The 72089-nt window shown below is 42.8% G+C and overlaps 1 pseudogene; it reads right to left on the reverse strand.

The window, feature by feature from the left end:
* Nucleotides 1–14929: 14929 nt before the first annotated feature.
* LOC138819906 (tubulin beta-2 chain-like) lies at nucleotides 14930–22278 on the reverse strand (annotated as a pseudogene).
* Nucleotides 22279–72089: the final 49811 nt, after the last annotated feature.

The following is a 72089-nucleotide window of genomic DNA, read 5'->3' on the forward strand; positions in this document are numbered from 1 at the left end:
AGATAGGGTCTAATCTAAGTAAGACTTTGGGCTAAGCTACCTTTGTATGCAGATCATAGGCATGTACCACCATGCCTAGTCTCATTACTTCTTTTTTTTTCTGCCCTTTGAAAGTCAGCCAATAGCTCTAACATCTTTCTCTTCCATTACATTCTATTCATGCCCTTATCTGGTTCTCTCCATCTGGTCTAACTGGAGCCATCTGTCTCTAGCCAGCACACTGTCATGGTGGTCCATCTTCCCAGCTAGCTCCATACACATCTGTTTGTTACTAGGGAGTCTTTCCTGACTTGTGTTTTCACTTTTCCAAATGACTGGATGTGCAAGACAATAAAAGGAGTTCCTGAATTTTGCCAAGAGTGTGAATGACATGACTGATTCAAGGCTGTTAACCATTTTCTTTTCTTTTCTTTTCTTTCTTTTTTTTTTGGTCCGGTTGTAGGGCCTGAACTCTGGGCCTGGGCGCTGTCCCTCAGCTCTTCAGCTCAAGGCTAGTGCTCTACCATTTGAGCCACAGCGCCACTTCCGGCTTTTTTTCTTTTTGCTTATGTGGTGCTGGGGAATCGAACCCAGGGCCTCATGCATGCAAGGCAAGCACTCTACCACTGAACCACCTTCCCAGCCCCCTGTTAACCATTTTCCACTTAAACACACAATCAGTGGGCCAGGATTGGTGGCTCATACCTGTGATCTTAGCTAATAGGTAGGCTTAAATCTGGAGGATGGTGGCTCTGAGACCAGCCTAAGCAGAAAAGTCTTGAGATCCCACCTTCAAAATAATCGCAAAAGAAGGGCTGGAAGTATGGCTTACGGTGAGCATACAATATGAGCAAGAGCTGTCATAGTATAGGTCACCTTGTGCTGCTTGTAGCACAGGTCCTTTAGTCCCAGGTCTGTACTAATAACATCTCTTCAATTCCAACTTTGTGTATGTGTGTGTATGTGTACAACTTCACGTACTCATGCACTTGTTGTGTACACTGATAATATTAAGTTGCACGTGCTTATGTTGCAGAGACTTCAAACCAATTTTTATCTTTCCAAACACAATGAGCCATCAAGAATTCTACCACTGTCAACATTCATTACAAAGATTCCACTTCCAAAATGCCATTTGGTTAGATGGTGTTTACCTATCCATATTTACTTAGTCTTTCCTCTAGTTGACCCTCATCCTCCCATACCATTGCACCTCCACACATTCCCCCAGATTATTGTTTACAATGATCTTAACATTTTCCTGGAAATAAGGATTCTTTAGTGGTAGAATTAGCATTTAATTGCTAGCAAGTCACCTTCTTCAGTAATAACTCACAATGAGCTTAAAGATCTACCCTTAATCAGGTAGGGATAGGTGGACACAGCATAGTAAAATGGACAAAAAAGCATTTGAATGCCAGGTGGACCGCTATGGGACCTGATGCGATACCATCATGTGCTAAACATGGACATCCCAGGTGAGGGCAGAATACTCTCTTGTACGTGTAGGACTCCTGGATATCAGGAAAGTAGGAGGCTGAGACCTGAGTCCAACCCTTACTCTTCTCAAATTGCTGGCAAAGTTTCAGAAAAACTCAGTAATCTGCCCAAGGAAGGTATGCTAGACTACAGGTGAATAAAGACAGGAGCCTAAAACATGGCATGCAATTTCTGAGAAGACACCTTCATACTTACTAAGAACTTATGAGCTTATAGAAATTGATTTGTTGTGGTCAGACAGTGTGGGTATGCAAACCAAGGAGGGGACTGGCCACTTCCTTAGAGTATCATCCTATAGTGACAAGAAGAGGAAAATAACCCCAAATGGGACTGCACTGGTCATCTACTTGATGTCAAAGTATTGGGGCTGAACAGTACTGAGTGTTAACCTGGACTGCTGGTCAGAGAGCTGGAAAAGTAGGGAGTAGGATGTGAATTGAATGATAAATAGAGGGATGGGTTGATGGAAAGAATTGTCAACTGCAACATCACATTCAGATCTACCAGAGATCTCTCATAAAGGGCCAGTACAGTCAACCATATGAACCCATTAGCACTGGTCATTCTTGTTTGCTAGCAATCACTTTCTGACTTATCAGACATATACACACACCAAATGGCCATGGTTTGGTGGACACAGAGGGCTAGAATATAAATGTCAGTAAATGCCTGGCATGTTAGCAGAGAGTATCAAAGTTTAGCCACCCTGCATTGTTCATTCCCAAGATTCTCAGCCTGTTAGGTCCTTGTGGCAAACTCAGTGCTCCAATGGGAAGAGATGCTGCCTCCAGGCCTCCCTTTCTTATCCTCCAGGTCTCAGAAGTCCCCAAAAGGCTGGTCTGGAGGTGTGGGGGAATAATGCAGGCAAAGCCCAAGTGTTGGAGACTCCAATTCATAGCAATGATAGGGTGCTGCAGAGCTCTGGATTGTGTTGTGCCTCCAAGGGAAGGAGGCACTGTTGGCACATGAGTGCATCAGGGCTTCCTGATCCTCCCTGCCCAACAGCAGCTGTTCTGGATTGAGCAGCACACTGGGATGGGGTATGAGGCACCCTGGGGACAAGTACCCACCAGTAGAGGGATGGATAGGGCAGGTAAATCTACAGAGAACAGTGCCAGTACTGGGCAGCTGTGCTCTTTTATCAACTTCTCCACATTTCAGTTTTCAAAAACAACTTAGACTTTAGAGTAAGTTTCAACCTATGGAAAATTTACACAAGTGTGTTTCCCTCACTGCCCTAGCTCTCCCTTGATTCACATGTCATAAAACATGTTAATCAAAGTCAGAACATTTCCACTGAAGCCATATTAGTCATTAAACACAAACCCCGTACCAACCTCAACATTGCCTCCTTCTGCCCTTCTCTCACTCAGGAGTCCATCTGGTCCTGCAGATCGTTGCTCTCCTCCCCTTTGAGGGGCCAAAGTTCCAACTAAACCTCCATCCTTGGCCATCGTGAGGGGTTCTGCTCAGCATTTGCTGTCTTGGTAGGCATAGATTGAGGGATGTCGATGGACTGTTCCTCTTTGGCAGGAGCCTACAGAGCAACAGATGCTGCAGCAATCTCAGTGAATCACACTGGGGCACCGAGGTCACCATGCTTAACCTTGTTCATGGTACTCGTGTTAGAACTCAGAGTATTGTACTTGCTAGGTAGGTGAGCTATATGCCTATTTTGTGCTGGTCATTTTTTAGTTATGGTCTTGCTTCCTATCCAGGTACATGCCTGGGCCTGGACTCACCTATTTTAAGCTTCCTGTTGTAGTGAAGTTGATATTAATTGATAGCTTAAGAGGAGATGTCACCCAGTTTTTGGCTTGGGCTGGCCCTGAATAATGATCATCCAAATCTCAGCATCTTAAATAGTTAGGATTACACATGTGACTCCCAGCTCCAATGTGCCTTCCTTCTCAACCCTACCAACTCAGCAGTGACTGACAGCTTCCTCTCCTCAGTTACTCTTACCCTCTGGAATTTCAGAGAGGAGACACACATTTTCTTCTTCATTGTACTCTAATTGCTCCCAAGATTGCCTGAAATTGTACTATCTCCCCTCATTGTAGGCTCCCCAAGGAAGTAATACCCTTGGATACTGGATATTTCTACATGAGGAAGTAAACTTAGCTGTGAACCCCAAAGGGAGATCCTGTTACTTCAGCTGTGGGCTGTCAGTTCCTTCCGCAACTCCCTCAGCTACAGTCATTTTCCATGACACAATGGTCTTCCTGAACTCCCCACACTGATGGGTACAAAGACAGCATCATGCCAATTGGCCAGGTCAAACTATGGGACACTCAGTGGTGGAGCTGGAGGAGTTGCACTTGTCCCCTATCCAATCTGACATCCAGTCACTCTCTTCAACAGAATTCAATCTTTGTGGATTCTCCTCTCTGCCAACACTCTCAGTCTGTCTCTAGAACTAAGGAACAAGGTATATGTAATTGAGAAAACACAAACACAATCTCTCATCATGAATGGACCAATTTAAATAGTGAAAAAATGAGCCACAAAATTATACTGAACCCCTCTCCCTGCTTCTTTTATTTGTGCAAGTTTGCTCCCTAATTGCTTTTGTGTGTTTGTTGGGGAAGGTGTGTGGGTACGGGTGCAGGGGATATTGTGTATAATAGGACTTGAACTCAGGGCCTTTGGCTCTTAACCTAGCTCTTTTTTGTTCAAAGCTGGCACTCTACCATTCCAGCCACTGATCCCTAGTGGCTTTTTCCAGGCTAATTGCAATAAGAATCTCTTGGGTTTCTCTGCCTACAATGGCTTCAAACTGCAATTCTGGTATCAGCCTCCCAAAAGGCTAGTGTGTGAGCCACTAGTGCATGGCCTCCCACTGCTACATTAAAAGGGCAGATTTTAAAGTGAAGTAAAAGAAAATTCTTGATTGAAAACTGGGTATCAGTGTGATTTAGGTAAATCTGGAGGCTCCTCATGGGAGGAAAGGCCTTCTCCTGGGAAGTATTACAGCACTACATGAACCAAGTGGGTTTGATGAAATGTCCCCAGAGAACACACAAGATACCCTGAGTGAAACAACACCCAAAGCACAGGTTCTTAGGACATTGTCTAAAATAAGTTTTTAACCAACGTGCTCACAGATGTGCCTCCCATATCCATGGGAAAGATATCAGTAGAGCAGCCATCTGGATTCTGTCCTATGGGGGTACAAGGTGTTTGGAACCAAGCCTTTTCCTTAGTCCAAACCACATCACAAAGAGGCCATGTGGATGCTCCTAGTCCAATGGCTGGGCCTTTTACTGCTACAAAATTAGGCTTCTTAAACTGGATGAAAGTATTTACTAAGTTTCTAAAGTTAAAAAAGTACACAGGGAAAAGTAAAAACATTGCATATGTGAGCAGATGACAAAAATCTATTCTAGATTGGAAGTTGCCAAGCAGAAACTATGCAAATCATAAAAATTAAGATTTCTTAAAAAGCCTCCTCCCAGAAAAGGTAGACTGTGGATCTACCTGCTGCAGGTTGTAAAGGCTTACCTACAGCCTGGATATTACACAGGTGTCGCTGCTACCACCAGTTGTAGGTGACATAGCCAGAAGGGCTTTCATATTTACAGTGGCTCTTGGCCACTCTGACTATTGCATATAGCATTTCCAACTTTCTCTCATTGAAGACCCAAGGATCATACTGACTTTAGGGAGTTCTTGTATCCAAGAAAAGGGAAAATTCAGAGTGAACTTGGCACTAAGATTGTCTGGTACTGACTGAAGGGTTATTGACTAAGGGATATAACCTGCCCCTGCAAGAAGACTTTACACATTGAATTGGAAACACGTATTTTCTTAGGTCTTATAAACTGGACTAAATTAACTTATGGACATGGAGATAAGCTAATTTAAGACATAAGGTTGGAAATAAAGATCAGCAAGCATCTCAATGCCTGTATCCCATTATGTGTTGTTGGATGCTATTGCCACAGGAAATTGGAGAGCAAAGCAGACATGGGAGAGGGAGGCCTTTGCAGGGGACAAGAACTTGCCATAAAACACAACCAATGCTGTGCTGGAGTTTGTTTTATAGGCTTTGTAGTTCCAGGGAGGTTGATGCTATACTATATAGGGAATCTGCTTCTTCCTCCCCACCATACAGCTGATTCTGTTTTCAGAGGTAGTCTCTTGTTCTGATTTCACAGAGTAGATCAAAGCATAAACTTATACCTACATACATATAAAGTGATTTTGTATAGGTAGTTTGAGCCTGACCATTGAAGAATAACTAAAACTTTTCATATACAGAGTTCTAAGCCAGAGCTTGACTGACAACAGCTATTGAGGCACTTCCTACTAGTTCCTCATCCTCTGAATACTATCAAGATGGAATATAGTGCTGCATCTCCCCTCCCCCTCCCTCCCCCCCCCCCCTGTGCAAGTCCTGCAGTTGAATTCAGGGTCTTCTGCTTAGTTGGCTGGCACTTGAATACTTGAATCACACTTTCAGTACTGTTTGTACTAATCATTGGAGGCTCAATTTTAACAGACTTTTCTAATTGATCTGGTCTTAACACAAATCCTCTGGATGTATCTCAGACTTTTGAGTAGCTAGAATTACAGATGTGAGTCACTGCTTCCAGCTAGATTATATTGTAAGGAGGGAGGTTGGGAGGTTTGTAAGGAACACAGGAGAACAGGGCTTGCAGATGCAGATTCCAGCAATTGGTGTGAGGTGTAGTCCATTAGGTGAGGCCAACCTCATCTCAGCCTTGCCAATTGCCCCCAAGGTAAGTAATGTTTTGCATTATGCAAGAATTGATCCTTTAAAAGAATAAGCCACACTAATATCTAAGGTTTCTAAATGAGATGGCCCAAGGCATTATTTGAAAGCTCACAATGGAGTTTAACGATAAAGCTGTGGTACATGAAAACATAAGAATAAAAAAACTGTCCATGATTCCATGCTTCTCCCATGATATATTTGTACATACATAAAAAATTCTCATCTCAAGCCCAAAGAAACACAGGTGCCATGGTTTCCCTTATTTGCAATGACTAGTATATGTCTGAGACAAGCAGAAATGTTCAGAGGAGTTGATGTTAGGTGAAATGAATCCCAAGATAAGGACTCATATTTTTTCTTTCTTGCTATTGTTTTAAACATATTTATAAGATGATTGCTTTGTGTTTTTTTATGTCCCTCCTCCTCAGTATAATCCCTGTTTTCACTGTATTTGATGTTGCTATAATTTGTGGAGGGGAAGGGAAAAAAACAAATTGTTTAAACAGGGATACAGGTGAACCCATTGCAACAATGAGATGTACAAGATGTTATGTCGAAAAATGAATTTTACAACTCTGGCGTGGTATGGGGAGGGAGATGGGAAGGGATGGTAAGGGAAACAAAGGTGGAGGGAACAATGCTTGATAAGAAATGTACTCATTTGGGCTGGGAAGGTGGCTCAGTGGTACAGAGCTTGCCTTGCATGCATGAGGCCCTGGGTTTGATTCCTCAGCACCACAGAAGCAGAAATAAAAAGCTGGAAGTGGTGCTGTGGCTCAAGTGGTTGAGAGCTAGCCTTGAGGTGAAATGCTGAGGGACAGCGACCAGGCCCAGAGTTCAGGCCCACGACCGGACTCCCCACCCCCCAAAAAAGAAATGTACTCATTACCTTGCTCGTGTAATTGTAACCCCTCTGTACTACATTTTCAAGATTAAAAAAAATTCTGGTTTCAAAGTCTTTGAGGAAAATCAATACCAGGATTTCAATAGGATTGATACATTGTTTTATAACTGGAATTTCAATTTTTGCCTGGAATGATAATAATGTCAAATGAAATTATGTCTCTATTTCAGAGGTCCATGCTAAATTCATCAGCAGCCCTGCTCAGAGGAAGGGTGCAATGATGATGTGTAAACTCATTTGTAAACATGAGTTGAACAGAAACTCAGTTTGTTAAAACACAGCCACCCACCAAATCTTTGTAGAAATAACCTGTCAGGAGAGACCTCTCCAGTCCACAAAGCTGTACCATCATGTACTAGCAGTGTGGCTAGTGGTAGGAGATCATGATGGACCTAAAGAGGAAATGTGTACAGTTTTGTTAAGTATACATGCGGTTGTGTTTGCTAGCCATGGGGCTTGAACATAGGGCCTGTGCACTGTCTCTGAGCCTCTTTGTGCTCAAGGCTAGTGTTCTACCAACTAAATCCCAACACCACTTCCAGCTTTTTCTTAGTAGTTTATTGGAGATAAGAGTCTCATGGACTTTCTTGTCTCAGCTGGCTTCAAACTACAATCCTCAGATTTCAGCACCCTGAGTAGCTAGGATTACAGGCATGAACCAGCAGGCTCCTGGTTTTTATACTTATCTTTTAAAACTTAATATTAAAGCCCATAAACATTAATAGGTGTACAATGCAGCATACTCAATTTGTATTTGTTCCCACTGGATTATCTGTGAACTGAGTTAAAGGCTGTCTTAGATATGGAAGGAAAGGAAAGATTTTCCACAAAGTTAGTTTTTGAAGACATTATTATTCAATAGAATTCCTTCTGAGAAGACACTTGACAAGATCAGATGTTAGGTCACACCCTCATGGAAGGGTGTAGGAATTGTCTGGGGAAACCAGGCAACAAAATTTGAATTAGGAGGTAGTGTGCTTCCTTCCTCAGCTTACTCAACTTTATTATCTGAAGAAGAAAGGAATGAGTAGGAAGAGGTCAAGTTCTAGGGCCAGTTTATGGGTTTGTTTTGTTCTCTCTCCAAATCCTGTAATATAGGAGTGATGAGTAATAGCCTCTTCCTTTGGAAAGTCTGCACATTATCTCACTCTATCATGAGAGGAGACCTCACTTCTGTGGAGATAAGCTTGCTCTTGGGTCCTTCAGACACATAGTATGCAGACATCAAAAGTCCAATGCTATAAAGGGAACCCAAAATACTCAGTTTTATCAATGATGTAAGGGCCATTTCATGACAATGAATCTGCAAACTGGGTATCATCAATTCCAATAGTGGAAATAGCAGCCCTGGACAGTGGATGATGGGATGATGTAAGATGTTAATTGATCTCCATTCTGACTTCCCTTTCCTTCCATTCTGAATATTTGCCACAATGAAGATCTTTGCCTCAAAAAGTTTAAGGAATTTGAGTCATGATACCACAGAAACAAGCAAAAATACAATACATAGAAAGATTGTTTTGTGTAATGTCCCTCATAGGCATATAAAGTTAATTTAAATAAACTGAGTAAGAGAAAGGTTAAGTGAAACTGCTTTAAATAAGTAGTTTTTTCTGATTCTCCCATATTCCATTAAGCAAAATTATTGCTGATAAAAATACATTTACTCAAAGCAGCAGCAATGCAGGTTTAACAGAAGCACAATGTTTCAGTTTCCTATAATATCAGCTGAGCCTTCTGTGGAATCCAGGAGAAGGACATGGCATTGGGAGGCTGGGAGAAGTAATAGGAGTGAGGATCTGATGAAAACAAGCATCTAAAATCACCTAAAAGTGCAAGAGATGAGGTTTCTACTTAAATATCTGTATCTATCTTTTCTCTTTCTCTAATCCCAGTACTACAAGCCTCAGCCACTGTCAAGGGCAGAGACTGGACACCTGAGGAGGGAGAAGACTGGAGAGCAGCAAGATTGGTAAGAAAAGCTCTAAGATGCATAAGAGAGGACTCAGGAGGTCTCACAGAAGATGTACAAAGTCACCACTGAAGACAATGGTATGTGTGTGTGTTTGTGTGTATGTGTGTGCATGTGTGTGTGTGTGTGTGTGTGTGTGTGTGTGTGTGTGTGTGTGTGTGTGTAAAAAGTGAGGCTTAAAGACATGCAACATATCCTGAACTATGATTTAACAATGAGCAGTGTCTACACTTTGATATGAGGTTCTGATAGTCTAGAGCAGAATTATGTCCACTGATGAAGGTTTATAATTTCAAGTCAAGTAAGAAGGCAATGCCTTCTAGCACCACATCTGAGAACTCAGAATAATAATGGGATTATAATATTTCAAACCATAGGTATGTTATTTTGGGGAATAACAGAGATGGGGGGGACTGAGATCCAAGGCTAGTCTAGGCAAAGTTTTAGCAAGCAGACCTTATCTCAACAAATTATTCTGGCTAGGTGGTTCATTCCTGAAATCCCAGCTCTGTGGGAGGTGTATGTGAGGGAAGAGCAAAGCCCAAAAATTACTTAAAATACTTAAAGCAAGAAGGGGGCAGGAGGTGTGGTAGAATGCATGCCTAGCATGTATGAGGCTTTGAGTCCAATCAAACCATAGTACTATTAAAACAACCCAACAGATGTAAGATGTGTTCATTAGCTGATTCAGCTTTTTTCCTCTCTACTAGAAATATTTAGAATTCGGGGAAGCATAGGAGAAGTGTACAGCACAAGTACCATGCAGCTGTACATTATCTATACAGCACTCTTATCCAACATGCCGAGCACTTGCTGGGTTTCAGTTGTTGGCCTCTGATAAGCAGTCATTAATGTCAGACTCATAGAAAGAGCAGATGAGTTAATTGAGTCAACTCACTTAAATGACTGACATTGAAGCCTATGCAGGGCTGTGATCTTCAGTTCTAGTACTTGGAAAACTAACCCCAACCCCGATGCAAACACATTGGCTCTGCAAACCTGATTGCATCTGCCATCTTGGTGCCTTTTCTCTTTCTATCATCTGTGAGATGGTCTATGAAGTAAATTAAGTCCAGGCCACAATAGAAGATGCTGCCGGGTGCACTGAGATAGACCTGCTGTCATTGGCAGTGGCTGTTTTCAGGGCACTCAGGACTTCTTTTATCACCGGGAAGTCACCATAAGTTCCAATGATAAGGACCACTTTGGGTACAGACTACTATAAGCATTTTAAAGACCCCTCTGTATGGTATTTTCACAATAATAATCATAATAATAAAAAGAAAGCCTTTGTTTCTCTGAAGGTTACAAGAAATGGGTATTTCTGCAGTTTGAACAGCAGGTGGCACTTTTAACTTTTAACTTTTAACTTTTAACTTTTACAAGTGAGTCCAGTCTGTTGTTTTTGTTATTGTTGTTGCTGATTTAGCTTAGGATAGAAACCTAAGTGATATGGTGAGAGGGCAAAAAATCATTTAAAATGATCTTGGAAACATTAAAAAACCTCACCAGTGAAGAGCTTGAAGTCTAAAAATGTACCAAAAATCAAGCCCTGAACTGCTTGTTCTGTATGAGTGTAGCTAGCACACAGACCTTCTGTAGGTAGCTTTCCTTGTCTGGAACAACCTACTCAAGCTGTGTACAAAGGAAAAGAAACAACACTAGAACTTAAAATTTGGAAATGCCCAGTGCAAGTTGAGATGTATGCATTTCCAGAGCCTTCCTAGCACTAGGGGCTTTTGAACAACAATCTCTTCAACAACAATCTCCTTGGCCTTTGCAAGCTGCCTTTTCAGGTATTAGTCAATATGCATGCATAGAAAGCCCCCTTGCTGTGTGCTCTGCCACAACACTAAGACCATCAGTGTTGTAGGATGATAGGGAAACTTCTCCCAGGACAGAATGCAGCCATTGTTATGTTTAGCAAATAATTAACCTGTCAAACTGGGCACCAGTGGCCCTTGACTGTAAACCTAGCTACTCAGGAGGCAGAGATCTGAGTATGCCAGTAAAAAACCAGCTTGGGCAGGAAAGGCCTTGAGACACTTATCTCCAAGAAACCACCAGAAAACTGGAAGTGGCACTGTGGCTCAAGTGATAGAAAGCTAGACTTGAGTTGAAGAACAGAGAGACAGCCCCTAGGCCTAGATTTCAAGTCCCATGACCAACAAAATAAAGAAAAAGAAAGAAAGAAAGAAAGAAAGAAAGAAAGAAAGAAAGAAAGAACGAAAGAAAGAAAGAAAGAAAGAAAGAAAGAAAGAAAGAAAGAAAGAAAGAAAGAAAGAAAGAAAGAAAGAAAGAAAGAAAGGAAGAAAGGAAGAAAGGAAGAAAGGAAGAAAGAAAGGAAGGAAGGAAGGCAGGAAGGAAGGCAGGAAGGAAGGAAGAAAGAAAGAAAGAAAGAAAGAAAGAAAGAAAGAAAAAAGAAAGAAAGAAAGAAAGAAAGAAAGAAAGAAAGCAAGAAAGCAAGAAAGCAAGAAAGAAAGAACCTGTCATGATGAGAGATATGGCAAAGCTCAAGCCTTTGCAGATAAAGACATACTAACCTGGGAGATGGCTCAAAAACAGAGGCACTGTTACCTTCTCCTGGTAAGAACCAAAGCTCCCACTGGAGCCCATACCATTAGAATAGAGCAGATCCCCAGCACATGCCTACAGCCCCAAGTCAGTGTGGCCAGAGTGATTAGCAGCCAAGCTTCCAAGTCCCCTTTGATTCCTGCCTCCTGGGCACATTGTGGGCCAGCTCAGAAGGAGGTTTCAGAAGAGCATAAAGAGCCATGAAGCAAAGCAGTCGTGTAGAAATGCAAAGCACATGACTCTCACCTCTGGGATTCCAGAGTTATTCTCAGATTATTTTGTGGATAAGAAGATGTGAGTGAATCATCTTGCTTCCTGAAAAATATCTCTGTATAGGTAGGTACTCTTTGCCTCACACTGAAAGGCAACCACTTGTCCAAAGGCTGGTCTCATCTGTGGCCAATAAATTTCCTTTTCCCGGCCATCACCCCTTTAACAGACATTTGTATGTTGGCTGATAGCACATCCATGAATGGAGATGTACCTGCAAAGGGTTTGAAACCATAGTGGTCCATGATGTCCTATCACCATTTCTCTCCCACTGTCATCTCAGAATTAGACCAGAAGCTGGTTGCAATCACCGCACATATCAACACAAGACTGTCAATACCAGAACCTTGTCAAAGTCTACTTCAAAGATACCTTTCAGTTTCAATCTATGTCTGACAGAGTATCTACCCCATACTTTTTTGGTCTAGGATATGTGCACCTATAAACTGGGAGACTTTTAGAGAATAAGATTAGAGAGAACGGGTCTCCTGGACAGGATCTGCTATAGGTACGACAAGTTGGAAGGAAAAGGGAAACAGCATAAGGAAATATCATTAACATGGCCAAAGTGGTCAAAAGACATCTCTCCAATGCAAGAATGTCTTTCTGACAAACCTGTTCTTGTTGGGCCATGGCCTGGTATGGTAGTGCCACTTTACACTCTGGTCCCATTAAAGTAACATACATGTCATGGCTTCTTCCTTCCATGGCCTAGGCTGACTACCAGAGGTTCATTCCCTGTTTCTACCTCTGCTTTCTAAAAGGTACACATATCAAGGGGCTCTCTTCTTTCCCCCTACAAATATTCTACCAATGTCCCCTCATTTCACAATTCCTCATTGCCAATCTGGGTGCTGCTTTTCTATGAGTTCTAATGTATCCTCTCCTGAGCCTAACATTTGTTGCCTTTCCTCCTTTTGGTGCTGGGGACTGAACTGAGAGTCATGTGCATGCCAGGGATGTACTCTACCACTGAGCTGCATCTTCACCTCTGAATTTTGTTTATCATACTTGTCAAGAACTCTATTAAGTATTTGATACAATTACTAAGGTACATGAGAATAAGGGAGATGCTGCACTTAGCAATTGGACAAAAAATCACCTATCTATAGGAATCACCTCCACATTAGCTTGTGTGGCAATGAATGCAGAGCTCTGGCTAGGAGAAAACAAAAGTCATGCCTGAGAAATACATGTTGGTCTACTGGTAAAATTATCAACAGGAGTTTTCTAAGGAGTGAGGGATTAGTCATTAATTATGAACCAAGAACTACTTCTTAAAAAGTGTAAAGAAATAAGCCAAAGCCACCAGAAAAGACTCATGAAAAGACTCATAAATGAGTACTTAAGAGAAAACAAAAATGTTCTTAGTCAAACACTGGTAGAAAGGATGGGTGGTGCCTCCATCACAGCTTGGCCTCAATCCTTAACCCACTGAGGAATGAGAGTGCCTTGGCCAGGCCTGCCTTCAGTTCTGACCCAGCAGCCTTAGAAGATTTGAGGTCATCCAACCTGGTCAGTTCTAGGACTAGAGACCCAGGGGTGTCAACACTTCCTCCCTAGAACTCCCACAATGGAAGCTATTTGCACTTTGATCTCCCTGGGGCAAGGACACAAAACAACCTGCTTCTAGTCACAGATCACTCTCTGGGACAGTTTACTTTCTAATGAGTGAGATCAGCTTGGCTTAAAGAGCTCTATCCCACCCCTCCCCACCCTACCCCAACCTCAGGCCTGGTAGAGGAAAACTTACGGAACTTACCATCTCCCAACTTTACTAGCAACAAGGGACTTGCACCTCACCCAGAAGTACCTTTTCCTTAGAGCTTTCTATAAGTTGCAGTATTCCCATAGCCCTGTTTCTGAAGAAAAAGGTACTCTTACAGGTTATTGGTGGCCATGGAGGAATGCTTGGCACAGACAACCTGCCTAGAGCCTCACTGAAAGAAGAGTGAAAGATTCTGGCAAAAAGAACCAGTGACTGATTTGGCCTCCAGTGAAAACAGAAGTGTTTACCCTCTTCCTGGCTATTGTAGATTCTAAGCAATTGAGATTTCTGTTTCACTCATGTAAAGTAAACATACCCAACAGGCTAGATCCATCCATCCCTTATATCCTTACAACACCCTGTGGGCCTCAGACAGCTTTGACTGCTGGAAAAATGAACATGAGAATGGGTAATTGGGACAGGCCATGTTTCCCCTCCTCTCCTTGACTTGGAAGTACTGTGTCAAGCAGTTCTTTATACACTATGGGACTGGTCAGCTTCTCAGCCTCTCACTCCCTCAAACAGCTAGAGTCACTTCTGTACTTAAAGCTGACAGACAACTTGAGAAACTTCCCTGGCAACCAGGAACTTGCACTCATCCTGTGAGCACTGCTTCATTGCCAATTGAACTCTAAACACAGGGATCAATGTTCCTGATACTGTTTCTGGGGAATGTGACTGAAATCCCTCTGATGGGACATGAGATAAGAACCTGTGGTTGTCTGAAGGAGAAGTAGCATCTGGATCTAGTTTTCTTTTTCTTCAAACTGCTTTTTTGCTACTTGCATGCTTTCGAGATATTGAAAACTATAAAACTGGGCCAGGGGGAAAAACAACAACATTGGCACTTGTCATCCTCTTCTTCAAAATAGCAGAAAAACCATGAATTTAATACTCCTCTTCAGTACCAGTCCTATATTGCTAAGATTAAATCCTTCTGGCCAAATTTATATTTCAAATACACTGAAAGAATAAAAAGGATTCTAAAGAAGAAAAAGGGCTCAGGGTATAAAATGTATACTTCTTTATTTATACAAATAGGGTTTTAAAACAATCATTTAAAAGAAATCTGCATTTTTACATTCACCGTCAGTGAGTTCCTGACAGAGAAGGCTGAGCATGATGATACATAGCAAGGTCCCACTGCAGGACAACAGTAGCTCAGGAAAGCACCATTTATTTGAGAAGCAGTAGGCATGCTCTGGCATTCCTGTTGCACTGCTAGCAATGGGAAGTCTTAAACCTCTTCTTCCACAAGACTTCTTCAAATTCCCCCTGTTCATCAGCAGTGGCATCTTTGCATTGCTGGTACTTGGACACTGGGTCGTTGATGTTGCTCTCAACCTCAGTGAACTCCATCTCATCCATGCCCTTGCCTGTATACCAGTGCAAGAATGCCTTGTGCATTGAACTGTTCTGAAGTGTGCTTGAAGGGTTCCTGGATGGCCGTGTTGTTGCCAATGAATGTGGCCAACATCGTGAGGCTATGTGGGGGGATGTCACACACAAGTGTCTTCACGTTGTTGGGGATCCATTCTGCAAAGTAGCTGCTGTATTTGTTCTGCAAGTTGAGCATCTGCTCATCCACCTCCTTCATGGACATGCGGCCTCGGAAGATGGCAGCCGCTATCAGGTAGCAGCCATGGTGGGGATCACAGGTGATCATCGTGTTCTTGGTGTCAAACGTCTGCTGGGTGAGCTTGGGCAGTGAAAGAGCATTGTATTGCTGGCTGGCACGGCTAGTCAGGGGTGCAAGGCCAGGCATGAAGAAGTGCAGGCAGGGGAAGGACACCGTGTTCTCGGCCAGCTTGCGCAGGTCTGCATTCAGCTGGGCAGGGAAGCACAGGCAGGTGGTGACCTTGCTCATGGTAGCCAACACCAGGTGGTTCAGGTCTCCATAGGTGGGCATGAGCAGCTTCAGGGTGCAAAAGCAGATGTCATACAGGGCCTCGTTGTCAATGCAGAATGTTTCATCTGCATTTTCCACCAACTGGTGGACAGACAAGATGGTGTTGTAGGGTTAGGTGAGGATGATAGGGTTAGGTGGATAAAGGCTCAGCCCAGCACTGGGAACTAGTGTCTGGATGTTAGGGAGGAGGGGGTGCCTGTTAGCCATCTCCTATGGACTATGATGACATATCAAATATGAAGTTGTCTGGTCTGAAACTCTGGCCAAATGGTTCCGATCTCACTGAGTCTAAGGTGCCAGTGTCCAACATCTTGGGCAAGGGCATGACACTGAAGGTGTTCATGATGCTGTCTGGGAACTCCTCTCGGATCTTATTGAGAATCAGGGTGCCCATGCCTGACCTGGTGCCACCTCCCAGGGAGTAGGGCAGCCAGAAACCCTGGAGACAGCCACACCTTTCTGCTCACCACTTCCAACACTGACTCCACCAGCTCGGCTCCCTCTGTGTAGTGGCCCTTGGCCCAGTTATTGCCTGCCCTGTTCTGGCCTATCAGACACAAAGACACATACTCCAGGAATAATGACTGTGCTATATACATTGTGCAGACTATAGGCTCCTCTGAGCAACTTTGGCTATTATTTTAGATACACTTTGGTGAAATAAAGGAAATGTTTTCTTTTTTTGGGTCCAGTCATGGGCCTGAACTCTGGGCCTGGGTGCTGTCCCTCAGCTCTTCAGCTCAAGGCTAGTGCTCTACCACTTAAGCCACAGCACCACTTCTGGCTTTTTTTTTCCTGCTTATATGGTGCTGAGGAATCGAACCCAGGGCCTCATGCATGCAAGGCAAGCACTGTACTGCTGAGCCACCTTCCTAGCCCTCAGGAAATGTTTTCAATGTGTCTGGGACCCTACAAATCACCCAGGTTCTAAAGAAAGTAAAGACAATGTGGAGGAAGATACATTTTAACCCAAACCACGTGCGTACTTCTAAAAATGAGCAGAGCCTGGGGATGGGAAGGGGTCTCAGTGGTACAGTGCTTGCCTCACATGCACAATGCCGTGGGATCGATTCCTCAACACCACATAAACAGAAAAAGCCAGAAGAGATGCTGTGGTTCAAGCGGTAGAGTGCTTGCCTTGAGCTGAAGAGCTGAGTTACAGTGCTCAGGCCCAGAGTTCAAGCCCCACGACCGACCAAAAAAAAAAAATGAACAGAGCCTGCCTCAAGACTGGAAAAGTACTTACTTTCACAGGAGGAACAGGAGAACAGAATGGTAAGAGGGAAGCTAAGCTGCAGGCACGTGTCTGCACCTTGCTCATACATAGCTGTGCTTTGATTTCTGGTGTCCTGAAGTGGTTCCCTGTTATTGCCAGGTATTTGAAATGGCCAGCAGCGCTGAAACCTTGTTGGAGGCATTCCCTGCTCGCTGTTCATTCCCTTCAGAGGCTGTTTGCAGACTGGCATTTATCTGTGCTGATTGAGTGGCCAGGGACATGACTCCCATGGACTGAAATAGGTAGGTTAGGTGAGGATGATATCTAGATGGATAAAGGCTCAGCTCAGCTCTGGGAACTGGAGTGCCTGGATGTTAGGAAGGAGGAGTGCCTGTTAGCCATCTTCCATGGACCATGCTGACCTACTAAATATGAAGTGTCTGGTCTGAAACTCTATGGTTCCAATCTTACTGAGTCTAAGGTGCCAGGCTCTACGTCCACCATGATGGCCCGAGGAACATATTTGTTGCCTGTGGGAACAAGAGTTGACTTAGGCCTATACTTGACAAGGAACTTAGGGGCAGAGCTTATGATTCTAAGTGGCTCTCAGCATTCATTACAGAAATTACAGCATTTCAGACATGGAAACAGAAAAGATATCTTGAGAATGAATCACCATGCAAGAGGCTTCAGCAACTTTAAGGACGTTTGCAGTTGTCTATTTCCATGCATTTCATTCCTTTGCTTTGGGCATGGTGGCTGAAATCTCAGTTACTCAGGAGGCAAAGATGAGCATCAGGCTTTGAGTCTAATGGGGCAAAAGAAAGATGACAACACCTTTTCTTGTTGTTGTTGTTCATGGTGGGGCTTGAACTCTGAGCCTGGGCACTGTCCCTCAGCTCTTCAGCTCAAGGCTAGCACTCTATCACTTGAGCCACAGTCCCACTTTCAGTTTTCTGAGTTGTTTATTGTAGATAAGGGTCTCAGGGGCTTTCCTGCCCAGGCTGAATTTGAACCATGATTCTCATTTCTCAGCCTCCTGAGTAGCTAGGATTACTGGTGTGAGTCATCATTGCCTAACAGCAAGAACCTTTCTCTTTTTTTGTTAATTTTATTTTTATTGTAAAGGTGCTGTATAGAGGAGTTATAGTTACATGAGTAAGGAAAAGAGAACATTTATTGTTGAACATTGTTACCCACTCCTTTGTTGTTCTCCCTTTCCTTCCCCAATTAAAAGTAGCTAGGTGCACAGCACCATTGGCTCATGCCTATAATCATAGCAACTGTGGATTTGGAGATCAGAGGATCGCTGTTCAAAGCCAGCCTCGGCAGGAAAGTCTGTGAGACTCTTATCTCCAATAAACTAATAGAAAACCAGAAATGGCACTGTGGCTTAAGTGGTATGGCTGCTTGTCTTGAACAGAAGAGTTGGGGCACAGTGCATAGGCCCAGAGTTTAAGCGCCACTGCCGAAAAAAAAAAAAACAAACAAAACAAAAGAGCCAGGTGTGGCTCTTTTGTAGAGGAATTCAAGTATAATGCTTTCCTAGGGAAATACATAAAATACATATTTCTTGTGTTATAATGTTTCAATAATTGTTATCAAATAGCACATTTCCCTGTATGCAAATACTCAGAGCAACCTTGGGCGATTACTTGCAATTTGCCATTTAACCTGATTTTTCAAAAGGGATATCAGTTAAAATGATATAAACATGAGTTTGAGATTGCCCCCTTCCTAAACAATCACATGAAGAAAACTGGCCATCCAGCCTGATATGCAGGGGTTCCGGGAAGATGGCGGAGGAGAAGCTGGAATCTGAACAAGCTCTCGAATAGAAAGCAGTTTTAGAGTTCCAGTGAACAGTCCTAAGCCAGAGAATCACACCAAGTGTGCCATCACAGGACAGAGAGTTAGACAAGAGAGGGGAAACCAAGGAGACACATCTGAGCCAGCCAGCAGCTGCCGCTGCGGCGGCAGAGTCGCGACGGCGACCACCGCCGTGGGGCCATACCTGAGACACAGAGAGTCCAGGACGAAGGAGCCAGACGCAGCCGACGAGCGGATTCTACTCAACACCAACAAGAACCGACAAGGAGCGGACATCTTCATCCTGCTGTTTGCAGACCAGAGACGACCCAGGATCCAAGACTCGGCGTGAGTACAAGCCCGACGTCCTCACCCCTTCTCAGGGAGCAGAGGAGGGAAGGCCACCCCTCCCCCCCCAGCACCGGTGATCTCCATCTTGGATACCGACAAAGTTCGGAGGAGCTGCTAGCTCCAGCTCAGGCCTTGGAATAAAACGAGTCATTTAGCAGGTCACAAGAACTTAACGGCGAAGTGACCTGCCAGACTCAGCTCCATCCAGGGAAAAGTCACCCAGCTCAGGCGCCAGCCATTGGAGTGGCTCGCCACACTGGGTAACCAGAGCCAGAGGCTGCCCCTCCCTCTAGCAGCCACCACAATCAATTGAAAAACAGAAACCCTGAGAATGGCTCCAGGCTGGGCGCTGTGAGCTTTATCACAAAATAGCCCCAGGGAAAAGCTACTGTTTGTTGAAAGGCCTCAACTCTACTCAGAACCTAGCCTCATCCCCACATCCCCCTCTTTTGTGATTCTCAAAGCAGATCACCCTCCCAGAAAACTAACCTGGGAGGGGGATCTCAAAATCTTGGGTAAAGCAGAGCATTTTTCTGCCTCTTCCAACAAACCAGCCTGATATGCAGGATCTAATAAAGACACAACATAAAATACTGTTCATAGGAGTGACACAATCCCACACAACAACTCTCAACCAAGGAACCACAAGATTAAAGTCTTATATCTTACTTAAGCAATATTAACACAAAATACCAAGGTGAGGACATCCCCAAATGTAGATCCATAAAACTCAAATACATTAAATAGCTCTGTCCTTTTGTTTGCACTTTTTCATTGGTTTATTACACAGGAAAACCAATTATCTACGATTCTGTTTGTATACAATAATGTAGAACGGAAACTCTTTATATAAAATTAAATGAATTTCACATTGACAGTTACAAAAACTGAAAATCTACTCTGTAGACTTCAGTAAGGTTGTTTGTATTAGGAAAGACAATATGAATCATTTAAAAGCAGTGTTTACACATTATTATTGGGTTTTTCTACATCACAACAATGTTTTTTACTTTAAAAACCTTAAAAAGAATTTATTGTTGGCTAAGTATTCATATTCAAAATGCTGAAGTCCAGAAGTGTTATAGATTTCAGGGTGAGACACTTTATGCTTTGTGATTTGGACTATTCACATATATATTAGTGACTGAACATCCCTCTTTGAAATTTTAAAATTTTCAATTTCAAAAAAATTTTTTTTAGAAATTTAATCTGTATTTTAAAGAGGGCAATGCAACTGGGCTCTGGTTGCTGAAGGGTGAAATTCTAGCTACTCAAAAGTCTGAGATCTTAGGATCGCAGATTGAAGCCAGCTGGGGCAGGAAATTCTGGGAGACTCTTATCTCCAAGAAACTACCTGAAATAGTTGGTGCCATGCCACCTCCTATGGAGTCTGCATGAGATCGTGTTAGACAAAGAGCTTTAAGGAAGCATGCCTGCAGGAAGAGGGTGTTGGTTCAAGGCATCCCATACACTTGGCTGCACCTTTATAGCCTCTACTACCTTTATTCTTACTATATTCTTCTTGGCTGTACATTCGTTGCTTTTATTCTCGTTTTGGCTATTTTTCTATTGATCCGTGAACAGAGCATGTTGTTTCTTTCCAGTCCAATGGAGATGACTTCTCTAAATAATAAAGACTAGGACCAAAGATTAAATGTGGCCTTGCCCCAATCAATCTATCATCTGATGTGACGCTGCCTCCAAAAACTCCTACAACTTCACAAGCGGTTTTGCAGCTCACGCATAGTAAACATAAAAACTTAAAATTTCCAAATATGTTACAACAAGCAGAATTAATGAATTAAACTAAGCTAGAAGGAGTTATCCCAGAAGCCTAGAGAGTTCTGAAAAAAGGAACCCCTGATAATAAAAAGAAAAGAAAGATTGAAGAGATGAAGGACAATGCCTATGCCCAGAGTTGAAACCCCATGACAAGAAAAAAAAATCCAGGTGTGGCTAGTCAGCAAGTACAGGTAGGGGGAATTCAGTAAAAGGCTTTCCTGAGGAATTCACAAGTGTATACTCAAAAATTAAAACAAAATATATGGTGGAGTGGCTCAGGTGGATACAGCACTTGACTTACAAGATGGAGGCCCCAAATTCGAACTACAATACCACCCTAAGAAAGGCAGGAACTCCTTCCTTGTCATTAGTATTCCTAGGGACCTATTCTGCCACGGTATTGGAAGCCAGTTGGGAGACACTCACTAGCTGCCTCATTGTAATACACCTCGATTCTCTGCAGCTGTAAGCTGCTGTCTACATAGTAGTTTCCCGTGCAGTCAATGTTGTGCTCATTGCTTAGCATTTCCCCAAACTGAGATGGAAATAGAAGTGTATTATGGCCTAGAATGTTAACTGTCCAAACAATGGATTTTAAAATAACTATGAGAAACCCAAGTCCTGTTGACACAACTATTTTTGTAAAAAAATTAGATTTTTTAAATTAAAAAAGCACAAAAATTGATAGCATTTTAGTTTTGTTAATCTCTTTGCTATCTTGCTGAATAGAAGACATCTGGGTTCTCCTATGAGTATTCTATCTTATGGGATACCATATTCTGTTTGGATTCTATGACCAGAACCTGGTCTTATATGGACATTAAGTTGCCAAAGCAGTAACTTGAAGACTCAGCTAGAAGGGTCTCCAGAACCCCAAGGGTCCTCAGAGCATACACTGATTTAGACAACCACTGATTTAGAAAACACCCAACGTAAGGGAACTGAGTTAGGGCATGAAAACTCAGAGAAATTTGCATTAAGGTGGACGAACTGTTCTCAATTATCTGATACTCATCAGTTGACAAAAAGGGAATCCTTTGTATCTGTCAGCTCAAAGACACTGCACTCCTTTCATTCAAATCAGACCAAAAATGCATTAGTCTATTCCCAGGAAACTAAGTACAATGACTTGAGTCTCAGGTAAGACAAAGACATGCAAGCCTTGCTTAAAAAACCACACCCACCTGGGCCACACAAATTAGGGAAATTGGGGAAACTATCTGGGGGACTTGATTTCCAGGAGGTTAGGGACTACTATGGAGCCCCATCTACCTCAGCCTAGACATGACCACCACCACCTGCACCCTCCAACCCCATCCTCTTCCTCCTCATCCCCCTAAATTTGAGACTAGGATCCTAGGCCAGTGTCATGCTCCCCTTTGCGCCAATCTGGTTGCCACAGTGGCTTGCCTGTATGTACATGATCTCCCTCACAGTGTAGGGCTGCAGTGCAGTTGGATGCGTGTCCTCAGCAGTGGTGTACACAGAGGCAAACAGGTAGGGCTGGGGAGCAGGAATCTGACACAGCCAACTCAGATCCCCATTTAAACCTCTGGTTGTTACAGGGGCAGAGGAGATGGGGTGGACTTGATAGGCAGAGCCAGTAGGTGCTCCAGCTCATTCTCCCTACTGCTGGGTAATCAGAGATAGCTACCTGTTATCACTTAGCCCTGGCATCCAGCTGTCAGCCTCAAGTCAATTAGCACAGCTGCCACTCTATTTGGAACCTCTTGTCACACTGCCATCCACATCCCACCCTGACTCACAAGAGAGGCTGAACCCTGGGATCCAGGAAGCAAGAGGAGGGGCTTCCTTTACACAAGGTACTTGTGCCAGAAGCCAAGAACAAGCCTACCTTCTATTTTTGATAGGAGGGCCTAGAACTGAAGGGGCACGTTCAGCTGTGATCCCAAGAACAAGCACAAACTGTTGGATTCCATGACTGATTTCCATTCTGGGAAGAGTCAGGGGCTTAGGGCCTTGCCTTCATACTCAGGTTTTCTTTTCTTTTCTCTTAAAAGCAGCTTGCTTTATTACTTAAGCCATAGGTCTACAACAGTCTACTTTTTGTTTCATTTGGCTTCTGCTCCGAGCATGAGAACTCAGCTCCTGCTCTGTGTGTGTGTGTGTGTGTGTGTGTGTGTGTGTGTGTGTGTGTGTGTGTGTGTGTGTGTGTGTGTGTGTGTGTGTGTGTGTGTGTGTGTGGCCGGAGTTAGGCATGTTGGTGTTAGGACTTAAAATTAAGGCCTGGTGACCCTTTTTGAGATTTTTACTATTATTGAGATTAGGTGATTACCTAAATTTCTCTTATTTCAGAATATTGTGGAATAGTGATATTTAGTTGAAGTCACAAACATATTTTAACCTTCACAATGCAAATTGTCATTATTATGGTCGATAAAGTTTGTGAATTCTATAAGCTTTGACAATACAATTCTATAAGCTTTGACAATACAATTATTTCTTCCAGGTGATATATACATTTCTTTCCTTTTGCTTATTGTAAGACGTTCTGTCTTTCACTCTCATTCCTCTCCTCTCTTTCTGAGGTTTTATTGATTTACTTAGTTAACTGAAGGGTAGGTGGCTCTACTACTTGAGCCACAGCTAAACTTCTGCCTTCTTTAAGTGATTAATATGAGGCAAGAATTCCATGGGTAGTCCAGGGCAGTACAGAAAGGCTTGAAATCTGATGATCAGAGTTCAAAGTCAGCCTGGGCAGAAAAGTCAATGAGACTCTTATCTCCAGTCAACCTAAGAGGTGGAAGATAGTAGAGCTGTAGCCTTGAGCAAAACACTTCAATTTTAAGTCCCTCAACTGAACACACTGAAGCAAGTTTCATGGACTTTCCTGTCCAGTATGGCTTTGAACCATGACCTACAGATTTCCGTTTCCTTAGCATTCAGAATTATAAGTGTGAGTCAACATTTACAAATCTTTAATTACCTCTTCTTTCACCTTTTCAGTTATTTATTCTTTCTTTCTTTCCTTTTGACATTTGTTATTAGGCGCTAGCTCTTATGCTGTTTTTTTGTTTCCCTTGAAACTACCATGCCCTACAACTTTGACCACAGGTAAACTACAGGCTGTTTTTCTTTTTTGCAGCTCTTTTTCTAGGGCTTAAACTCAGGTCACAGTGACTGAGGTTCTATTTTTTTTAATTGAGTGGTGGTTCTTAGATCTTGAAATTAAGTCAAGATGACTTTCCTTGAGGTTTATTTATTTTTACCTTAATAGTAGCTGGTTTCACTACTTGAGCCACAGCTCAACTTTTGCATTTTTTGTGGTTAATAGGAGATTAGAATATCAATAGAAAGTCAAGAGCATTACAGAAAGGACTGAAATCTGAGAATCATGGTTCAATGCCAGTCTTGGGCAAGAAAGTCAATGAGACAATTATCTCTAATAACCACCAAGAGGTTGGAAGAAGTAGACCTGTAGCCATGAGCAAAACATAGCAAGTTCAAGCCCCCATACTGAACACAGTAAAATATGTCTCCTGTACTTTCCTGCCTGGGCTGGCTTTGAACCACAGTCCTCAGTTTTCAGTAATCTGAGCAGGTAGACTTACAGTTTTGATTTAGAAAGCCTTAATAGCTCCTTTTCCACCTTTTCACTTATTTGATTGTCCCTTCCCCCTTTTTCAAAGTTCATGTCCTTTATTATTAGGGCCTACTCATTTATGCTCAGTATTTAATTAATTAATTTATTGATATTGTCAGTTGGGGGCTTGAACTCAATGCCTAGGAACTGTCTGTCAGGGACACAGCAGGTACACTACTATTTTCAGACACAGTGCCACTTAGTTGGAAAAAAAAAAAAAAACAGTCACCAGGGGACATTTTAGCCGAGGCTGGCTTCCAAATGTGATTCTCAGATCTAAGCTTCCTGAGTAGCAAGGATTACAGGCATGAGCCAGAGGCACCTGGCTTGTTTTTTTTTAGATCAAAACTAGCAGGCTCTACATTTAGGCCACACTACTTCACTGTCCATGAGATTTTTGGCCTTTTGTTTTTTGCTCAAAGCTAGCAGGAACAAACACTCAACTCCTGAGGGTTTTTTTTTGGGGGGGGGAGGGGAGGCTTGAATTCATGGCCTAGTGACTCTCTATGAGGGTTGTTTTGTTTTATTTTGGGTATTTTGTTTTTCATTTCAAAGCTAGCAGGCTCTACTACTTGAGCCTCAGCTCAACTTCCGCCTCTATTTTTCTTTTAGTGGTTAATAGTAGATAAGAGTCCCATGGGAACCAAGGCACTACACAGTATCCTAAAATCTAAGGATTACAGTTTAAAGCCAGCCTGGGCTAGAAAGTCCATCAGACTCATCTCCAATTAACCACATGAGACAGGAAGTAGTATTTTTAAACTTGAGTAAAAACCCTCAAGTTCAAGCCCATGTCTAGCACACTCAAAAAGAAGTTAGTTGGACTTTCCTGCCCAGGCTGGATTCGAACTGTAATCTTTACATTTCAGCTTGGATTAAAGATATGAGTCTATATTATAAAAAACTAATTGGCTCTTTTCTTCTTCACATACATTTATTTATTTGTTGGTTCTCTGTCTTGTTTTTAGGGCCTCACCAATCTTGCTGAAGGATAGAATGCTCTAAAAGTTTAGTAACAGTTGCAATTTGGTTCATTTTTTGGTTTTGGTGGTTAGTAGGAGGTAAGTATAGACACTCCCACAAGGTCCTGAATTATACTGATTGCGGTTCATTGTCAGAGGACAAGGAAAGTTCATGAGATTCTTATCTCAAATTAACCTCCAAAAGATTGGAAATGGTCAAGCAAAAACTTCTAGATCATATCCCAGAAAGGAACACACACACACTCATACACACACACACACACACACACAGACACACACAGACACACACACACACACAATGGGCTTTTTACACACACACACAAACACACACACACACACAAACACACACACACACACACAATGGGCTTTCCTGTCCTGGCTGGCTTGGAATAGTAATGCTCAATTTCAGTGTTTTGAGTAGCTAGAATTTCAAGTGTGAGCCACCAGTTTCTTGTTAATTTTTATCATTTTTAAGACTCTTTGTGCTCTCTTGTACTTTTTTAAAAATTTATTTTGTGGTTGTCTTAGTGCTAGATCTGTTTTTCACTTACCTTTTTTAAAACTTTTTTTTCTTAGCTTTATCTTAGCTTTTTTTATGCTCAAGGTTGCTGCTCTGCCACTTCAGCCACAGTTCCACTTCTTTTTGCTGATTAGTTGGGAATAGGAGGCTCATTGACTTTCCTGCCCAGGCTGGCTGTGAACCACAGTCCTCAGATTTGAGGATACTGTGTAGTGCCCTTGAATTCCTGTGGGACACTTCTGTCCTATTTACCACCAAAAGATAAAGAGAATGGGGCAGAAGTTGATCTGTGGTTCAAATAAGAGAGCCTGCTAGCTTTGAATTTAAAAACAATACTTGGAAGTCTAATTCTGGTACTAATTGTACACTATTCAAACAAAACAAAACAAAACAAAAAACAAAAACAACTTATGCGCAGTGACCAGGTAATAAGGATTCCTAACTGATAACCTGAACTCATTTCCCAAAGCCTTTTTAAGATATATATGGTCATTTGTGTCAGCTGAGGAGAGATTAAAGAACAAGGCTTTACAGGCCAGTTACTCAGGACTTGGAAATCAGGATCCATTGGCAAAGCTTTTCAGAAAATGACTAATAACTCACTCTTCACAATTCCAAATGGTTCTTCCCTCTGTGCAAGGGAAAGAGGGATGAGAAGGAAGAAATATGGGAACTAAGAAACCTCAAACAAGGTACGTTATGTTAACTTTATTAGATAAAGTAAAACATAGGTGTACGGTGTGCAATCCAGAAAAGGACATGTCACCTCTGTGTGGATCCCAGTTAATTTAGTTAATCGATGGTAAGAAGTAAAACCCACTATTGTATTTATAGAAAGGAGGTACATGGCAGGCAAGTCAGTTCACTAACTTCAAGGATTTTGAACATAAAGGAGTGAAAGTGTTTGACTCTGTTTGGGCAACAGGAAGGAACAGAGCTGAGGAGGACTGAGATGTGCAGACATTCCCCAAGAAAGATCTCACTGACATCAAGTCTTCAGATGCCTGCTGGTTGCCAGTGGCTTATGCCTGTAATCCTACTCAGAAGGCTTAGATCTGAGGATTGTGGTTTGAAGCCATCTGGGATAAGAAAATTTGTAAGTCTTTTATGTTTTACAACTCAAGAATATTCATATTTGTTGCTAATTGCAACCCAAGGCAGTGCAATAGGATACCAAGCTGAAGAAAATTAGAAAATACCAGACAGGTATAGAGAAAAAGAAAAAAAAATCAATGAGGACCTTGGGTCCCAAGGCTTACTGGCACCTGGGCCCCAGGTCACACAAGCAATCATATTTATTTGAATTCACACTGGGAAGGTTACCATGGATACATGCAAAAATGAAGCTTCTATATTGCAATCAGAGCCACCACAGTGACTGAGAAACACTGGTTCCCTTTTTGTTTTGAGAAAGGAGAATGCAACCCAGAGAAAATCCAGACATTTGGTCTATTTTATCTAGATTCCTAGGTTAAGTTGTCAATTCTTTTACCTCCCAGGCTTAATAGCTTAACCCTCTCCAGAGCTGTGCTTTTTTGTAAAATTGTGAAAATACCATACAGAGGAGTTACAATTACATTGGCAAGATAGTAAGTACATTTCTTATCAAGCATTATTACCTCCTCCTTTGTTTCCCCTTACCATCCCTTCCCCTCTCAACCCCCCTTCTCTCCCTCCACCCCCCACTGAAGTTGTAAAGTTTGTTTTTCAACATAACATCTTATACATATACATTTCATTGTTGTAATGGGGTCACCTGTAACCCTATTTATATATTTATTTATTGATTGATTTTTTTATTGTGAAAATACCATACAGAGGAGTTACAATTGCATGGGCAAGATAATGAGTACATTTCTTATCAAGCATTGTTGCCTCCTCCTTTGTTTTCCCTTCCTATCCCTTTCCATCTCCCATCCCTCCCCCCGTTCCTCCCCCCACCCCTCCCTCCCGCTCTTCCTACCCCCCCCAAAGTTGTAAAGTTTGCTTTTCGACATAATGTGTTGTACATCTCATTGTTGCAATGGGTCCACCAGTATCCCTATTTAAACAATTTGTTTTTCTTCCCTTCCTTTCCACAAATTAAACCAACATCAAATACAGTGAAAGCAGGGCTAATACCATGGGGGAGGTACATATAAAGCAACAAAGAAATCATTTTATAAATATATTGGAAACAATCTCAAGAAAGAAAAAAAATTTGAATCCTTATCTTGGGGTTCATTTCACCTAACATCAACTTGTCTGACAGTTTCTGTTTGTCTCAGACATATACTATTTATTTCAAATAACTTTGGGCCTGGCTTACTTCACAGAGCTGTGTTTTAACCTTTGCATGGTCAGCTCTCAGCTTTCTGAGTACTATTGAGGTGGTGTTCCAACCTCTCAAACCTTTTCCAGGTTCAACAGCTCAGCTCGAGTCTCCTACACCTATTAATATTAATAGTATAGATTACAAACAGTAAAAAGAGAAAAATAACATTATACATTTAAACAGAAATAACTGACTGCATTCATTTATCCAGGACAAAAAATTTAGCACTGCTGTTTAAGTCACTAATAACACTTTTTTAAGATATACTTTGATGGATTTCATAAAACTTCCTATATACTCCTTAGAGTGTCTTTTTACCTCCCATTTTTATTTATTGCATTTGCATAGTAGTATAACATCCTTAAAATCATATCACCTCATAATTAAAGTTTACCTTGTAAGTAAATACTTATGAGACTCCAATAAAATATCAAAAAAGCTGAAAGTGGAGCTGTGGCTTAAGAGCTATAGTACAAGCCTTGAGCAAAAGAGGCTCGGGGCACTGTCCAGGCCCAGAGTTGAATCCCTAGTGTCCACACATACACCCTCCCCACCCCAGACCCCACACACAATCAGATGATAATGTCTATGAAGTTCTTCCTTAGGATGATCTTGGTGATGTCAGCAACTGTATCAAGTTTCTATCTCTCTTCCATGAATTTGTGGTAGTAGACAGCAGAGTAGCTGTAGTATAACACGTGTCTAAGATGGCATTAGCAAAGGCTATCATGTAACATATCCAACATAATGTCCAGCTCTCTTGATGGTAGATCTGCACATCTTGGGACTTGATGTGACCCATGTACTCCTCAACTCACTTTCCCATCCTCTGTGCCACCTGCTGCAATGATTCACTATCCACACCAAATAGGCTTTCATAACCTTTCCCTAATTATCTGAATACTGGATGCCAGAGATGTCATGGAGACACTCTGTGGCTATTCCCCTCCCCTGACAGTCCATTTTACCTCCTATGCTCTCCTCACAGATGTGGGCAATGGTCTCTGAGAGACTTCGTGCATCATCTTGGAGAGATTTAGTTTCATTGTATCCATAATCTTTGGGAAATCATGCAGTGAAGGGTCCAGGTTAGGAACATAGCTCCTCCTTCTGCAGGTTTTCCTGTATGTTTTCTTGGCCATTGAACAGAAGGGGGGTCTCTGAAAGGGAATTTATATGGTGTTCTCTGTCTGTCTTGGTCCATATAACATAGAACCACTTTCCCATCCCTTTAATGATTTAGACATGCTCCATGTGATTTGTGCTGCACTGCTCTAAATGTAGTAACAATGTAGAGGACACAACTGGATATTGTGTGGATAGCTGTCCATACTTGGGCATGAGTCCCCTGACCGGCAGGGCCCATAACTCCATGCTGGGAAAGTGAGAGGAAGATTAGCTGGCTTATATCTATGTAGTCTGAATGACCCCAGGAGGCATTGAGGCCTCCTCTTCATGTACATGGCCCCTCAGCATATTGATAAAGAATGACACACCATGCCCAATCATCACCAAAATGTTCACCTGGTCCTGGGCATTATCACCACCATCTCACCCACTTCTAGAAAATTCCCTTTTTCAAGGCATTGCCAATCCTCCTCCTTGCATTCTCAGTTAAAATACTGCTGTCCATGAGTAAAGAGCAGAAGACAAGGAAGCAGGTACCCTAGGGAAAGTAAATACTGGACCTATTCCATGGTGAGAAGATAATGCAACCTGCAACTATAGAATAGCGAAGGACTTAAGATGGTTGTGCACACAGTTTGTGCAGAAAAAATGCCAGACCTAGTATGCCCTGTTCAGAGTTTCAGTCCATAATTGTCTCTAACAAAGACATCTCAGGTACAGATAAACCAAGTTCATAGTGTCTTTCTTTCTTTTATTCTGTGCCTTTCTGGGGCTTGCAATCAGGAAATGGATACTATACCTGTAGTTTGTTTTTCCCCTCAAGTCTACTGCTTTACCACTGGAGCCACAACTCTACTTCTAGATTTTTTTTTTTGTTCATAATTTGAGATAAAATTCGTATAGGCTTTCCTACCCAAGTTGGCTTCAATCACTGATCCTCAGCCTCATGAATAGCTAGGATTACAGGCTTGGCCACTGAGCCTGGCAGCAATACTCTTCCTTTTTTATTGCCTTTTCTTTATTTTTTTGTCAGTTATGGGCATGAATTATGGGCTTGGGCACTGTCCCTCATCTCTTCAGATCAAGGCTAGTGCTCTACCACTTGAGCCACAGCGTCCCTTCCAGCTTTCTTTCTGCTTATATGGTACTGAGGAATTGAATTCAGGGCCTCATGAATGCAAGGCAAGCACTCTACCATTGAGCCACCTTCCCAGCCTCATCTTTCATTTTCTTAAAAAATATTATTAGGAATATGATATTCAGAGGTGTAACAGTTAAGTCAGTTAAATTAAACAGTTGTCAGGTAATGAATACATTTTTGGGGGATAATTACACCCCTTCCCTTGCTCTCAGTTTATCCCTCCCACTGTGGCTTTTTTGTGGTTAACTGGAGATAAGGGTCTTCCAGACTTTGCTGCCCAGGGTGACTTTGAACCACAATCCTCAGACATCAGTCTGCTGATGAGCTAGGCTTGAGCTTTAAAGTCAGGATGACTGTTCTGAAGGTTGTTCTATATTTCCTATGGGCTGTGGGCCTGAATGGACTTAGGCAGGTCTGTCATCCGGAAGCATGTGTCCTACTTAAGCCTGACTGGCTCTCAGAACAGATAGGTGATGCTTTCAGAGCAAGAACCAGTGTGTACTAGCTCAACAGAAGTCCTCACTATATTTATCTCATTCAACAACTACTGGGTTGCTTATCTTATCAACACTTTTTCTTTCTTAAGAATATATGTATTGTAAGATTGCAGTAACTACAGATTTGTAATGGCCTAGGAATATATGTGTGTTATCATATTTAATATTCAAACTACATAACTGCTCCAAATCATGTTTTATTTATCTTAAAGTAGTTCTTGAATAATACTCTTTATTAGTAATGATATTATTAATATAAGTATTAAAGTTCTTCAAACATGTTTCTCTTATTAGATTAATCCTTACAGTGACATTGAAAACACCTTCTGGAGCAGCAATGGAAAAGATACTTGGTGAATACTAAGAATGAGGGATGAGAAGTGTGAAAAACTAAGAGACTTACAAGTGTGACTGGGAAACATCTTCCACAGAGCAGAATCCCAGACTTTTGAAGGTATGTCAGTGTGAGAATAGGTCTTCAACCAGTTCACATGACCACATGGGTGATTCTCAATGTTGCCACATAGATTCCTATATGAAAGACTCATGTCTGATGGGCTTTCACAACGCCAGATTTATGAAAGTTTGCTGTTTTCTTTCCTTCAATATTACTTCATACTTTAGTATTGAGTGCATTTTTTCTTTTAAAACATGAAAACAACACCATCTTTTGGACTGAGGTGTTTCCTTTCTCCCTAAGAATAGCTCTGGTATTTAAGAGGATTCCTGACAGGTTCCAGTGCCTCACTTCTTTAATACCAGCTACTCATGAGGCTGGGATTTGAATATCACAGTCGAAGCCTGCCTTGGTAGGAGAGTCCATCAGAATCTCATCTCCAATCAACTACCAAAAAAGCCAGAAGTGGAGCTGTGGATGAAGTGGTAGAGAAGCCTGAGCCCCTGACCAGCCTTCAGGCACACACACACACACACACACACACACACACACACACACACACACACACACACACACACACACACACGTGTCTTCCTGCCAGGCTTGTCCATGGGGTCCCATGAAATTGTTGGAGACCTCTCTTCAAATGGACTCACCCTTGTATTCATGCCTTTAATGTGGAAATTGACTCGCAGTCACCTATAGATCTATTGGTTCAGATTGTGTATTTTGCATCCCACTTCCTCTGCTTGTTTTCTGAGGTGAGTCTTGTAGCTCAATACAGCTGTCCATACACTTCAAGATGCTGCTTATGATCTCAGGGCCTGCATTCACACTCCAAATGGAAAAATAAAATATAACCTGAGGGTCTTGTTTAAATAGGGATGCAGGTGGACCCATTGCAACAATGAGATGTACAAGTCATTATGTCAAAAAACGAACTTTGCAACATTGCTGGGGGGGGGGGAGGTTCTGTTAAGGGGTAAGGGAAGGTATGGGAAGAGATGGGAAGGAAAACATAGGAGGAGGCAACAATGTTTGATAAGAAATGTACTCATTATCTTGCCCATGTAATTGTAACCCTTTGTACAGTATTTTTACAAAACAAAAACCAAAACAAGAACAAAAAACAAAAAAACAAATCAGCAACTTGCAGATGGCTGCCGGTTTTACATTTGTTTTCTTTGCAAGGTGACCATACTGGGTCTGAATGACATGGCTGAAAAGTGTTTCTAACCTGGCATTGCTGAAGTCTGGCAGGCTACCAAGGAAGCCATAGGCCAACACGGCCACATAGGCCCTGTGTTCGAAGCCTGGTCCTGACCCCTACCAATGCAGGGAGATCCTAAGAGTCTGGTTCCTATACATAGGAATACCAATAGAAGGTTATGAATGTCAAGGTTGAATTAGTTGTTCCTTAATGATAATACTATAAAATTAAACAGAGTGATTTTAAGAGGCCAATGGATTTTAATGGATAGTTTTTGACACATTAAAAGAATACTATTAATTACATGGACACAATAGATTCAGGACAGTAGTTGATTTCATCAATATTTCATTAAGGATGGAAATGAAAATATTAATTACATGGAGGCATAATAAATACCCAAGAATTGCTAGGAATGTAGTTTATATAACTGAAGAATGTATAGACATCTCTGGCACTCTTTAAAGATCTATATTTATTTGTGTAGTACCATCTGCATGTCAATCTGTTCTTATTTTGTCAACCCCTGGGGCTTGATCTCAGGTGCTGGGAACTTCTTGTAAGCTCTATATGCCCCAGGCTGGTGTGCTGACACTCACCCATTCATGAATTGGGCCATGTAGGCTATGAGTGCAGATGCCAGCCCTCAGAAAAATTGAATGGTGGAGTAAGAAGCCTATGGTGACACATGTTTTCCTTTTCTGTGAAAGTCCTGGGTGTCAGGTGTGCAGTTTATACATAGGCAAATCTATATCTTATGTAATAAATGTAGTAAATGTTTCATGTGTAATAACAGTCAATAAAAATAAATGGTAAATAAATAAAATAAAACAAAAAATAAAATGAAGAACTACACTAAGTGCAATATGGAGTCAACATACAGGGCTCGATCTCAGGGCCTGGAAACTGCCTGGCAGCTGAATTGGCTAGAGGCTGCTGTGCTGGCAGTCACCCATTCATGAACTGAGCCTTCTAGGCCCTGAGTTTAGATACCAGCTCTGCCAAAAATGTAATCATGGAGTGAGAAGCCGAGTGTGACACGTTTTCCTCTTCTTTGAAAGTGCTCGGTGACAGGTAGGATGTATAAATTGTATGCAAATCTATATGCTATGCAATAGGATGTCATAAAGGTAAGAAATGACATAGGTGGAAGAAAAACAGATTGAATTAGTAGTGAATCATTCTGGGATAAAATTCAACGCAATAATTATAGGACTTGGATTAAGTTTAATTAATATTTTATTGAGCATTAAGAGAATAAAAATTACATGGAGACATAATTAAATACCTAATAATGGGTAGTAACACACGATGCATAATTTAATTTGTCTCATTTATAAAATATGTGATTATATGTATGGATGTATGTACATATATGATAAATAATAACAGGATATTGAGTAATTATTAATGCTTTATTAATTGTTCAACTGGACACATCATTAAATGGAGACATAATTTAAAACCTAATAATTGGTAGTAATATTATCTATAATTCAATAATATACAGACATCTATCTTTTTGTGTATATAATACTTATATACAGGAAGCTCTACCCATTTATACCTCGTTCACTCCTGGGGCTCGGTGGTTGAGTGCTCGCCTAGTAAGCAAGAAGCCCTGGGTTGGATTTCTCAGTGCCACATAAACAGAAAATCCAGAAGTTCTGCTGTTTTTCAATCAATTAAATGCTAGCCTGGAGCACCAACACTTAGGGACATTTTCTAAGCCCTTACTCAAGCCCCAGGACTGCCGCCAAAAAAAGGTAGAATGTTCTACCTGCAATGATATAAGGACAGGACTTCAAATACATCAGCACAGAGCAAGCTAGGAGTCTGGTGCTGACAGCTGCCACCTAACCTGACTTAGCTATATGTAAACCGCTGCAACCCAGCTGCATGGAACCAGACGCTGAAGGCTGGCTTAACCCCATCATCCTAACTGTTTGGGAGCTTTAAAACCCAGCCCTGGTAGGAAGTCTGTTAGACTCTTTAAAATGTGGCTCCTAGTGGCAGAGCTCGAGCCCTGAGCAAATGTTATTAGAACAGTATCCACATGCTTTGAGTTCAAGCCCCATGGTTAACCCCCCACAAAAAAAAACAGCCCTCTAAACCATTAGATGTGATCTTGTGTGGTTTGTGAAATGTTCCTCAAAGAGGGGTAATACTGATGAAACCACCCTAATTCTAATGACAATTTGTGGAATAGAGCTATGTGCTCAGCCCTTCATAGGGTGCTCTGTGCTGAGTCTTGCACAGGGTGCTATGTGCTGAGTCCTTTACAGGTTGCAGTGTGCTGAGTCCTGCATTGGGTGCTGTGTGTTGAGTCATGCAAAGATTGTCACGTGCTGTGTCCTTCATAGAGCACATTCATTCATCCGGTCCTTGTAAGATCTCCACAACTGAGATGATTTTGCAGACAAAAAATGTGATATATATATATATATATATATATCACATTCTATGCCTCCATAAGAAAAAATGACATTGCCACATTTGTTAGGAAATGGAAAGACTTGGAAAAAATTATATTAAGTGAAGTAAGACAGGCCCAAAGAAAGATAGGTCCCATGGTTTTCCTTATTTGCAATAACTAGTATATGCCTGAGAAAAGCAGAAAATGTCAGATATGTTGCTCTTAGGCAAAATGAACCACACCATAAGGATTCAAATGTTTTTTCTTTCATGTGGTTGTTTCTAACACATTAATAAGATGATTTATTTTTTGCTTTGTAGGTCTCTCCCCCACAGTATAACCCCTGTTTTCACTGTATTTGATGTTGGTATAATTAATGGAGGGGAAGGGAAAAAGCAAATTGTTTAAATAGGGATACAGGTGGACCCATTGCCACAATGAGATGTACAATTCATTATGTCTAAAAACGAACTTTACAACTTGGGGGGTGGGGAGTGAGGGGGAAGGGATAGGAAGGGGAAACAAAGGAGGAGGCAACAATGCTTACTAAAAATTGTGTTCAATATTTTGCCAATGTAATTTGACCCCTCTGTACGGTATTTTCACAATAAAGAAAAACAGGAGTTTGATTAAAAAAAGAATATTGTGGCTCAGATGTGTCCCCATGGCATGGACAAAATTATGTATTACTGAAGGCTAGTGAGTTGTCTTATGCAGACAATTGTTTTGTTCTATTTTTACTCAGTCATGAACCTTGAACTTGGGGCCTAGGCACTGACCCTTACCTCTGGGCTCAGGATAGCCCTCCACCACATGGAGCCAAGGAACCGCTTGCAGCAGAGTGCCACTGCCTAGGGGTCTATAGCTGAGGTCTGTCATCCTGCCATCTCAGGAAGCTGAGATCTGAGGATCTGGGTTCCAAACTATCTCAGACACAAAAGGTCCCAGGAGACTATTATCTCCATTGACCACTAAGAAACCTGAAGTGAAGTTTGGTGTTTGTGGCTCATGCCTGTCATCCTAGCTACTCAGGAGGATGAGATCTGAGGATCATGGTTCAAAGCTAGGCTGGGCAGGAAAGTCCTTGAGAAACTTAACTCCAACGAACCACAAGGAAACCTGAAGTGGTGCTGTGGCTCAAGTGGTAGAGCACAAGACTTGATCTGAAGAGCTCAGGGACAGCACCCAGGTCCAGACTTTAACTGCTACAACAGACAACAACAACAACAAGAAAAGCACAGAAACAAACTAACAAACCTGAAGCAGAGGGCTGGGAATGGGCCTTAGGGGTAGAGTGCTTTGCATATATGAAACCCTGGGCATGATTTCTCAGGACCACATCACTAGAAAAAAGCCTGAAGTGTCTCTGTGGCTCAAGTGGGAGAGAGATATCCTTGTACAAAAGAAACTAGGTACACTGCTTAGGTCCTAAGTTCAATCTCCAGGACTGGTGTATGCACGAATGCACATGGACACACACACACACACACACACACACACACACACACACACACACACACACACACACACACACACACACACACACACACAGACCAGAAGTGAAGCTGTGACACCAAATGGTAGAGCACTGGGCTTCTGCACTGAGCTCATGTTCAGCACTCAGTCCCTGTGTTCAACCCCAAAACCTAGCCACCCAGAGCCCAACTAGGACAGGTCAAATATTTCAAAACCTGATGAGTTTCACCAGCCCTAGATGATAAGAAGCGTTGTGATATCCGACATGTGCTTGATTTCCCAAGGTTCCAGAAACTTAGGAGAGGCATCATAGGCCCATCATTGCCTGCAATTAAACATTTCAATAGGTTCAGTGCCCTAGTTGTCCGCCAGAAGGACTCCTGAATTATATTGAACAATGTATCTGAACACTAGAATTTAGTCTCACAAAGGCAAGATAAGTGCAGGAAATTTGGCCTGCCAAGGGTGGTGGCATAAATGAAGGCTTCCTGTCAAAACAGAGCACTGGTGAGCGAGATAGCTTGTGGTACAAAGAGGCCTTTTTTTCCCTGACTTTCAGAGCCTACCCACACTCATCCTCACTAATTGGCCCAGATGGAGTTGTTTGTTACACAGCTGTACAGGAGTGAGGCTTTTTGTCTGCCTGTCCAGACAATGAGAGACTTCTTCCAACAGGCCTGGGATGCAGAGAAACCCTCAGGCTACACTGGGAACAGTGAGGGGAGCCCTGGAACATGCAATGTCTTGAAAGCCCTGTCTGTGCTATGAAATCATTGTACTGAAAACAAATTTCCTAGTTCAGTGCCATTCATCATAGCTACTCTGGAGATTCACCTATAGGGATACATCCATCCATATACAAATACATAGAGCTACACTGTCTTTTTCTTTTTTGGTGGGGGGCAGGTCCTGGGGTTGGACATTAACCCTAGCCATTGTCCCTGAACTCCTTTTGCTTAGAGGTAGTGCATTAAAATTCACAGCCCCATTTCTGGGTTTTTCTCTGATCTCATAGGTATAATAGTGTCAAATTTCCTACACTGGCTGGATGCAAACTAAGGTTCTCTACATCTTAGCCTCCTGAGGAGCTGGAATTACAGTCAGCAGCCACTGGCACCTGCCTTTCTTTTCTTCTTCATTTTTTACTCTGGACATCTGACTTCTTAACAGGGTCATTCCAATGGTTTGAATTTATAAGTAAACTACCCAATGTTCTTTATAGCTGCCTTCTCTGAGAAGGATTTTCTCTCCTTATCTTCCCCTCTGGCTACAGGTTTGAAGCCAAAAATGAGAAATGAGTGTCCCAGGATTTTGGAGCAAATGTCCACAGGCCATGCCAGTTCAGTCACTTAGCATTGAGCTGCAGTGAACTTACTGTCTCAGGACGAGAGGACTGAAAACTTGAGCGATTTTCATACTGTCTGCATTGCTCCTTTTGTCTATAAAATTATGAATGTTTTTTTTTTGTCTACACTCTTAAGTATCTAGAACACACTAGAAGCATCTTCCTGTTTCTGTTTTTCTCTAGAACCTCTTGAGATTTAGACTAAAGGTTTGTGTGGAGCGGCTTCTCAGTGAATCCCTAAGGAAAGCCGCTTAATCCTCCTCAGGAGATCACCATTCAAAGCCAGCCTGAGCAGGAAAGTCTGTGAGCCTCTTATCTCCAATAAACCACCAGAAAAACAGAAGTGGAGCAGTGGCCCAGAGGCTAGAGCTCCAGCTTTGAGAGATAAAGCCAAGCAGGAGATACTGTCCAGAGCAGGCAGTAAAGCCTGGGATGCGCTTATGTTCAATTATCAACCTGATGGCTGGAAGTGGAGCTGTGGCGGTGGTAGAGCCTCAGCCTTGAGCAAAACAGCTCAGGAATGCATTGGGCCCTGTGTTTAAGCCCTGGGATGCCCACAAGAGAAGGCCAAGTTATGTATCAGTGTCCTCCTACCAACTTATGTGTGTATATTACTTCCCTGAGTGCAAACAGACCCTATGCAATGCTTCTGCTTTTACTGACTGATTTATTTTTCAGATATGCTCATTGCGCATACTGCAGCATTCTCTTCATTTCAGGCCCACATCACTTTTCTCTTCCGGGGCTCCCTGCCTGCATCCTTATATGATGCACACTTAAGCTCTCAGCAGCCTTTATTTACATTTTATTATGAGGCCAACACAGGAACAGTCACAAATCAGGCAGGGGAAGAGAAGAACAGGGTTCATAGTTATTACAGCCATTCAGAAAAATTAACTTGGGGACGAAAAATGATAGCATACTTATGTAAAAACTACCATTAAGAAAAAGATGAGGGGGCTGGGAATGTGGATTAGTGAGAGAGTGTTTGCCCAGCATGCAAGAAGCCCTGGGTTTGATTCCTCAGTAGCACATACACAGAAAAAGCCAGAATTGGTGCTGTGACTCAAGTAGCAGAGTGCTAGAGACAGTGCCCAGGCCTTGAGTTCGGCCCAAGAACTGCCAAAGAGATACCAGGTAGGTAGGTAGGTAGGTAGACAGACAGACAGACACATAGACAGACAGACAGACAAACAGACAGACAGACAGACAGACAGACAGATAGATAGATAGATAGATAGATAGATGATAGATAGACAGAGAGAGAGAGAGAGAGAGAGAGAGAGAGAGAGAGAGAGAGAGAGAGAGAGAGAGAGAGAGAGACAGATAGATAGAGAGATGATAGGTGAATCTGGTCTTGGATGTCAGTAGGAAAGAAGGGAACACTTCCCCACCATGAGGCCTTCTGCAGTATGCCAGGAAACCAGCATCGCCTTCACATAACCACAGAGCAGGAAGACTGTCTCTCTCCCACTTCTCAGGCAGTGGAGGGCCCGAGAGTCAAGAGGGCAGAGCCAAGTTTTAGCTCACATGCTTGGAGGCAGAAGAGAAAGGGCCCTGCCTCTCTTTGGACTGGGGATGTACATTAATGATGTGGAGAATGAAGGAAGGAGAATGGACTGGCAGAGGTAGAAGGGCCTTTAAATCTGACAGATAGAGAGTCAAGAACCTTACTCCCTAAGACCAAAAAGCAGTATTTTTCTACTCTGTTCCTCCCCTCTCCCCTACTAAACTGGCTCTCTATTGGTAACCTAAAGATAACCTGAGGCTCCCTTCACCTGAGGGAGGAAGGATAATTAGTCATTGTTTGAAGAGGCTGAGAAAAGCCTGACCCTGGTGTGACTCTAACAAATATTTCAGGTTTCCCCCCATTGCTGGCTGTGCCTGGAATGAATGAAGTGGTTTTGCAGCTCACTTCCCTGTTGAGTGTATACATTCTGCCTTCTAATCCTGCAGGCCTAGGTCTCTGCACCTAGCCAGATTTTTGAAACTGTTTCCTGTCCTTCAAATAAAGTGTTACATTGGAGTTCTTCCTGCTAGCAGGATGGGTCAATGATGTTTCTTTCCTGCTTTTATAGCTTGAGAACTCTAAGAACATTTAGAATGCAAGTAACTTCTCATCACCAAGGGAAACCCAGGAATTCTTGAACATGTGATCTTTCGAAAGCCCACTGGAGGACACAAGATGATTACAATCTTCACGTGAGTGGCTGGGCAGATGGATCTGCTACACTTGAACCTTGAACTCGGCCTGCTCTCCTAGTCCATGTCCTTCTTTGGTCCTTGTCCTGCTAGCTCCTCAGGAGCTTCCAAGACAGAAATAGATTGATCAAACCCAAAGGGAGTTACTGGCTTTTTTCTTCTTTTTCTGTCCTTTGCTTTAAATGTCTTGCAGGTCTTTGGGCTTGAATTGTGGATCTAGGCTCTGTCCCTGGGCTCCTTTGGCTTAAGGCTAGCGCTCTGCCACATGAGTCCCTTTCTGCTTTGTCTGTGGTGAAGTGGAAGTCAGAGCCTCATAGACATTCCTGCCCTGGCTGTCTTCACCCTGTGATCCTCAGACCTCAGACTGCTAAGCGAGGTTGACAAGCATGAGCTTCTGTTGCTCTGCTAAGTTCAGAACTGTAATGACATTGAAAATACAAGTCAACTGCTCATCATAAAGGGCTTGGGGAGCATATTAACCTTTTCAACATTGGATCTTTCAGAACCCTGTAGAAAGCAAGGTTATAATGCTAAAGACAGAGAGCCTGAGCATATGAATCTGCTATACTTGAACATTGAGCTCTGACTCCAATTCTGATGTACACCAGCATTCATTTTCCAGAAAATGTTCTCATAATTAACAAATAGGAAAAGTACTTTGATTAACCCTCACTTTTTTTCCCAGATATGTGTCTCGAACTCAAGCCTGGGCACTATCCCTAAGCCCTTCAGCTCAAGGTGAACACTCTACCACTTGAGTCACAGCTCCATGTGGGGTCTTTTGATGGTTCATTGGAGGTAAGTGTCTAACAGGCTTTCCTTGGCTAGGCTGTCTTTCAACTGTGGTCTTGAGGTCTCAGCCTCCTGATTAGCTAAGGTTGTAGGTGTGAGCCACCGGCATCTGGCCTATTGTTTTTGCCAGTGCTGAGGCTTGAACATAGGTCCCGGGGTACTGTCTCTGAGCTTCTTTTTCTCAAGGATAACACTCTACCACTTGAGCCATTCCACAGCTTCTGGCTTTTTCTGGGTATGTGGCACTGAGGATTTAAACCCTGGTATTCATGCATGCTGAGCAAGCTCTCTACCTATAAGCCACATTCCCAGCTTCACTCTTACTATTTTATCCCTCAACTTGCCTATCCTCAAGAAAAAGCTTCTGAGTATAAATCATCTAAAGAAATCCCTATAGGAAGTTGTCCAAAATGAATAAGACAAAGCTCATACTGGGGACACATTGTAAACATGTGATGACTGTGACAAATGCCTCCATTTCATTATGTATCATATTTCAACACTTAAAAAATTATTAATGAAAAATGACTCAATGTCCTAAATTATTGTGTATAATTTTATAATAGATGTACAAAATGTAATAAATATTATGTATGTATGTAATAATACTAAATACATTAATCAACGAATAAATGAATAAAATAAAAATAAAAAACAATGACAATAATAATAATATGTAATAAACATACATATGTAAGTATATATCGTAAATATTTTTCCATTGCAGGGCCTTACTGCAGGCCTTGGGAACTATAGCCTGAATTTGTTTTCCTCAAGGACTGTAAGCTTTGCCTTTACCCATGGTGCAAAAGAGTTACCTGGAATGTGAGATCAAATCCCAGCAATGGCAGAAATACTGGCCCCATTTCCAAGACAGTGACAATTTTTTTTGATGAAAGCACTTATGTTTATTCAGTTCCATACTGAACATTTCAAAAAAAAGCAGTGTAGAATTTTGTACAGCTATTCAGACATCTTTCCCTTACCCCCAAAGTCCTTCTCTGAGCACTAAATTGTTTATTTTTTGTATGATGCCTCTTCCTTTGTTTTCCCCCTACTATCCTTTCCCTCCCATTTCCACAACTACCTCCCCCTGCCAAGATCAGTGACTTAATTTTAAATTTTGGCTTGGCACAGGGTTTGAACTAAAGTAGTGGTGACTCTGCACCTTGCCTCACATTGGTATGGATTTACCAAGACCCTGAGTTCAAATCCCAGGATAGAAAATAAAACTAGCAGAAATTCCAAATCAGGAAGCTTTATTTTTTAAATTTAGTTAAATAAATAAATAAATAATTTATTTGTTTGTTTGTTTGTTCTTTTTTTGCCAACCACGGGTTTTGAACTCAGATCATGGCAACACTGCCTGAGCTTTGATATCCCTAGGCTGGGCTGCAGCCTCTTGACCCAAAGCCAATCCTGGGATCCCAAGCCAAGAGGGCTTGCAGGAAGAAAAAAAAAGTGGAACAGCACCAAAAGTAGTGAGCTGCAGAGGGTTGGGGGGGGTTATAATTTTTTTCTTTGCAGGGTGACCCTACTGGTTCTGAATGACACAGCTGCAAAGTGAACCTGACCTGCCATTGCTGAAGGCTGGCGGGCTATCAGGTAAGCCATAGGCCCACCTGTCAACATAGGCCCCAGGTTCAAATCCCTGTCCTGACACCTACCTACCAGTGGCGGAGATCCCAAGAGACTCGTTCCTATGCATAGGAATACTGATTGAAAAAGTAGTTCATGCATTGGTTTAGTCTAAAATTGGATGCAAGAATCCTAGGATTCTGATTGATCTTAATTAATAGTTTATTAAGCATGAAAAGAATAATATTCCTTCAATGGACATATAATAAATACCTAAGAGTTCGTAGGAAAGTAGTAGATGTTATTCAATAATACATAGTCGGCTCTGGCACTTTTTACCAATATATATTTATTTGTATATCACCATCTGCCTATCCATGTATCACTGTTTTGGCCAAACCAGGGGCTCATTATGAACACCTGGGAACCACCTGACAGCTTCATTGGCTAGAGGCTGCCAGGCTCACACTCACCCATTCATGAATTGAGCCTGCTAGGCACTGAGTTTATATCCTAGCACTGTGAAAATTTAATCTTGAATTAAGAAGCTGGGTGTGACACATGTTTTCCTTTTCTGGGAGAGCCCTGTGTTTCAGGCATGAAGGAGAACACATCTAAAAATCTAGATACTATGTGATAGAATATAAACAATATAATAAATGGTATAGGTGTCATCAGAGTCAATAAAATAAATGGTAAATAAATGAATAAAACAAAAAATAAAATGAATAATCACACAAAACACAGTATGGACTGAACATCTATATGGAAGTATAAATCCTACCACACCAAACATGATATGGACTGAACATCTGTATGGAAGTATAAGTGCTATCTTTAAAATGCATATAAGGAGTATGTTTTCCAGGCCTGAGGCTTGAATTCAGCCACCATATTAAAACGGTATGGAGGGAGATCCCTAGATATTAGTTTATGGAACTAGGAAGAGTCATGGAATGCGATTGATGTCATCTTTGAACCAGTAGTTCATGCGTGATGGGAGTAGGAAATGACAGGCAAGAATCATGGGGTATTGCTTATTTGCAATGAAGATTTGATGAAGCATGACAATAATCATCAGTTGTGAAATGGAGGCATCAGGAAAGATCCAAGAATCGGTAGTCACACAGCAGATTCGATTCCATCATAGGTGGCCATCTCTCCTACTCTATACAAATATGTACTTATTTGCATACTATCTTCAGCTTATAAATGGATGACTGCTGTGCACCCTCCCCCTACCCTCCACCTGGGGGCTCAATCTCAGGTCCTGAGAACGGCCTAGCTCCTTAGTGGCTCACAGTCTGGTGTGCTCACGTGGACCATTCACCTCTTGGGCCTGCTAGGCCCTGAGTTCAGACCCCAGCACTGCCAAAAGACTCATCCTGATGTCAGAAGCCAATCGTTGCACCTGTTTTCCTTTCCTGTGCAAGTTCTGGGTCTCAGCTAGGATGGAGAATGCATGAGTCACCCTGTGGCCATGGAAATTGGTTGTCATCCATGTCAGCACAGTTATATCTGTCATCATATACACAAGAAAATACACACTACATCCATGAATAGCATACAAAATAGAGAGAATAACTACACTAAATGAGCGATGCAGTCCACACACAGATGTGAATGTACATCCCATGTTTCAATGATGCATTGATGTCTATTGTGGTATCCCTGGGGCTCGATTTCAGTTCCTGGGAACTGCCTAGTTCCTTCATGGATCACAGGCTGGAGTGCACACGTGGACCCATTGGACAGTTGGGCCTCCTAGGCCCCAAGTTCAAATCCCAGAACTGCCAAAAATTCACCCTGATGTGAGAAGCCAGTCTTTGCACCTTTTTTTTCTGTGCTGTGCATGTTCTAGGTCTCAGCTAGGATGGAGAATGCATAGGCAACTCTCTACTTATGTGAATAGGTTGTCATCCAGGTCAACACAGTTATATTTGTCATTCTATACTCAAGAAAATACACACCACATCAATGAATAAGGTAAAATAATAAGAATGACTATACAGAACGCAAGGTACTGCCCACCCATGTATGGAAATAGAGGTCCTCTGTTTAAATTGGGAATTTATGACTATATTGGCCCCTACCCTGGGGGGCTTGATCTCAGGTCCTGGGAACGGCAAAGCTCCTTAGTAGCTCACAGGCTGGTGTGCTCACCATGTCCCATTCACCAATTGGGCCTGCTAAGCCTTGAGTTCAAATCCCAGTACTGCCAAAAGCTTCACCCTGATGTGAGAAGCCAATTGATCCATCTGTTTTCCTGTCCTGTGAAAGTCATGGGTCTCAGCACAGATGGAGAATACTATATAGTCAGCTCTATAGACATGGGGATAGGTTGTCATCCATGTCATCACAGTTATATCTGTCATCATACTCAATAATCATGAATAAGACACAAAATAAAAAGAATAACTACACTGAATGCAAGTTGCATAACACACCTGTTGGTAAAGAGAGATCCTATGTTTAAAAAAGGTGGGCTTATTATTTTTTTTTTTTTTTTTTTTAAATTGTATTTTATTTTATTTGAGAACATACTGTACAGAGGGGCTACAATTACATGGGCAGAATAATGCATACATTTCTTACCAAGCATTGCAGCCTCCTCCTTTGTTTACCCTTCACTTCCCTTCCCTGCCTCCCCCCTCCCCCCACCCAATTTTACCCCCCTCCCCCCACCCAATTATACCCCCCTCCCCCCCCCCACACCGAAATTGTAAAGCTGGTTTTGACATGACATTTTGTACTTCTCATTGTTGCAACAGGTCCACCTGAATCCTTAAACGATTTGTTTGTCCCCATCTCCTCCACATGATATACTGATATCAAATATAGTGAAAGCGGGGGTTACACTGTGGGGGAGGGACATACAAAGCAATAAAGGAATAATCTTATAAATGCATTAGAAATACATGCATGAAAGAAACGAAAACATTAAAATACAAATTTAAGGGTTCATTTTCCTAACATCACATTATCTGGCCTTTTCCGCTTGACTCATACCTATACTAGATATTGCAAATAAGGGAAACCATGGGACCTATGCTTCTTTGGGCCTGGCTTACTTCACTTAATATAATTTTTTCCAAACCTTTCCATTTCCTAACAAATGGGGAAATGTCATTCTTTCTGATGGAGGCATAGAATTCCATTGTGTATATATACCACATTTTCTTGATCCATTCATCTACTGAGGGGCATCTGGGTTGGTTCCATATCTTAGCTATGGTAAATAATGCTGCAATAAACATAGTTGTGCTGGTAGCTTTAGTGTGGTCTTGTTTGTAAACATTTGGGTAAATGCCCAAAAGTGGGATTGCTGGATCATAGGGGAGATCTATGTGAAGTCTTTTGAGGAACCTCCATACTGCTTTCCAAAGTGGTTGAACAAGTTTACATTCCCACCAACAATGAAGTAAGGTTCCTTTCTGTCCACATCCCCTCCAGCATCTGTTGTTATTAGAGTTCTTGATTTTTGCTGTTCTAACTGGAGTGAGGTGATATCTCAATGTTGTTTTGATTTGCATTTCTTTTATGGCTAGGGATGTTGAACATTTCTTCATGTGTCTATTGGCCATCCTTCTTTCTTCTTCAGAGAAGCTTCTCTTTAAGTCTTTCGCCCACTTATTTATTGGGCAGTTGTTTCTTTGAGGATTTGTTGTTGGGTGGTTTAATTTTTTGAGTTCCAAGTATATTTTTGATATGAGACCTTTGTCCGTTGTATGGCTAGTAAAGATCTTCTCCCAATCGGTGGGCTTTCTATTGATCTTGCCAGCTATGTCATTTGCCCTGCAGAAGCTCTGCAATCTTATGCAATCCCATTTGTCCAACCTTTCTTTGATTTGTTGTGCTTCCGGGTCTCTATTCAGAAAATTTCGACCTGAGCCAAGGAGACCTAGGGTTTCTCCTATTCCATCCTGTAATGTTTTCAGAGTGTCTGCTTTGAGTTCAAGGTCTTTGATCCATTTGGAGTTGATTCTGGTGCAGGGTGATATATAAGGATCTAGCTTTAGTTTTCTACATGTAGTTAACCAATTTTGCCAGCACCATTTACTAAAGAGGCTGTCTTTCTTCCATTCTATTGTTTTAGCTTCCTTATCGAAGATTAGATGGCTATAGGTCTGTAGGTTCATTTCTGGGTTTTCGATTCTATTCCATTGGTCCTGAGGTCTGTTCTTATGCCAATACCAAGCTGTTTTGATTACTATGGCTTTATAGTAGAGTTTGAAATTTGGTATTGATATTCCTCCAGCAGTGTTCTTTCCGTTGAGGAGCGTTTTTGCTATTCGGGGTCTTTTATTGTTCCATATGAATTTTTGGATTGCCTCCTCTATTTCCTTGAAGAATGAGGGTGGAATTTTGATAGGTATCGCGTTGAATTTGTAGATAGCCTTGGGAAGTATTGCCATTTTCACGATGTTAATCTTGCCAATCCAGGAGCATGGGAGGTTTTGCCATTTTTTAAGTTCTGTGTTGATTTCCTTTTTCAAGATTTTAAAGTTTTCATCATAGAGGTCCTTCACTTCTTTGGTTAAGTTAATTCCTAGGTATTTTATTTTTTGTGGGGCTATTACAAATGGAGTTGCTTTCCTAATTTCAGCCACACTTTTCTCATTGTTGGCATATAGAAAAGCCATTGATTTTTGGGGGTTAATTTTATAACCTGCTACTTTGCCAAAGTTTTGAATCAGCTTGGGTAATTTGGGAGTGGAGTCTATGGGATTCTTTAAATACAAGATCATGTCATCTGCAAAGAGGGAAAGTTTTATTTCTTCTTTCCCTATTTGGATCCCCTTTATGTCTGCATCTTGCCTTATTGCTGTAGCTAGGCATTCTAATACTAGATTGAAGAGAAGTGGAGAGAGTGGGCATCCTTGTCTTGTTCCTGAGTTAAGAGGAAATGGCTTTAGTTTTTCACCATTGAGTATAATGCTGGCTGTAGGTTTGTCATATACAGCCTTTATTGTATTGAGGAATGTTCCATGGATTCCTAATTTTTCCAGAACCTTCATCATAAAGGGGTGTTGGATCTTGTCAAATGCTTTTTCTGCATCTATTGAGATAACCATGTGGTTCTTATTCTTGCTCCTGTTGATGTGATGAATAATATTAATTGATTTGCGTATATTGAACCAGCTTTGCATCCCTGAAATGAATCCTGTTTGATCATGGTGTATGATTTTTTGGATGAATTGTTGAAGTCGATTGGCCAAAATTTTGTTGAGAAGTTTTGCATCAATGTTCATCAAAGAAATGGGTCTATAGTTTTCTTTCTTTGATGAGTCCCTGCCTGGTTTTGGGATGAGGGTTATGATGGCTTCATAGAATGTGTTTGGTAGTGAGCTTTCTCTTTCAATTTCATTGAAGAGTTGGAGGAGTATTGGTGTGAGCTCTGCTTTGAAGGCCTTGTAAAATTCCGCTGTAAAACCATCTGGTCCTGGACTTTTCTTAGCTGGGAGGTCTCTTATTGCTGTTTCTATTTCAATGCTTGATATGGGCCTGTTAAGCTGGTTTAACTCATCTTGGTTTAGTTTTGGCATGTCAATATTTGCTAGGAAAAGGTCCATTTCTGTCAAGTTCTCAAACTTATTAGCATAAAGTTTTGAGAAGTATTCCCTTATAATGTTCTGAATCTTGGTTATTTCCGTGGTGATGTTTCCATTCTCATCTCTGAGTTTATTAATTTGGGTGTGCTCTCTCCTTTTTCTGATAAGGTTTGCTAAGGGTCTGTCGATTTTGTTAAGTTTTTCGAAGAACCAACTCTTTGTTTTGTTGATTCTTTCTATAGTTTTTTTGGATTCTAATTCATTTAATTCTGATTTAATTTTGATTATTTCTTTCCGTCTACTGGATTGGGGTTTATCTTGCTGCTCTTTTTCAAGGAGGTTTAGATGTGTCATTAAATTGTTAGTTTTCGATCTCTCCAATTTGTTGATGTAGGAGCTCAGAGCTATAAACTTTCCTCTGAGTACTGCCTTTGCTGTGTCCCAGAGGAGCTGGTAATTTGTGTGTTCATTTTTGTTGAATAGCATGAACATTTGAATTTCCTTTCTAATCTCTTCCATGACCCACTCATGATTCAGTAGTGTGTTGTTCAGCCTCCATGTGATACCGGACTTTCTTTGGTGGCTTTTGGTGTTGAGTTCTAATTTTATTCCCTTGTGGTCAGAGAGAATGCAAGGTATAACTTCAATGTTTCTGAATTTAGACAAGTTTGCTTTGTGGCCTAAAATGTGGTCTATTTTAGAAAATGTTCCATGTGCTGCTGAGAAGAACGTGTATTCTGATGCTGCTGGGTGAAATGTTCGGTAAATGTCTGTTAAGTCTAGTTGATCTATGCAGCTGTTTAGATCTGCGGTTTCTCTGTTGAGTTTTTGCCGAGTTGATCTATCTAGTGGGGAGAGTGGTGTGTTAAAATCCCCAACGATTAATGTCTTTGGATCTATCTGGGATTTGAGGGAAAGTAGTGTTTCTTTGATAAATTTGGGTGCTCCATTGTTTGGCGAATAGATATTTAGAATTGTAATATCCTCCTGAAGGAGAGATCCTTTAATTAGTATGTAGCGACCTTCTTTATCTCTTCTCACGAATTTTAATTTGAAGTCTATTTTATCTGATATTAGGATTGCAACTCCCGCCTGTTTATGAGGGCCGTTTGCTTGGTAGATTTTGTTCCAGCCTTTAACCTTGAAAATATGTTTGTTTTTACGGGCAAGATGTGACTCCTGCAGGCAGCAGATAGAAGGGTCTTGTTTTTTAATCCAACTAGACAGTCTATGTCGCTTAATTGGAGAGTTCAGTCCGTTAACGTTAAGAGATAGGACTGAGAGGTATTTGGGAGTTCCTGCCATGTTATCCACCTTCTTGGGGGCTGTGAAAACTGGGTTCTTCCTAAGGTTCTTGGATTCTCCGTTTGTGTGCAGTTTCTTGGCCTTTGTTGCGTTCTTGTTGGTTTTCTATGTGTAGGACATCTTTAAGAATCTTTTGCAGGGCTGGTTTGGTGGAGATGTATTGTTTCAATTTTTCTTTGCTATGGAAGGTTTTTATTTGGCCTTCAGTTATGAAGGAGAGTTTAGCTGGGTACAGTATTCTTGGTTGATAGTTGTTTGTTTTTAGGGCATGGCATACGTCATTCCAGGCTCTTCTTGCTTTGATTGTCTCTGCTGAGAAATCTGAGGTAATTCTAATTGGTTTCCCTTTATAGGTGATTAATCTTTTCTCCTTGACAGCTTTAAGGATCTTTTCCTTGGTCTGGGTTGATCCTGTGTGGATTATAATGTGACGGTGGGATGTCCTATTCTGGTCTGGTCTATTTGGGGTTCTAAAAGCTTCTTGTATCTGAATAGGCCTATCTTTTTGTATGTTTGGGAAGTTCTCTGCTAGGATCCTGTTAAACAAATTTCCTAGACCATTAACTTCTGTTTCTAGGTGCTCCTCTACACCCATTATCCTTAAATTGGGCCTTCTGATGGTGTCCTCCAGGTGTTGGATAGACCTATCATATTTCTTGGACTTGTCTTGGATGGTTGTATGTTCTTTCTCTATAATATCTAGGCTGTCTTCAATCCCTGAGATTCGATCTTCTGCATGGTCTAACCTGCTGTCAAGACTCTCTACTTTGTTTTTTATCTCTTTTCCTTCTAATTGGTCAGCTTTGATGGCTTCAAGTTCTTTGTTGAAGCTCTGTTTTAGGTCTTGTATGAATTTCTTTACTTCCTTAATTTGGTGTTCAGTGTTTGTTCTCAAATCACTTAGTTGATTGGTTATGGTTTCTTTGGACTCCCATTCCTTCTGTTGGGTTCCATTCAGCATTCCCTTTGTGGTCTCCCTGACTTCCTTCAGCTCTTTGTTAATGGATTCCATGAATGTCTTTAGTGATCTTTGTGTATTCTCTACCTGGTCTCTTAATTCGTGAATTACTCTTTGATTAGTTTCCTCCCTTCTGTGGGATTCCTGCAGTTCTCTTTGAGTGTTCTCTGCCTGCTCACGCCATTCCTCCCTTTCTCTTTGAGTATTCTCAAGTTGTTCACGCAAATCCTGTATCTGTTTTTGAGAAGCTTCCTCACGCTTATGATATTCCTGTATAAACTTCTGGGATGCCTCCTCTCTCTCCCTATCACGTTCATACAGAGTCCTTTGTACATTGTCAAACTTCTCATTTATCATGTTTGCTATTAGTGTTTGTAGAGCTATTTGGGAACTCTCCTCTGGATTATTCTGTATCTGTTCTAATCCCTGATTATCAAGGTTGGGAATTGAGATACCCGAATTTGCCATTTTTCTTGTGTTTTTCCGGCTTACTCGGCCCATTTGAGATAAAGATTGCACCAGTTTTGTGCTAGAACACTATCTTAAGGCAACCATCAACCAAAGTTTGCATTTGTACAGTCAATAGTCTACAGATACAATCTAGTTCAACAGATACATCTATTCAACATCAAACGACTATATGTTAAAGGACTTCGAACCGCAGAAAAGAATTTGGAAAACCAGAAATTATTAGGATTAGTGAGAGATGTGGGTAAAAAATAGGAATAGATTGGTGTGGGGAGGCACAAGGAGAGTTAACTATGTCCTACTCACAGTGCAGGAAATGGGTTGGGTAGAATGCAAGTAGAGAGAGAGAGAAAAAGAAGAGACGGAAAGGGGTATAAAGAGAGACCAGAAAAAGAATAGAAACGTAAAAATTAATGTTATTATAGAGGTTAAAAGACCGTCTATTTAGAGAGGAATGTGAATATGTTCAGAGAAGGGGAGGGACATTGAGGAGATGTGAAAAGCTTTAAGGGAGAAGAAAAGATCAGAAGTTCAGTAGAGCTAGATAAAAAACAAAAAGATAATTAAGAAAGAAAGAAAAAGAGAAAGAAGACAAGAAAAGAAAGGAAAACTCTCATTCACGTAATTCTGAAATAAAAATTATAAGATGAGAAAAAAAAGTTACTGGAAAACAATTATTTTTTCAGAAGAGGCAAAAATTAAAGATTGATAAAAGTTTTAGAAGGGAAAAAAATTTATATACATATATATATATATATATATATATATATATATATATATATAAGGTAACAAAAAACAAAAAACAAGCAAAAAAAAAGAAAAGAAGAAGAAGAAAAAAAAGAGAAAAAAAAAAAAAAAAAAAAAAGAAAAAAAAAAAAGAAGAAGAAAAAAAAAAAAAGTCTTTTGATTTTTTTTTTTTTGTTTTTTTGTTTTTGGGGGGGGAGGAGTGGGAAGAATCCTGTATCTCCCTTTTGTCTGCAACCAGTCTCTTGGAGTCTCTGGTCAGCTTGAGGTCCTGTGGCTTGATTGGTTTCTTAAGTCAGTTGGTTGGAAGAGGCAGAAAAATGCTCTGCTTTACCCAAGATTTTGAGATCCCCCTCCCAGGTTAGTTTTCTGGGAGGGTGGTCTGCTTTGAGAGTCACAAAAGAGGGGGATGTGGTGATGAGGCTAGGTTCTGGGTGGAGTTGAGGCCTTTCAGCAAACAGTAGCTTTTCCCTGGGGCTATTTTGTGATAACTCACAGCGCCCAGCCTGGAGCCATTCTCAGGGTTTCTGTTTTTCAATTGATTGTGGTGGCTGCTAGAGGGAGGGGCAGCCTCTGGCTCTGGTTACCCAGTGAGGCTAGGCTGGCGCCTGTGCTGGGTGACTTTTCCCTGGATGGAGCTGAGTCTGGCAGGTCACTTCGGCGTTAAGTTCTTGTGACCTGCTAAATGACTCATTTTATTCCAAGGCCTGAGCTGAAGCTAGCAGCAACTCCGAGCTTTGTCGGTATCCAAGATGGAGATCACCGGTGCTGGGGGGGGAGGGGTGGCCTTCCTTCCTCTGCTCCCTGAGGAGTGAGGATGTCGGGTTTGTACTCACGCTGAGTCTTGGGTCCTGGGTCGTCTCTGGTGCCGAGTCTTGGATCCTGGGTCGTCTCTGGTCTGCAAGCTGCAGGGTGAAGATGTCCGCTCTTTGTTGGTTCTTGCTGGTGTTGAGTAGAATCCGCTCGGCCGCTGTGTCTGGCTCCTTCGTCCCGGACTCTCTGTGTGAGCGCTCAGGTATGGCCCCCGGCTGTGGTCTCTGCCGCTTGCGACCCTGTCGCCGCCGCAGCCGCCGTGGCGGCTGCTGGCGACCACTTGCCTTGGCTTCCCCTCTCTTGTCTAACTCTCTGTCCTGTGATGGCACACTTGGTGTGATTCTCTGGCTTAGGACTGTTCACTGGAACTCTAAAGCTGCTTTCTATGCGAGAGCTTGTTCAGATTCCAGCTTCTCCTCCGCCATCTTCCCGGAACTCCTGGGCTTATTATTTTGTCCATTGCTGGGGCTTCAAATCAGGCCTGGGACCTGGCCTGACATTCTAGTCTTGAAGAATGGTGAGCTTCCATTTCCACCACAATTCAACAGAGCTACCCAGACCTGAATTCACATCCCAGTACTGACAAAAGTTTCATCCTGATTTCAGAATCCAGTCATTGCAAATATTTTCCTCTCCTGTGAAAGTCCTGGGTCTCAACTAGGATGGAGAATGAATTCATAGGCAACCCTATAACCATAGGAACAGCTTGTCATCCATGTCAGCACAGTTATACCTATAAGCAATAAAATACACAGTACCTCCATGAATTAGGAACAAAATAAGGAGAAGTGCACTGAATGTCAGTCTTGACATTGATCACATTCCATTGGTAAACTTATGGATAAGAATGAGTTTCTTACAGATGCTGGAGGGGATGTGGACAGAAAGGAACCTTACTTCATTGTTGGTGGGAATGTAAACTTGTTCAACCACTTTGGAAAGCAGTATGGAGGTTCCTCAAAAGACTTCACATAGATCTCCCCTATGATCCAGCAATCCCACTTTTGGGCATTTACTCAAATGTTTACAAACAAGACCACACTAAAGCTACCAGCACAACAATGTTTATTGCAGCATTATTTACCATAGATAAGATATGGAACCAACCCAGATACCCCTCAGTAGATGAATGGATCAAGAAAATGTGGTATATATACACAATGGAATTCTATGTCTCCATCAGAAAGAATGACATTTCCCCATTTGTTAGGAAATGGAAAGGTTTGGAAAAAATTATATTAAGTGAAGTAAGCCAGGCCCAAAGAAGCATAGGTCCCATGGTTTCCCTTATTTGCAATATCTAGTATAGGTATGAGTCAAACGGAAAAGGTCAGATAATGTGATGTTAGGAAAATTAACCCTTAAATATGTATTTTAATGTTTTCATTTCTTTCATGCATGTGTTTCTAATGCATTTATAAGATTATTTCTTTGTTGCTTTGTATGTCCCTCCCCCACAGTGTAACCCCCGCTTTCACTATATTTGATGTCAGTATAACATGTGGAGGAGATGGGGACAAACAAGTCGTTTAAGGATTCAGGTGGACCTGTTGCAACAATGAGAAGTACAAAATGTCATGTCAAAACCAACTTTACAATGTCGGTGTGGGGTGGGGAGGGGGGTATAATTGGGTGGGGGGAGGGGGGAGGCTGGGAAGGGATGTGAAGGGTAAACAAAGGAGGAGGCTGCAATGCTTGGTAAGAAATGTATGCATTATCCTGCCCATGTAATTGTAGCCCCTCTGTACAGTATGTTCTCAAATAAAATAAAATAAAATAAATAAAGAAAAAAAGAAAAAAAAAAGAATGAGTTTCTTAGGTTCCCCTGCCATTTGGAGGTGGCAGGACCAGGATTCCAACTGTGAGCTCCAGCTCCCACCACTTCAACCCCAGGATAGGGAACTCACAGGTCTGTGCCAGAACATCAGCAAGACCAATGATTAGGCAGGCACCAGTGGCTCTCAGCAGTCCTCCTTGATACTTACAAGGCTGTGATAGGAGGACAATGGTCAAAGTCACCGTAGGCAGGAAAGTCCTTGAGACCCCTGTCCAATTTCAATGCCAACAAAGTCAGAAGTAGAGCTGTGTGGCTCCAGAGGTTGAGGGCTAGTCTCGAGCAAAAGCAGCTTACAGACTATGCCCAGATCCTGAGTTTAAGGTCCAGGACTGGCAACAAACAGACATACACAACGATCTAAAGCCGGTCACCCTCTTGTCCCCAACTGAATTAGACACAGTTCCCTGGGAAACGGGCTGGGGAGCCACTGTCATCTTCACTCTGCCCATTCTGCCTGCATCACTGGATTCCGGCCATACTCCCATTCTTTCATGGTTCTTTCTGACCAATGGGATATAAGAATGGTGGTCACACCCCATTCCATGCTGCCTGATAGCACTGGGATTACTCTGTTGGTTGACACCACTACCAACAGTTGAGGAAGGTAGAGGTGGCTGAGTGGTCATCAAGACTCAAGCTGTAAGAGGAGAGGCCTTGCTCAGCCCTGCCACGCACCTGCCCATGCCCCGGTCCCCTTCAGCATTCCGCGGCACTGCATTTCAAACCTAGCACTGCTTGCTTGGACCCATGGTACCTCTTCGAGTCCTCAGGTGATGGCACACCACAGGCAGGCTTGTGGCCCTGACCTGGTCAAGGCCCCCTGTCTCTGCTCCAGGCCTGAGTATTTGCCATGCTACTGCCTTCGCTGCTTGAACCCACCAGGAGCTGCCTCCAACAGCTTCTCCCAGCAGCACATGTGAGTGGCCTCCTCCTGGGCCCATACCCTATGACCCCCACACCATGTGATTTCCCCCCCCCCTTCCCGACTGGACCTCCAGCTCCCTTATGCCCTACAGTCTGACCAGGGCGCTGCAACAAATGTGCCCCAGGGGTGGGGGTGGGAGTGGGTGTTGACCAGGGGATCCCACGCCCATCCCTAGCTGCCAGTGTCCCAGGAAACAGGGAAATGCAGGGATGGGTGAGGAGGGGGCACCACAGAGACCCTGGCTTGGAGCAGTGGGAACCACACAGCCACGCATCTACACCCTTCCTCTTCCTGGTGGGAACCTGGTGGCTTTAGTCAGAGGTGGGGAGCAGCACCTCTACACCTGCCTTCTTGGGTCTTTTCCTTTTTTCTGGGGGCTGGGGGTGTTGGATGCAGAAAATAGGTCTCTCTTGCTGTGTGAGCCCTTGTCCTCTGTGCTCAGTCACCCTTTCACCTGAAGAGAGGGTCCCAGAAGAGCCCAGTAGGGAAGTGACAGTGCTGGGGGTCAGAGCAGAATGTGAATATCTGGGAGGAACACCCCCCCAAACTCACATACACATACACCCAGCCTGTCCCTTCCCCCCAACTGTCAACAGTTCTCACAGAGTGATCACATTTCCCAGCTCTGCCAGCTTCTGCTGGTGCTCCCAGTCTATCTGGTCTCCTTGTCCTTCCCAAGAATCTGCCATGTGGCCCAGAAGCATGTAGGCTGGAAGTAGGGAGTAAGTCCATGTATGTAGCCTTTAGGACCCCATCCATTTCCCCAACACCACCCCCACCTGGGGTCAGACACCCCTATGGGCTCACCATGACCCCCTGCTTGTTTCCTCCCCTGGCTCTGAGGAGCCGCTTGTCTCGGGACTCCTTCACCCAGCGTCCTGGACTAGGGTTTTGGTGAATGGGGAGTAAAGGGTCTGGCCCTGGAGAAAGGGATAGGTAGGGTGGTGCTGCATCATTAGAGTGGTGCTCCCCTTGGGTTGGAGCTCCTGATTCCTCCAAGGGAAGCCCCGTGCACTAGCTTGTACATTGTCCCAGATGAGGAACCAACAAACTCTGGAGAGGCACTACTCTGAGTCTGTTTGTGTGTGTGTATGTGTGTGTGTGTGTGTGTCTGTGTCTGTGTCTGTGTCTGTGTGTGTCTGTGTCTGTGTGTGTGCATGAGAGAGAGAGGGAGAGAGAGATATCATCTTCCTCCTTGTATAACCTGACTGTGCTCAGGTGAGTGATCATTTGGAAAATTGCAGGTGCTGCATGGACGAGTCTTCTGTCACTGGTCTGGATTTTTGTGTGTGTGTGTAGAAGTGGGTTGTAATAAGGTGGCTGGGTCCTTTGGTAACTTGTGCCTGATCCATTTGGGGGATGCATGGGCTTTGTGGCTGAGGTCTGGGGGCCTGGAAGTGGTGTGAGACGCTTGAAGGGGACTCAACAACATTAAATTATAAGACCAAGGGAACTGTGTGCCTTCGTGCTCTCTACTCCTTTGGGCCTGGTTGGTGGCAGCTGGAGCTTGGGAGGACCTGGGTATGGGGCCCACAGGGGTTGGCTTCCAAGGGGGACAGAGAGCATGGCCAGCACTTAGTAAGGAGGTGAGCCCTGCTGGTATGGAGTGCACCAGCATATGTCAGACTCCGGGTTTTCTCATCTTGACTTCTGATGGGTGAGGCCAAACCTATTTTAAATCTTTTGCTGTGATCTTCATATCTCAGCCTCCTGAGTAGCTAGGATGATATGCATGATCCTCTGGCACCGGGACTCTCGTTCTTTTTGGTGTATTAGGGTTGAACTCAAGGTCTTAGGCTTGCCAGTCAGGTCTTCTACCACGGTAGCCAAGCCTTTCTGTCTTGGGCATTTCCGAGATAGAGACTCACTCAATATGTGCTCAGGCTGGGCTGGATCGTGGTCCTCCAATCTGTGACAGGCATGCGCCATGAGGCCTAGTCCTCCTTAGTTGGGATGGTAGACATATAGCGCCATGCTCAGTCATCCGTTTAGATGATTGTCCTAAACTTAGTTTACAGCAGCCGTAAAGCTCTGGGTTGGGCCTCCACCATTGTACCTCAGTCTACTCCTGGGACAGTTGTGAGGAAACAAGGGATCAATATAGGGGGATCTCTGGAGCAGGGCCTGGCACAGAGGGAGCGGCTGTCAGATATGGTTCTTGGCAATTCTGGGAGCATATGACAGGAAGATAACTGGGAAAGGGCTCAGATGGGGCCTGTTATTAGTCGTGTGACATGTACGGGATTATGAAACAAAACATGGTTCTCTTTCATCCTTATCCTATTCCCATGAGGAAGGAGATCCTTCACTGTGTTCAGTTTTGTAGCTGGGGAAAATGAGGCACGGAGAAGATAGGTGACCAACTCATGACCTCCAGTTGACAGAAAGCTCAGCCTGACTTCTCTGCCATGGTCCCTAGGAGAATGAGTGGTATTCAGTACACTTCTTGTGGTGGGAAGTCCACTTCTTGTCAGTCGTGGGGCTTGAACTCTGGGCCTGGGTGCTGTCTTTGAGCTCCTCAGCTCAAGACTAGCATTCTACCACTTGAGCCACAGTGCCACTTCCAGTTTTCTGGTGGTTCTTTGGATATAAGAGTCTTATGGACGTTCCCGCCTGGGCTGGCTATGAACCATGTTCATCATATCTCAGCCTCTTAGTTAGGATTATAGTCCTGAACCACCGGCACCCGGCTTAATTGTAATTCTGGCTTTCTTTCTCTCTCTCTCTTTCTCTCACAGGAACTGGTTGAATGGGTGCTGAAGAGGTGGCCCAGTGTCCCCATGTGGCTGGAACCTAAGGTGGCCCTCTCATTCTGTAGGTGGGCTGTGGGTCAGGAACTGTCTCACTCAGCCTGTTGAACCAGCCCCATGAGGTAAACCCCTCTGTGCCCTGGCTAGACCATCCAGCCTTATTGTCCATCTAGCCCTATTGGACTTAGTATTGTTTTCTATGTCCTTTTCTAGCAACTGGCCAAAATTATGATACATAGTTATGGAATGAAAATATAATACCATCTCAAGAAAGTCATTTAGAACTCTGGGAATGTGGCTTCATGGTACGGTGATTGCCTACCATGCATGAAAACCTGAGTTCAATTCCTCAGTACCACATAAACAGAAAAAGAAACACTGGAAGTGGTGCTGTGCCTCAAGTGGTAGAGTGCTAGCCATGAGAGAAAGAAAAAGCCCAGGAATAATTCCCTAGCCCTGAGTTTAATCCCCAGGACTATAGGACTGGCAAAAAAACCCCAAAAAACATAAAAAAACATTTAGTTAGTAAATGCAAAATAAATAATCCATACTTGGAATATATGTTGCTCCTTCCATACTAATACCTGACAATACTCCCTAATTCATGTACTTTACCTATATTAGGATACTGTGTTAAAAAAAATGTTTTGTTCATTAGGTCACAACAATTAATGCTAGGAATGTGCTTAGATGTCAGGTGAAGATTTTTTCTGGAAATTCAAAGATTCCAGGCTTTTGAGTGGTCACTGCTAATCACAATGAGAAGGATAGTCTAAGTGAGATTTGGAAATCTTTTTGGTCAGTCATGGCACCAAAAAGGCAGAGGCAAATTATCAGTTGGGACAAGAGAAGGAATAACTCTAGATGGAAGGAACAAATGATAGTAACTAATGCATACCAGAAATCATTTTAGGGAACCATTTTTGGTTATTGAAGAACTAGTTATCAACCAGGCTTATTGTTCATTGCCTTTAGCATTCTAAATCTCTTAGGCTAGTTCTTAATCTCTGTGTGATAAATGTATCTCCTCTTATGCTGTTTTTCCATACCTGATCTCTTTTGCTTTGTAAAAATCACAGTCTTTCCTGATACTAAATACACCTACACAGATGGCAAGGGGTTGCTAATGTAAGGGTCCCATAGCTCATGAGTCATTAATGTAACAAAATGGAATAGGAGGACTTATTTATTGCTACCTCAATTTTTCTGAAAGCTGCCATGGATTTCAAAAGGCCTCTTTTTTACAACCTGATGGGGCACCAGATAGTATTTTTGATTTTTCCATTGCTAACCCCGATTATGATTATGCCGCCTACTTAAAACATAATTCATGAAAGTTTAATGGCTAAGCTCCTGATACGCCTGGGGAACCCCTGAAAAGATGGCTCACTCCAGGGTGGGTGGCTTCCATTTTGGTGAGTCACTCTCCCTTTCACAATAAAACTAGCATTCCGCTGGATTTGTTCAGACTTTTTGCAGCAACAAACATGATTTTACTGAAAAAGCCCAAAGAAACTAAGAGTACTGTAATTGGAGTAAGAGCATGTGTGAGTTATCCTGTGGAAATTTTAGCTGGAAAACTAGATAATTTAATCATTATTAATCAAGGAAAATCTTATTATATTAGCTGTAAGGGTTGTATTTTTACTAATTGTCTTACTTCTTCTCTGGATAAAACATATTCTGTAATTTTTATTTTAAAAAGACCTTCATATGTAATGTTACATGTAGATCTTTAAAATGACCCTTGGTTTAAAAATTCTGCTTTACGAATGCTGAAAACTGTGGATATTATGTTGCAGCCAAAACGCTTTGTTACGGCCTTGATTTTAGGAATAAGTTCTTTAATAACAATAATTAGCTCTTTAGCGATTTCTACAGCAGCCTTAGTAAATGAAGTAAACAATGCTCATTTTGTTACTGATTTAAGCAAAAATGTTTCATTAGACCTAGCAGAACAACAAATTATAGATAAAAAGTTAGAAATGAAAATAAATGCTCTGGAGGAAGTGGTTCTGGCTATAGGTCAGGAAGTTCAAAATTTAAAAACACAACTCTGTTAAATGTCATGCTAATTTTAAATATATCGGTGTTACTGCTTTAAAATATAACTTTTCTTTTAATTGGAATGCTACCAAAAATCATTTGTTAGGAGTTTGGAGAGATAAAGATATCTCTCATGTTATGGAGGCTTTACAAGACAAAATTACATCAATTAGTAAAGCTCATTTAGATGTAAAAAATTTACAATCTTTGGCAGAGTTATTTAAGCATAACTTGGAGGCCCTCAATCCTCTGGATTGGATTCATGTAATAATTATAATTGCCATTGTCAGATCAATTCTCTCAATTCTTATTCTTATAATTTGAGTCATTTTCAGGATGATCTTTGGATTTGTCTCTTCTGTGCACCAAGACATTCATGAGCTTCAATTAAAAAAAAAAAAAAATAGGAAGAAATGCCATGACACCTCCTGCTGAATCTGCGTGAGAGATCATGCCAGACAAAGCATAAGCCTCATGGAAGCATGCCTGCAGGAAGCGGGTGTTGGTTCAAGGCTTCCTATACACTTGGCTGCACCTTTATTGCCTCTACCTTTATTCTAACTATATTCTTCTTGGCTGTACATTTGTTGCCTTTATTCTTGTTTTGTCTATTTTTCTATTGATCCACGAACAGAGCATGTGAAGCCACTTCCCCTTGTGCCTGAACTCGCTCCTCTCTGCTCTCTCTACCTCCACTCCTCTCGCAGGCCGCCTCACACCCTCTGCGCATGCACACCTGCCCCTGCGAGACCCTGGCCACTGCTGCCTCCACAGTGAGGCCCCTGGGCCCTGCCTCCTCCTCCCCTCAGCCCAGTCCCCTTTTCCCCTTGGCTCCGACCCCTACCCTTGCCCACAAGAGCAGCCCTAACTGAGCCCTAAGGCTTCCAGGCCATGGGAATTACAGCCTCACCTCAGCTCAGCACTCCCCGCCAATCCTAGCACTTGCTCAGGGGATCGAATCTCCCCTCGGCCCCACCACTAGAGGAGACTCTCCTCCAAGCCTCTCCACTCTACATATCAAGGATGTTCACAGTGACCCAGTGAGAGAGAGAGAGAGAGAGAGAGAGAGAGAGAGAGAGAGAGAGAGAGAGAGAGAGAGAGAGAGAGAGAGAGAGAGAGAGAGAGAGAGAGAGAGATTGAGAGACTGAGAGACTGAGAGACAGAGATTTAGAAAGATTGTTGGGGAAAACTACCTCTCAAGGACTCAGAACATAGCACCCTTTGGGCTGACTCAGCACACAGCATACTTCAAAAAACAGCACAAAGCACCCTGAGTAAAAGACTCAGCACAATGTGCCCTTTGAAGGACTTAGCATATAGTAGCCTTTGGGATGACTCAGCACACAGCACCCTTTGAAGGAGTGAGTCCATAGTACGCAGTGAATAGGACTCAGTGTATGGCACACTTTGAAAAACTCAGCACGTAGCACACTTTCCCAGGACTCAGCACATAGCACCCTCTGTTAAGACTCCATACACACTATCTTTTGAAGGGCTGAGTATATACCACACTTGGTAAAACACTCAGTGCACAGCACCCTTTGAAAATCTCAGCACATAGCACAGTTTTGAAGGACTCAGCACATACCACCTTGTGGAAGAACTCAGCACAGCACCATTTGAAAAACAGTACAGAGCACACTGTCTACAGGAGTCGGCACACAGCACTCACCTCATCCCTCTCTTCTCAAGGATGCAGCACATTGCACCCATTGGGATAACTCAGTACATAGCCATCTTTGAAGCACTCAGGAAAAGTACCTGTGTAAAGGACTGGGCCCACAGCACCCATTGAAAAACTCATCTGTCCCTCCCTTCTCAAGGGGTCATCACATAGCACCATTTGGGATGAATTAGCACACCGCACTTTTGAAGGACTCAGCATAAAGTACATTGTGTAATGGACTCAGCACACAGCACCCTTTGAAAAACCCAGCACAGCCCACTCTTCTCAAGGACTCAGAACATAGCACCCTTTGGGATGACTCAGCACAACAGCATGGTTTATGAAGACAGAAAAACCACCCTATGTGGGAAGAAACCAGAAAACAGCATACTGTGAAACACTCAGCACATACCTGTATGTCACAAGTTCAGCTGTCATTAGAGTTAGAGTGCTTTCTTCAGTATCATCATTCTTCAGAAACACTTCACAAATCCTACTAGTTCACATTTAGCTAATGTGTGTTTTATGGGGGAAGGTGAGCTGGGGGTCTTGAATTCAAAGCTTGGGCCCCTGTCTCTGAGCTCTTTGGTTCAATGCTAGAGCTCTACCACTTTGATTCACAGCTCCAATTTTGGTTTGTTTTTTTGGGTTGTTCTTTGACAGGCCTTATGGTGATCAGGAAGGCCAAGTTGGTGTGTCCATGGGCAAAGGCTCTTAGCTGGGCCTGGAGCTGACTTCTCACTTCTTGTGCCCATGGAAGCAAGGCCTCCTGGAGCTCTCTTGGCCTAGGGTGGAACAGATCAGCTCTGGAATCAGCACTCAGGGTGAGCAAAAGTCAGGTTGGCCCCTGTCTCTTCCCCAAATTGAACTCTAGAGGACAATAGTCCCCCACGATGGCACAGGGACATATGTTCCACGTCTGGCCACCAGGAGGCAGGAGTTGTCCACCATAGGGATTTTATCGAGTTGTGTTTTCTCTTGTTTCCCTGGGGACCGCATCATGCTTTGAAGCCACCCTGGAGAGGAAAGTCCTTGTGACTTACTTACAATTAACCATCGAAAAGCAAGTGGGGCTGTGGCTCAAGTGGCAGAGCACTAGCTTTGAGCAAGAAAACTCAGGGATAGAGCCTAGGCCCTGAGTTCACACACACACACACACACACACACACACACACACACACACACACACATACTCCACATGCATGCAAAATCAAAGATTTCTACACTGCAATCTTTGGGTATTCTCTACTTTTTCCCCACTGAGTCTGGTGGCTATTGGCCTAGGTGTTTGATGCATCCAACACCACCTGGCATCTTTAATTTTGGGGAACAGAATGGCTAGAAGGTCAGCCTTCCCCCATCTCAGTTCCTTGATTGGGTCAAGGTCTATCCAGGCCCTTTGGATCTCCTTTTACAGACTCGCCAAGATGCCTTCAAAAGGTATCAAATGCTGGGCACTGGTGGCTCATGCCTGTCATCCTAGCTACTCTGGAAGCTGAGATCTGGAGGATCACGGTTCAAACCCAGCCTGGGCAGGAAAGTGTGTTAGACTCTTATCATCGATGAACCATCAGAAAACAAGAAGGGGCCCTGTGGCTCAAGTAGTAGAGTGCTAGCCGTGAGAGAAAGAGCTCCGGGACAGTGACCAGGAAAAGATTTGAAGCCCCAGAACTGGAAGAACAAATCTTTATTGGAGGCTTCTTTTCCCTTTGAAAACGATTTTTTCTTTGTGATAAGCATAACATGGGCCTCTTCCCTGGCCACCAATAGGCCATTAGATGTCCCTTGAATATGGAACACCTCCCAGCAGACTTTGCCCTACCCAACCCACAGTCAACCCTTCCCAAGACCCAGAAGATGGAGGCCTGAGAGAAAGGCCACTGGCCACCTACTTATGGTTGCTGCTGAGGCTTTGGAGAGTCATTATGTCACATAGTCATCATCTGCATCAGTCTAAAGAAGAAAGGGAGGGAGCACTCCTCACCTGAGCCCATGAGCTGTGGGTGGATCTGGATGTGGGGTAGCTGCAGCAGGATGTGCTTTGTGGGGGAGTCCTCTATGGGGTTGTGAACCTCGATCTCTCCTCTGGCAGTTTCCACACTGTGTTGAAGTGGCAATTCTTCAAAACCTTTCTGCTCCTCCCTCATTTCACCCGCCCTGGAGCCTGGAGGCATTCAAAGAGGTGGCAGTGACAGAAGGCGCAGCCTGTGCTGGCATCTGGAGCCCGTTGTCCATGTCTTCCCCTGTGAGGAGTGACAGTGGCTCCCGCAGCTCTCTTCTCTTCTCCATCTTTTCCTAGGACAGCTGGTACACACGCTCATGTTTCTTCTGTCACAGCTCAGCCAGAATGAACATCTGCTCTTTACATGCCATGAGGGACTCCTCAACAGTGTGATGTGTGCCAACAGCTGGCTGCATCTATGTTGAAGATCACCCGCTGGACTATGGAAGTCCATCTTATCAGGCAGGTCATAGACAAAGTAGATTTTCTTCTCGGACACCCACGTGTCCCGCTTCCCATCCTCACACAGGCTGTGGTGCCAGCTCATGGGATGGAGGGCCTGTGGCTCGAGCTTTCTCTGGCACTGAGCTGCCAGGTGCACCAGTTACCCACAGTGGGCCTGCCACTCCTGCTGCAGGAGTTTCCCCCTGTGGATTTCAGCCACTAAGAGTGCTCACAAATCCACATCCCTCTCAGTTTGGGGAATGTCTCCATCCTCTGCAATGGTCATGTGGGGTGGGGGGGAGTTGACTCCTCACCTTGTGCTTCTCCAGGGTTTTCAACTTCACCTTCCCCAGGGAAAGCCAGGAAACTCAGCTGGACCTGCAGCCGCTCCTCCTGTGGTCTGATTGTTTTCAGGCACTTGAGAGTGTCCTGCCACTTTGGGGACACCACCTGGTCTCCCAGTTGGTCAGGCCATGCACTTGCTTCAGCTGCTCCAAGAGTTGGGTCTGCCTCTCTAGGTGCTGCTGCAGGGCCTCCTTCTTGGTGCTCAGCCGCTAATTGGAGGTGATGTGACACTCACAGGTGGCTCTGAGCTCCTGCAGCTGGGCCAGGGACTGCACCTGCTGGTCCTGAGATTCTTGGCTTTCTTTCTTTCTCAGCCACTTCTTTCCATTCCTCTATCTTCTCCTCTGTGTGGACCAGATGTTCCCGCTAGTGTTTATTCACCTGCTGCTCTGTGTCCAGGATGCTGGTGAGCTCCTCCTTCTCACCGCTCACCCTCTGGAGAGCGTCCCTCAGCAGGACCAGCTGTTCCTCCAGTTGTCCATCACACACATATGCACATCATGGTGTCTCAGGGATCTCCTGCCAATCCTTGTCCTTCTTCTCCAGTCTCCACAATTGCGCCTGCTGCTCCACATTCTGGAGATGGAGAATCTGGTTTTCCTGGTCCGGGATGTGAAGTTATTCCTCCAGGTTTTTCAACTCCATCTGCGTGCATTAGGCCTGGGCCTGCAACTGCCACTCGGCCTGAGCTGGGCCATGGTTCCTCCAGCCTGTTCTCTAGGCCAAACACCTGCCTCGCCCCCTCGCTCCCTCTCCTCAGTCAGTTGGTTCACCCGCTGGGTCAGCTGCTGGGCCTCCTCCTTCCACGTAGACCTCTCAATGCTCAGGTCTTCTGTGAAGGTGTCTTTCTCGAGATTGGCTGTGCTCACCAGTCAGCTCACGTTGTCCAGTAGTCTCTTCAGTAACTCATGCCCTACCAGTGCTTGTTGGACCTTGCAGATTCCTTTCTTCCTGTTGTCCAGAGCACTTCCAGCTTCTCCTGTAACTTTGAGTTCACTTGCTCCAGGTCATCGAAGCTTCTGGCATTTTACTTGAGCAGAAGGGTCACATCATGCAGCTGTTCAAAGAACATTTCAGTCTCATTCTGTGATCAGTGACCACAGAAGCCGACATCTCCAGCTCTGCCATGCACTGATCTGTGGCCTGCAGGCAGCTGGTGAGAGCTTCATGCTCCCTTTCTGTGTCATCAGCCACCTGCTGCATGCAAGCGAGTGCACATTGTAAATTGCTCTCTGCCAAAACCAACCTCTGTATGGGTGCCTTGTGGATCTCTAGCTCCATTTTAGGTGCTACCTGCACCTAGGCTATCTTCTCCCTCTCTTTCTCCCGTTGATCCTGCAGGTCAGTCTTTTCCTGCTTCAGTGGTTGGATCTTGGCATAGAGTGCCTGGTTTCTTCTTTTGCTGGGGTCCAGGGTGGGCACCACGTGTCGGTAGCACCTCTACAGATCCTTGGTGGTATCAGGACCATTGACACTCTGGAACCTCGTGGCTGTGACTGTGTCCAAAGGCACGGGAGGCCCGTGGTGGGCATCACCTTTGGCCAGACCCTCCATTGAATCACTCTCCCTAGTGGTGTTTGTCTTGTGGATCCTTCCCTTTTTCATGTTCTTTGTTTTCTTGAATGTGGCAGGTCTGTCAGGAGGATTCTTCTACCGGTGTTCTGGCAGCAGTTTCATGCCCACAGCTTTCTCATGGAGTTTTACTGCTTCAGACATCTGAGCGCTGGGATGGGAAAGATGGGCTGGACATGTTCCCAGGCTCTGGGAAATCCTCTATTCTCCCACTCACTGATTAGGATGTCAATTTCGTACTCTACTCCAAGGTCGCCTGGAGTCTCTTGCTCACCACTTAGCCACCTCTACCTTCCTCAACTGCTGGTAATGGTGTCAACCAACAGAGGGAATCCTGGTGCTTCCAGGCAGTATGGAATGTGGGTGTGGCCGCCATTCTTGTATCCCATTGGTCAGAAAGAACCATGAAAGAATGGGGGTGTCAAATGTTTACAAACAAGACCACACTAAAGCTACCAACACAACTATGTTTATTGCAGCATTATTTACCATAGCTAAGATATGGAACCAGCCCAGATGCCCCTCAGTAGATGAATGGATCAAGAAAATGTGGTATATATACACAATGGAATTCTATGTCTCCATCAGAAAGAATGACATTGCCCCATTTGTTCGGAAATGGAAAGACTTGGAAAAAATTATATTAAGTGAAGTAAGCCAGGCCCAAAGAAACATAGGTCCCATGGTTTCCCTTATATTTGCAATATCTAGTATATGTATGAGTCAAGCGGAAAAGGTCAGATAAAGTGAAGTTAGGAAAATGAACCCTTAGATATGTATTTTAATTTTTTTCTTTCATGCATTTGTTTCTAACTCATTTATACGATTATCTCTTTGTTGCTTTGTATGTCCCTCCCCCACAGTATAACCCCTGCTTTCACTATATTTGATGTCAGTATAACTTGTAGAGGAGATGGGGAAAAGCAAGTCATTTAAGGATACAGGTGGACCTGTTGCAACAATGAGAAGTACAAGTTGTCATGTCGAAAACGAGCTTTACAATGTTGGTGCGGGGGGTGAGGTGGGGTGGGGGGGAAGGCGGGGTGATTGGGTGGAGGGGTTGGGAAGGGATGTGAAGGGTAAACAAAGGAGGAGGCGTCAATGCTTGATAAGAAATGTATGCATTATCCTGCCCATGTAATTGTAACCCCTCTGTACAGTGTGTTCACAAAAAAATAAAATAAAATAAGATAAAAATTAAAAAAAAAGAATGGGGGTGTGACCAGAATACTGTGATGCAGGCAAAATGGGCGGAGTCAAGATGAGAGCAGCCGCTTTCCCAGGAAAGTCTGTCTAATCCAGATGGGGACAAGAAGGTGACCTGCTTTAGCTGGATGGCTGCACAGATTGTTCTGTATGTCTGTTTGTTGCCAGTCCTGGACCTTAAACTCAGGATCTGGGCACAGTCTGTGAGCTGCTTTTGCTCAAGGCTAGCCCTCAACCTCTGGAGCCACATGGCTCTACTTCTGGCTTTGTTGGTACTGATGTTGGACAGGGGTCTCAAGGACTTTCCTGCCTAGGGTGACTTTGACCATCATCCTCCTATCACAGACTTGTAAGTATTAAGGAGGACGGCTGAGAGCCATTGGTGCCTGCCTAATCATTGGTCTTGCTGATGTTGTTGGACAGACCTGTGAGTTCCCTATCCTGCAGATTGAATGGTGGGAGCTGGAGCCCACAGTTTGAATCCTGTTCCTGCCACCTCCAAATGGCAGGAGATCCTAAGAAACTCATTCCTATCCATATGAATACCAATGGAAAGTGATATATGTCATGAATGAATGGGCAGTTCTTGAACGATTCTAGGATAAAATTATACACAATTATATCCTAGGACTCTGATCGATTTTAAGTAATACTTCATGAAGTATTTAAACAATCATATACATTAAATGGAGGCATAATGAAATATCTAAGAATTGGGTGTCACATAGAATGAAGGTGCCATTTTTTCTGCCAGGACTGGGATTGGAACTCATGGTCTGGGTAACTCTGTTGCACTGTGTGGGAAGGAGAAGCTCACCTCTGAGAAGTCAAGAAATTCAAGTCTGTTCCTTAGGCCTGAAATCGATCCCCAGCACTAGAAAACATCTTTTTCATGTATATTTTATATACATTATTTATATTTACATACATATGTTGACTCTTTATTGCGTTCAGTGTAGTTATTCATTTTATTTTTTGTTTTATTCATGTATTGGTCATTTATTTTATTGAGTATTATGGCACATAGAGCATTGATTACATTGATTACATAGGATATAGGTCTGCATATGTATTCCACTTCATACCTGACACCCAGGACTTTCACAGAAAAAGAAAACATGTTACCATCAGCTTCTTACTCCATGATTCATTGTTTGGGAGTGCTGGTGTCTGAACTCAAAGCCTACAAGGCCAAATTTATGAATGGGTGAGTGTCAGCACGCCATCCGGGACAAATTGAGCTTACAGGCAATTCCCAGCATCTGAGATCGAGCCCCTAGGGTTGACAAAATAAGAACAGATTGACATGTAGATGGTATTATGCTAATAAATATATATCTTTACAGAGTGCCAGAGATGTCGATACATTATTCAGTTATATATACTACATTTCTACCAATTCTTGGGTATTTATTATGCCTCCATGTAATTAATGTTATTGTTTTAATCCTTAATAAACTATTAAGTAAATCAAGGTCCTGAAATTATTGTATCCCTGTAAGAAATAGTATTCTTTTAATGTTTCATATTAAATAAAATCAGTCTACTGAAATTATGATGTCTAATTTTATACGAGTAGCATTCACGATTAGCTCATTCAACTGTACATTCATAACATTCCATCGTTATTCCGATGGATGGGAATGAGTCTCTTAGGATCTTCCACTATCTGAAAGTGGCATGACTGGGATTCGAACTCTAGACCTATGTTCCTTTGCGGGACTATGGCTTCCCCAATAGCCCGCCAGCCTTCAGCAATGCAAGATGAAGTACCCTTTGGATCTCTGTCATTCAGACCCAGATGTTCATGGTGCAAAGGAAGAAAATGTAAAAATGCATTCATGCAACATTTTTTTTTTTTTGGTCGGTCATAGGGTTTGAATTCTGGGCATGGGTATTGTCCCTGTGCTCTTCAGCTCAAGGCGAGCACTCTACCGCTTGAGTCACAGCGCTACTTCCGGGTTTCTAGTGGTTTACTGGAGATAAGATTCTCATGGACTTTCCCGCCAGGGCTGGCTTTGAACTGTGATCCTCAGATCTCAGCCTCTTGTGTAGCTTGGATTACAGTTGTGAGCCACCGGCGCCCGCCTCTATCACTTTTACTCTGTGCATATTTTTCCCACTTGCAAGGTTTGGAGATCTAGGATCCTAGTATCTGCTCTGGCTCCAGTGGCTGCACCCCAGCGTAGGATGATGGAAGCTGAGTCAGAGTTGCCATAACCTGAGTTTAAGACCTTGTTTCTCAAAATAAATAAATAAATAAAAATAGCTCCCTGGCTTGCAATTCACGCTGTTTTTTTCTACCAGGCTTTGGATTTGAACTCAGGGTCTGAGTAACTCTGTAGCACTGTGGAAGTTCACCATGCTTGAAGACAAGAAAGTCGGGCCTGGTCCCTAGGCCTGAATTCAAGCCCCAGCCCTGGAAAACATACTATTTATATTCATTATAAAGATAGAATTTGTGACCTCAGGACCAATGGAATAGAATTGAAAACCCAGAAATGAACCTACAGACCTATAGCCATCTAATCTTCGATAAGGAAGCTAAAACAATAGAATGGAAGAAAGACAGCCTCTTCAGTAAATGGTGCTGGCAAAATTGGTTAACTACATGTAGAAAACTAAAGCTAGATCCTTATATATCACCCTGCACCAGAATCAACCCCAAATGGATCAAAGACCTTGAACTCAAAGCAGACACTCTGAAAACATTACAGGATGGAATAGGAGAAACCTTAGGTCTCCTTGGCTCAGGCCGAAATTTTCTGAATAGAGACCCGGAAGCACAACAAATCAAAGAAAGGTTGGACAAATGGGATTGCATACAGTTGCAGAGCTTCTGCAGGGCAAATGACATAGCTAGCAAGATCAATAGAAAGCCCACCGATTGGGAGAAGATCTTTACTAGCCATACAACGGACAAGGGTCTCATATCTAAAATATCCTTGGAACTCAAAAAATTAAACCACCCAACAACAAATCCTCAAAGAAACAACTGCCCAATAAATAAGTGGGCGAAAGACTTAAAGAGAAGCTTCTCTGAAGAAGAAAGAAGGATGGCCAATAGACACATGAAGAAATGTTCAACATCCCTAGCCATAAAAGAAATGCAAATCAAAACAACATTGAGATATCACCTCACTCCAGTTAGAACAGCAAAAATCAAGAACTCTAACAACAACAGATGCTGGAGGGGGTGTGGACAGAAGGGAACCTTACTTCATTGTTGGTGGGAATGTAAACTTGTTCAACCACTTTGGAAAGCAGTATGGAGGTTCCTCAAAAGACTTCACATAGATCTCCCCTATGATCCAGCAATCCTACTTTTGGGCATTTACCCAAATGTTTACAAACAAGACCACACTAAAGCTACCAGCACAACTATGTTTATTGCAGCATTATTTACCATAGCTAAGATATGGAACCAACCCAGATGCCCCTCAGTAGATGAATGGATCTTGAAAATGTGGTATATATACACAATGGAATTCTATGCCTCCATCAGAAAGAATGACATTTCCCCATTTGTTAGGAAATGGAAAGGCTTGGAAAAAATTATATTAAGTGAAGTAAGCCAGGCCCAAAGAAGCATAGGTCCCATGGTTTCCCTTATTTGCAATATCTAGTATAGGTATGAGTCAAGCAGAAAAGGTCAGATAATGTGATGTTAGGAAAATGAAGCCTTAAATATGTATTTTAATGTTTTCGTTTCTTTCATGCATATGTTTCTAACGCATTTATAAGATTATTTCTTTGTTGCTTTGTATGTCCCTCCCCCACAGTGTAACCCCCGCTTTCACTATATTTGATGTCAGTATAACATGTGGAGGAGATGGGGGCAAACAAGTCGTTTAAGGATTCAGGTGGACCTGTTGCAACAATGAGAAGTACAAAATGTCATGTCAAAACCAGCTTTACAATGTCGGTGGGGGGGTATAATTGGGTGGGGGGAGGGGGGAGGCTGGGAAGGGATGTGAAGGGTAAACAAAGGAGGAGGCTGCAATGCTTGGTAAGAAATGTATGCATTATCCTGCCCATGTAATTGTAGCCCCTCTGTACAGTATGTTCTCAAATAAAATAAAATAATATTAAAAAAAAATAAAGATAGAATTTGTATTTACCTATAGATGTTCAGTCCATATACTGTTTGTTGTGGTTATTGATTGTATTTTTGTTTTATTCAACTATTTACCATTTATTGACTGTGAAGATATGCATTCCATTTATTATACTGATGACATCCCATCACATAGTATCTCAATTTGTAGATGTGTTCTCCATCATGTCTGACACCCAGGACTCTCAGAGAAAAGGAAAACAGATGTCACACTTGGCTTATTATTCCACAATCCAGTTGTTTGCAGTGCTGGGATCTGAACTCAGGACCTAGCAGACCCAATTCAACACAGCATCCTCTAGCCAAGGAAGCTGCCAGGCAGTTCCCAGACCCTGAGATTGAGCCACAGGGGTGGACAAAATAGCCATACATGGATAGGCAGGTGGCAGTATACCAATAAATATATATTTGTATAGAATTCCAGAGACATCTACTTAAGATTCAATGACATCAACTACATTCCTACCAACTCTTAGGTATTTATTATGCTGCCATTGAAGGAATAGTATTGTTTTCATGCTTAATAACCCTTCATTAAGATCAATCAGCATCCTAGGATCATTGCATCCCATTTTAGATTAGATGATGCCCGCAGAAACTTATTCAATCATGAGTTTCCAAATATTCCATCGTTATTCCCGTGCATAGGAACAAGTCTCTTGGGAAGTCTCCCCACTGGTAGGTGTCAGGACCAGGATTCAATATTAGGGCCTTCGCTCACATATGGGCCTGTGGCTTCCGCAATAGCCCGCTAGCCTTGGCCAATGCAAAGTGAAGTAAACTTGTAGCCTTGTCATTCAGGCCCAGATTGGTCACCATGCAAAGGAATAAAATGTAAAAAATCCATTCTGCGGCTATTTTTCAGTGAGTGTTTTTATTTTCTCCTGCAAGGCTTCAGGGCCTAGGATCACAGGGTCGGCTATGTGCCCATGGCAGCCCACCAGCCTAAAGTGATCAAAGC

The sequence above is a fragment of the Dipodomys merriami genome, unplaced genomic scaffold (assembly GCF_024711535.1).
Source record: "Dipodomys merriami isolate MVZ:Mamm:240054 unplaced genomic scaffold, mDipMer1.0.p SCAF_822, whole genome shotgun sequence".
Taxonomy (NCBI): domain Eukaryota; kingdom Metazoa; phylum Chordata; class Mammalia; order Rodentia; family Heteromyidae; genus Dipodomys; species Dipodomys merriami.